The 72,089-nt window shown below is 39.2% G+C and overlaps 2 protein-coding genes, 1 non-coding gene and 1 pseudogene across 3 annotated transcripts; 2 read left to right on the forward strand and 2 right to left on the reverse strand.

The window, feature by feature from the left end:
• The first annotated feature begins 17,726 nt into the window (after nt 1-17,726).
• Nucleotides 17,727-50,986, forward strand: LOC101841984 (synaptojanin 2 binding protein). Its single transcript, XM_005072711.4, has 4 exons — nt 17,727-17,920; nt 35,596-35,732; nt 42,963-43,058; nt 45,391-50,986. Exons 1-4 carry the CDS (start codon nt 17,857-17,859, stop codon nt 45,529-45,531), a joined length of 438 nt encoding a protein of 145 aa, XP_005072768.1. The 5' UTR covers nt 17,727-17,856; the 3' UTR covers nt 45,532-50,986.
• Nucleotides 46,170-46,291, reverse strand: LOC121139615. The gene has a single exon (XR_005876525.1). It is a non-coding gene; the product is annotated as a small nucleolar RNA SNORA40 (small nucleolar RNA).
• Nucleotides 50,121-55,393, reverse strand: LOC101823105 (annotated as a pseudogene).
• A 3,344-nt stretch (nt 55,394-58,737) lies between these two features.
• LOC101823378 (cytochrome c oxidase assembly protein COX16 homolog, mitochondrial) lies at nt 58,738-69,025 on the forward strand. Its single transcript, XM_005072812.4, has 4 exons — nt 58,738-58,955; nt 62,927-62,998; nt 65,866-65,928; nt 68,534-69,025. The coding sequence occupies exons 1-4, from the start codon at nt 58,887-58,889 to the stop codon at nt 68,648-68,650; spliced, it is 321 nt and encodes a 106-aa protein (XP_005072869.3). The 5' UTR covers nt 58,738-58,886; the 3' UTR covers nt 68,651-69,025.
• Nucleotides 69,026-72,089: the final 3,064 nt, after the last annotated feature.

The following is a 72,089-nucleotide window of genomic DNA, read 5'->3' on the forward strand; positions in this document are numbered from 1 at the left end:
GAATTCTTCGGGTCACTTATGTAGACTATCATGTGTGTGCACATCTGTGGTATATGCATGTGTGTGTGTGGTGTGTACAAGTGTGCATACCTGTTTGAACACATGCAAAGGAAGATGGTGAAAGTCTATTTCTGACTCTCTCTTTCTTGATAGTTTCTCACTGAGCCAGCAAGCCAATAAGCAGAACTTCTCTGTGGCCTCGGCATCAGTTCCTGTCTTGACTTCCCTCTCTGATGGCCATTGCCTGGAAGTGTAATCAAAAGGAATGCTTTCCTCCTCAAGTTGCTTCTGGTTGTGGTATTTTATCACAGCAATAGAAAAGTAACTAAGGTAGAGTTTGGTACTAGAAACAGGGTATTAGTGTAACAAACTGGCCACAAAGTTTGGGAGGATTGTGGAAGGACTTTGCAAACTTGGACAGGAAAAGCTGTGAGTGCTCACAGATGTTTTGTGGGAGTCTGGATGGAAAGAACATCAAGAGAAATGCAGACAACAGAGGCCTGGTTTGTGAAGTTTCACAGAGAAGTTTGGGAGTCCCTTAAAGACTATCAGGGCCATTTGATAGTGGATCTGGTCAGCTGGGCCTCTAATTAACATGAGATCAGAACCACTAAAGTAAAACCTTTGCAAGAACAGTGGCTAAAAAAATGAGCTGTGGTCAACGCAGGGTTTCTATTGGTGTAGAGACACCATGACATGACATGTCTTCTAAAGGAAAGCATCTAATTGAGGTGGCTCACTGACAGTTCAGAGGCTCAGTCCACTATCATTATGGTGAGGAGCATGGCAGTGAGAAGGCAGACATGGTTCTGGAGAAGGAGGTGAGAGTCCTACAGCTTTCAGGTCAGAACGTCAACTGAGACACTGGGGGGTATCCTAAGCATAGAAAACCTCAAATCCTGCCCCCAGAGTGAGACACTTCCTCTAACAAGGCCATGCCCACTCCAACAAAGCCACACCTCCTAATAGTGCCACTCCCTATGAGCTTATGGTGACTGATTACATTCAAACTACCACAATCATTGATGCAAAATCTTCTGCAAAGCGTTTCCTCTCAGTCGGCACACAGAAGCCATGGTCCAGAAGGAGCTGAGACTCCATCTCATGCTGGCAACTGAACTCGGTAGTGTAAGAGTCACCCAAATTGTACTGGTTTTGAAGGCATGGAGGGGTCATGGAGCAGAGCTGAGACTTGGCATTGTTTGTCAGGGCTGGAGTCCCTGAAGAGAGATGCCATTCGTGAAGATGGAGCCTCAGCTGCAGGAGAAGGCCCAGGATTGAGGAGGTCATGGAGAGAAGACAAGGCTTGGCACCATGTGGTAGGGTCAAAGTGAGGGGCTAATAATGAAAGCACAGCAGAGCTGCAGGAGGAGACCACAGCACTGTAGAGATGCCAGGGCCAACCGAGAGACAAGCACCAAGGACAGCAGCTGTGGTAGAATGGCCTGAGCCTAGGAGACAAACTACAAGTGCTTGCAGGTGGCAGTTCCCAAAGTGAAGCCAGCTGTCCAAACCCTAAGAATCTGGAGGATCATGAATGGGTCCCAGATACCAAGCACCAAACTTTTTACACTGTCCAATTTCAAGTTTTATTTGAGTGTGACTGTGCATGCCCTGGTTCTTCCTTCTCAGAGGTAGGAAGTATTTAACTTTTTCTTTAGTTTTCTTCTTGCTTTGTCTTACAGGAGCCCACAGGTACACAGACTTTGGATATTTAGAGAAACTCTGGAATTTTAAAGAGGCTTTGAACTTTTGGAGACTGAACATTTAAAGTGTGGAAATTGTTAAAGACTGGGATTTTTAAAAGTTGGAAATGTTTTCCACTGTCATATTAATATTAGCATGACACCATGGGAGGAGCAAGAAAAGTTATGGCTTAATACGTGCCATATTTGTGTGTCAAGTTGACAAGGGGTGGATTATTATGGTTGGTTTTCCTGTCAACTAGACACAGATAGGGTCATCTGGAAAAAGGAAGCATAATTGGGAAAAATGTCTGTGTAATAATTGTCCTGTAGGCAAGTCTGCAAGTCATTTTCTTAAATGATGATGGGTGTGGGAGAGCGCAGCCCATTGTGCTTGGTGCTACCCCTGAGTGGTCCTGAGGTGTATACGAAAGGAAGCTGGGTAAGCTATGGGGAGCAAGCCAGTAAGTCGTGTTCCTCCATGGCCCCCGCATCAGTTCCTGCCCTGACTTCCCTCAGTAATGGACTACTGTCTGGAAGTGTAAGCAAAATAAACCCTTTCTTCTCCAAGTTGCTTTTAGTCATGGTGTTTAATCACAGAAATAGAAAAGTAACTAAGACACTACCTTTGAAATCAGTTTGTCATTATCCACTAAGTAACATTCTAACATTACTAAAAGTAACCTGTTGAAATGGACTGAAAATCTGATTGAGGGAAAGTAGTGTGTTTTTCTAATTTGGAGGAGTAGTGACAGTGGAACCACTGCAGCTAAAATTTCAGGTGTGTAGAATTCACATTAGAATCGCACAGGGTTCTGACAAGCCAACTAGAACCAGACCATGCTGAGGCCTAACATAGGCATCTGATAACCTCAACAAATGTGCCACATCTTCTTACCATCATGCACCAAGCATGAATTAGGTAAATTGTATAATTTCCTAATGGGTTCAGTGGTTTCAAGGCTGGTTTATGAAGTATTAGGAATAAAAGACAAGACCATTACTAGATTATGACTGCTTATTTATAGTTTTAACATAAAGTCACAATCTTATTTGGAAAATCTGGATCCAAGCCTATGACTTTCATCAGAAACCAAAACAAGGTAGCAAAGTGTACTAGTGGCTTGTAGAAAAAGAGGATGCATGGCACATTATGGCAGCAGTGGTCACATTTTTACTGATGCTTGTAAGTGTGTGTTCAACACTGCTACTTTCATTTGCAAGTAGACTGGCTGGAAAGCATAAAACTTATACTTGACTTTTTAGTTCAAAATTTCTTCCATCACATTACTCACATCTAGGTTTACACAGGTCTGGAATCTTCTTCCTAGTAGAGTACAGGTCCAGTTGAGAACATTTTATTGAAAAACTGAGCACAGTCAGGCTGCCTTAGGCTTAAGGGTTTCTGGGTTTCGTCCTTGGAGTAGTTCAGGATTGGAATACTTATCAGATCCCCATGCGTTAAAGTTAGAATTCAACAACAACACAAATCGCAGAAACACTGCAAACTCATGGAAATTGAATAATGAGCAATTGCACCACTCCTGGGTCAAAGAAGAAATAAAAAATAATTTAAAGACTTCCTAGAATTCAATGAGAATGAAGACACAACATACCCAAACTTACAGGAAACTGAAAGCAGTGCTAAGAGGAAAGTTCATAGCACTGAGTGCCCACATGAAGAAACTGGAGAATACTCACACTAGCACATTAACAGCACAACTGAAAACTCTAGAACAAAAGGTCTTAGAGAGAATTGGGATAACAGGAACATACCTAAACATAATAAAAGTTATATACAGCAAACCAACAGCCAACATCAAACTGAATGGAGAGAAACTCAAGGCAATTCCTCTAAAATCAGGAACAAGACAAGGCTGTCCCTTCTCCCCATACCTCTTCAATATTGTACTAGAAGTTCTAGCCAGAGCAATAAGACAGCAAAGGGAGATCAAGGGGATATAAATTGGAAAGAAAGAGGTAAAACTTCCACTATTTGCAGATGATATGAATGTTTACATAAGTGACCCAAAAAACTCTACCAAGGAACTCTTATAGCTGAAAAACACCTTCAGGAAAGTGGCAGGATAAAAGATCAACTCAAGAAAATCAGTAGATCTACTATATACAGACAACAAACAACATAAAATACCTTCGGGTAATGCTAACCAAACAAATGAAAGACCTGTATTGAAAGAACTTTCAGTCTTTTTTTTTTAATTTAGGTTAGAAACAATCTTGTTTCACATGTCAATCCCAGCTCCCTCTCCCTCCCCCATCCCCGCCCTCCCCACCAGGTCCCTCAGTCCCCCACCCAGTCTCCACTCTGATCACCAAGGAGGGTGAGGCCCTCCATGGTGGATCTCCAGTAACTGTCATTTCATCCAGGGAAGGGCCTAGGCCCTCCCCCAAGAGCCCCGGCTGAGAGGGCCTCCCATATTGTGGCATGGGCACTCAAAGTCTATTTGTACGCCAAGGGTAAATGCTACCCAAGGCCCCATAGATTACCTAGACCTCCTCACTGATACCCACATTCAGGGGGTCTGAGTCAGTCCCATGCTTTCCACATGGCCATCAATCTGGAGTCCAAGAGCTTCCCCTTGTTCAGGTCAACTGTTTCTGTGGGTTAAACAAGCCCACTCTTAACTCCTTTGTCCATCAGTTCTCTCTTTCTGACACTGGACTCTAGTTCAGTTCAGTGTTTGTCTGTGGATATCTGCCTCTGCTTTCATCAGTTGCTGGATGAAGGTTCTGTTTCCTAGACTCTCTGACAGTAGTATTGTATGCTGGCACTCCCCTAATTCATGTCTAAAATCCATAAATGAGTGAGTATACACCATGTTTCCCTTTTTGTGTCTGGGTTACCTCACTCAGGATGGTTTCTTCTAGTGCCATCCATTTGCCTGAAAATTTCAAGATTCCATTGTGTTTTTTCTGCTGAATAGTACTCCATTGTGTAAATGTACCACATTTTCTCTATCCACTCTTCAGTTGAGGGGGATCTAGATTGCTTCCAGGTTCTGGCTACTAAAAATAATGCTACTATGAAGATAGTGGAACAGGCATCCTTATTGTATGAATGTGCATCTTTTGGGTATATGCCTAAGAGGGGAATTGCTGGGTCTTGCGGTAGACTGATTCCCATTTTCCTGAGGAATCTCCATACTGATTTCCAAAGTGGCTGTACAAGTCGGCATTCCCACCAGCAGTGTAAGAGTGTTCCCCTCTCCCCACATCCTCTCCTGCATAAACTGTCATTGGTGTTTTTGATTTTAGCCATTCTGACAGGAGTGAGACTGTATCTCAAAGTTGTTTTGATTTGCGTTTCCCAGATGTCTAGGCATGTTGAGCACTTTCTCAAATGTCTATCAGCGATTTTAGTCTCCTTTATTGAAAATTCTCTATTTAGTTCTGTACCCCATTCTTTGATTGGATCCTTTGGTTTTTTGGAGACTTGCTTCTTGAGTTCTTTCTAAATTTTGGAGATCAGCTCTGTGTCAGATGTGGGGTTGGTGAATATCTTTTCCCAATCTGTGGGCTGCTGTTTTATCTTGTTGACTGTGTCCTTTGCCTTACAGAAGCTTTTGTTTCAGGAGCTCCCATTTATTAATTGTCAATCTCAGTGTCTGTGCTACTGGTGTTATGTTCAGAAAGTGGTCTCCTCGGCTAATTCGTTCAAGGGTACCTCCCACTTTCTCTTCTAAGAGGTTCAGTGTGGCTGGATGTATGTTGAGGCCTTTGATCCATTTGGGCTTAAGTTTTGTGCATGGCGATAGACATGGATCTATGCGCATTCTTCTACATGCCTGCATCCAGTTATGCCAGCACCATTTGTTGAAGATGCTTTCTTTTTTCCATTGTATATTTTTAGCTTCTTTGTCAAAAACCAGATGTTCATACATGTATGGGTTAATATCAGGGTGTTCAATTCGATTCCATTGGTCTACCTGTCATTCAATTTGTGCCAATACCAAACTGTTTTCAGGACTACAGCTTTATAATACAGCTTGAAGTCAGGGATGGCGATGTTTCCAGATGTTGCTTTGTTGAATAAGGTTGTTTGGCTATCCAGGGTCTCTTGTTTTTCCACACAAAGTTGATTATTGTTCTTTCAAGGTCTGTGAAGAATTGTGCTGTGATTTTAATGAGGATTGCATTAAATCTGTATATTGCTTTCGGTAAGATTGCCATTTTTCTTATGTTGATCCTACCTATCCAAGAGCACGGGAGATCTTTCCACCTTCTGGTGTTTCTCTGATTTTTTTTCTCAGCCCATTTATCATCTCTATATAGGAGGGATTCTGATTTTTTTAGTTAATCTTGTATCCTGCCACTTTGCTGAAGGTGTTTATCAACTATAACAGTTCCCTGGAGAATTTTTGGGCTACTTATGTAAGCATCTTCAGATAATGAATGTTTGACTTCTTCCTGTCCAATTTGTATCCCCTTGATCTCCTTTTCTTGTTTTATTGCTCTAGCTAGAACTTCAAGTACAATATTGAAGAGCTTTGGAGAGAGTGGACAGCATTTTCTTGTTCCTGATTTTAGAGGAATCACATTGAGTTTCTCTCTATTTAGTTTGATGTTGGCTGTTAGCTTGCTGTAAATTGCTTTTATCATGTTTATGTATGTTCCTTTTATCCCTGATCTCTGCAAGATCTTTATCATGAAGAGGTGTTAAATTTTTTCAAAGGCATTTCAGCATCTAGTGAGATGACCATGTGTGTTTTCTTTTTCAGTTTGTTTATATGGTGGATTGCATTGACAGATTTTGGTATGTTGAACCATCCCTGCATCTCTGGCAGATAGATCCATATCTATCCCCACACACAAAACTTAAGTTCAAATGGATCAACATAAATTCAGTCACATTGAACCTCTTAGAAAAAGTGGGAAGAATCCTTAAACGAGTTGGCACAGGAGGCCCCTTCCTGAACGCAACACCAGTAGCACAGATACTTGAGGCCAAATTGGTCTACAGAATTAGTTCCCGAAAAGCAAGGATTGTTACACAAAGAAGCCTGTCTCAACAAACTAAAAAGACAAAAATCTATATAGTCTTGAGCTGGGTGTGGTGAGGAGCATGGTCTACATAGTAAGCTCCAGGACAGCCAGAGCTATGTAGTGAGACTTTGACTCATCAAACACCAACAACAAAACAAAAGATCTTTCCAGTCTCACTCTAGGTTCAACTGCTTGCAAGTGCTGCTGTTCCCACACAATTCCATTCAGTGGAGAGTTCAACTCTTACTATAGACTCTGGGTCCCTTTAACCTTTCATCCCTGTCGCTCCACATCATTCTTAGTCTTACTGAAATCTACTCATAGGAGCCCCTCCTTCCATCACACCTCCAACCCTTGGGAACTCCACATATTTGTGTGGACAGGCTTTGTGGAAAGTGCAGTGAATGTGCTGAACAGTCTTGCATGACCATATTTGGATGTTCTTAAACTGTATGAGTGCAGAAACATTTCCATTTTTTTGCTTCTCATTTTAGTATCATACACATTTTCATACTGATCCCTAATTCTGTGATAATCTTATTTCTGTGATAGGACTTTGGATGTCCCTTTCCTCTCATCACTTGCACATCTCTCTCATCAGGTAAAGGTTTGATTCTTTGTATCCTTAAAAATATCAACCCTTTCTTTGATCTTTTGTGCCATATATACATATGTATTTGTTACTTCCCATATATTTGTGTTCTAATCTGTTATTTCATTTCTTGAGATTTTTGGTGGCGATAGTCCTGCTTTCTTGTTTGAGACTTCTAGTGAAATCTTTCTCATTTTTAAGTGTGTATACACATTGTTACAATGCTCTTTTCCTCTTTCCACAAATTTTGGTGTGTTGTATTTTCCATTTGGTACATTGTATTTCCACTTTATGTATTATTGACCCAAGAAATTGACTAAGATCAATGTCTTTGTGATTGAGTTTCCTAATAATAATATTAGTTATGTTCCTAAATTTAATCAAGCTAGGATATGTTGAACACTGTAGGGCTGCATTGTACTCCCAAGAGTGTTTGTGAAAAATTGTTCCTTGTTGGTGGCAAATGGTTCAGGGAAGTTTCCAACCCTAGGGGACTTAGAGGTTATAAGAGCTGTCATTTTGTGAAATTAGATTAAACCCCATTGACATGTATATTCTCAAATGGACAAAGGTGGCTCTGGGCATATGGCACTGGGCATGCTAAAGTAGTTCAGTGTAACTGGAACAATGTAAGTCTTCTGTGTGAGGTCAAATTGTTGGTCCCCCATATTGTGAAGCTTCCAAAATTCCTATCCAGGTATCTTCCTAATGCATGAGAAACTGTCATGATGCGTGAAGATGCTGAGGCCCAGGGTTGGAACATTTTTTAAGGATACATTATTGTTCCTGCTATTTGTTTGCCAGCAGCATGCCAGTACTTGGGCATCTCTGCAAAGAATCTTGGGCTCTGGTTCCAAGATATGGCCCCAAGAGTAGAATAATAAACTCCTGGACAATGCTAAGCTTATGGGCCAGAATGCTACCCTCTTATGAGGCACACTATGCTACATTGGTCTTAGCAACAATGATTATGATGAAGTAAGCTGCCTTCCAAAGTAGAAATATGCAAGGAAAGGATGGTAAAATCTTGGATGAGGCCTCTTAGTCCCTTCTTTACTTCTCCATCCTTCACTAATGGTCATATTGACATTGCAGTCCTTCCCATTCATACTTGTGAATACATGCATCAGGAATGCAAAAACGGCAATCTTTTTGTTGTTCTTTAATGAAATTTTATTAATTGTCCATTATGAGTAAGTTAATTTTATGTACTTAATTTACAAAAAAGGAAGCAAATATTAAAAGTACTATAAATGTTAATTTAACAACATGCAATTAAATTCTAGGATTCATTTTCTACATTAAACTTTTTGTTTTTTTTCCTTTAGGAGGGGAGAGGAGGACATGGGGGAGCAGGAAAGTTGTTTCTAATGTAAATAAAAAGGGCAATCTAATTGGCACTTCTTCTCCATACTAGTCATAGCTCAGATCGTTTCCTAGGTATTTCAATGTGCTGATCTAAAGGCTTTTAAATTTTATTTTAACATGTTTTCCATTAACATCATTTCATTATCTCTTTCATCTAATTTGGCCATATTGTACTTTATACAGCTTCTTTTTGAGAAGATTGGTACACACATGCCTCCCCTCCAAAAAATACATAAACCACTGGGTGTAGTGTCACAAGCCTTTAATTTCAGCACTCAGGAGGCAGGGGCAGTTGTATCTGTGTGAGTTCCAGGCCAGTATGTCCTACATAATTAGTTCCAGGACAGCCAGGGCTACACAAAGAAACCCTGTCTCAAGACAAACAAACAAACCCCGAAAACAAAGAAGGTAAACCATTTTAATCATGTTGGACCATGATTATTAAGAACACATTCCAGGAACTGGGGCTCAATGTGGGACAGAAGGATAGAAAAACCTGGCTCACCAATATTGCCTGATCATCAGCCCTGGACTACCTCTATTTGTAGTTCCTATTATGGGAGAAATAATTCTATACTTGCATATAGAATTGGGTGCATACCTCTGTGCTAGGCTTGCTTCGTGATCTGTCTGCAGCCCATTTTGTCAATGTCATCATGCAGACTCTATGTTTCATTCTTTAGTCTCCTGTCACTTCTGATGCCGTTCTTTTTCTCTGAATAGGAGCTCCTATTTCCTATTTTTGACCTTGTTACATATTAAGCTTTCTCACTTAAACACTGTACTACATTAGGGGAAAAAGGCAAGTTATATTACCACCCATCACTCCACATTTTACTACCATTTCTTGAACTCATTTAGTGACTTTTCTTTCACTGCCTTATGTGTTTCTTTTGAAGATGTGTGCTCAGGTAAAAAGAGTGGTATTCTCAGTGCAGAACTGTGGTTTTTATCCCAGTCTGCAAGAAACTTTGGGGGATTTTTTTTTTGCTTTCCAAATCTCCTCATTTGTAACATCTTGTTTTTTTTTTCTTTTCAAAAACATTTTTATTGATTCTCTGAGAATTCCAGAGAATTTTGATCCTTTCCCCATTTGTAGTTGACCTCTTATCTTTTGGCATTCCAGTATCGCTTATTTGTATATTTTTTCAATTTTAATTGCCTCATGAATATTTTATTACCTTTATTCTCTCGTCCTATGAAAGTATTTGGAGGAATGTTACAAGGAAGACACTCAATCTGATTGAGTTTTACGAGTATAAGCATAATTTTGAAATTTTTTTACTTTAAATTTAAATAGTTTGCTTCACATGTCAATATCAGTTCCCCCTCCCTTCCCTCCTCCTGCACCTCTCCCACCATTCCATCCAGCCTCCCACCCTGTCCCCATTTCCTTCCACATAGGGGATATCCAGAGTCTGTCATTTCACTCAGGGCAGGGCCCAGGCACTCCCCTGAGAGTCCAGGCTGAGAGATCATCCCTCTTTGTGTTACGGACACATGAAATCCATTTGTATGCCAGGGATAAATACTGATCTACTGCCCAGGGTCCCATAGGTTGCCCAGGCCTCCTCACTGACTCTCACACTCAGGGGGTCTGGATCAGTCCCATGCTGGCATCCCAGCTGTCGGTCTGGGGTCCAAGAGTTCCCCCTTGTTCAGATCTCTGCTGGTTTTGCCAGCCCATTCTTTGCCAATTTGCTCATCGCTCCTCTCTCTCTGTCACTGGGTTCCATGGGTTCAGTTCAGTGTTTAACTGTGGGTGTTTGCTTCTGCTTCCATCAGTCACTGAATGAAGGTTCTAGGATGGCATATAAGGCACTCCCACCAGCAGTGGAGGAGTCTTCCCCTCTCTCCAGCATAAACTGTCTTTGGTGTTTTTGATTTTGCCATTCTGACAGGAGTAAGATGGTATCTCAGAGTTATTTTGATTTGCATTTCCCTGATGGCTAAGGTTGCTGAGCACTTTCTTAAGTGTCTCTCAGCCATTTTAGACACCCCTATTGAAAATACTCTATTTCTGTACCCCATTTTTTGATTGGATCCTTTGGTTTGTTTGGAGACTTGCTTCTTGAGTTCTTTGTAAATTTTGGAGATTAGCCCTCTGTCAGATGAGGGGTTAGTGAATGTCTTTTACCATTCTGTGGGGTGTCTTTTTGTCTTGTTGACTGTGTCCTTTGCCTTACAGAAGCTTCTGTTTCAGGAGGTCCCATTTATTAATTGTTGGTCTCAGTGTCTGTGTTACTGGTGTTATGTTCAGGAAGCTGTCTCCTGTACCAATTTGTTCAAGGGTATCTCCCATTTTCTCTTCTAACAGGTTCAAGGTAGTTGCATTTATGTTGAGGTCTTTGATACGTTTAGACTTAAGGTTTGTGCAAGGTGATAGACATGGATCTATCTGCAGTCTTCTGCATGCCAATATCCAGTTATGCCAGCACCATTTGTTGAAGATGCTTTCTTTTTTCCATTGTATAATTTTAGCTTCTTAGTCACAAATCAAGTGTCCATAGGTGTGTGGGCTAAAATATCAGGGTTTTCAATTGGCTTGCATTGGTCTACCTGTCTATTTTTGCACCAATACCAATCTGTTTTCAGGACTATAGTTGTATAATAGAGCTTGAAGTCAGGTATGGTGATGCCTCCTGAAGTTCCTTTATTGTATAGGGTTATTTTGGCTATCCTGGGTCTTTTGTTTTTCCATATAAAGTTGATTATTGTTCTTTCAAGGTCTGTAAAAATTTGTGCTGGACTTTGATAGGTATTACATTGGATCTGTAGATTGCTTTTGATAAGATTACCATTTATGTTGATCCTATCAATCCAAGAGCATGGGAGATCTTTCCATTTTCTGGTATCTTCTTTGATTTCCTTCTTTAGAGACTCAAAGTTCTTGATATACAGATCTTTCACTTCTTTGGTTAATGTCATCCCCAGATATTTGATGCTATTTATGGCTATTGTAAAGGGTGATGTTTCTCTGATTTCTTTCTCAGCCTATATATTGTCTGTATATAATAGGGCTACTGATTTTTTTTTTAGTTAACCTCGTATCCTGCCACTTTGCTGAAGGTGTTTATCAGCTCTAGGAGTTCCCTTTCAGAGTTTTTCGGGCCACTTATGTAAACTATCATATCATCTGCAAATAGTGAAAGCTTGGCTTCTTCTTTTCCTATTTATATCCCCTTGATCTCCATTTGTTGTCTTATTGCTCTAGCTAGAACTTCAAGTACAATATTGAAGAGATATGGAGAGAGTGGACAGCCTTGTCTTGTTCCTGATTTTAGAGGAACTGCATTGAGTTTCTCTCCATTTAGTTTGATGTTAGCTATTGGTTTGCTGTATATTGCTTTTATTATGTTCAGGTATGTTCCTGTTATCTCTGATCTCTCTAGGACCTTTATCATGAAGGGGTGCTGGATTTTGTCAAAGGCTTTTTCAGCATCTAGTGAGATGATCATGTGGTTTGTCTTTTGCAGTTTGTTTATATGGTAAATTACATTGATAGATTTTCATATGTTGAACCATCCCTGCATTCCTGGGATGAAGGCTACTTGATCATGGTGGATGATTTTTCTGATGTATTTTTGGTTTCTATTTGCCAGTATTTTATTGAGTATTTTTGCTTCGATGTTCATGAGGGAAATTGGTCTATAGTTCTTTTTCTTAGTTGTGTCTTTGTGTGGCTTGGGTACCAAGGTAATTGTAGCCTCGTAAAAAGAGTTTGGCAGTGAGCCTCCTACTTCTATTGTGTGGAACACTTTGAGGAGTATTGGAATTAGCTCTTCTTTGAATTTCTGGTAGAATTCTGCACTGAAGCCATCTGAGCCTGGGCTTTTTTTGGTTGGGAGACTTTTAATGACTGCTTCTGTTTCGTTAAAGGTTATAGGTCTGTTTAGATTGTTTATCTGTTCTTGATTTAGTTTTGGCAAGTGATATCTATTAAGGAAATTGTCCATTTCCTTTAAATTTTCCAATTTTATGGAGTACAGGTTTTCAAAGTATGCCCTGATGATTCTCTGGATTTCCTCAGTGTCCGTTGTTAAGTCCTCCTTTTCATTTCTGATTTTGTTAATTAGTGTGCTCTCTCTCTCTGTCTTTTGGTTACTTTGGACAAAGATTGATCTATCTTGTTTATTTTCTCAAAGAGCCAACTCTTTGTTTCATAGATTCTTTGTAATATTTTCCTGGTTTCTACTTGATTGATTTCAGCCCTCAATTTGATTATTTCCTGGCATCTACTCCTCCTGGGTGAGTTTGCTTCTTTTTGTTCTAGAGCATTCAGCTGTGCTATTAATTCTCTAGTGTGACTGTTCTCCAGGTTCTTCATGTGGGCACTCAGTGCTATGAATTTTCTTCTCAGCACTGTTTTCAGAGTGTCCCATAAGTTTGGGTATGTTGTGTCTTCCTCCTCATTGAATTCCAGGAAGTCTTTAATTTCTGTTTTTATTTCTTCCTTTACCCAGGGATGGGGCAATTGTGCATTATTCAATTTCATGACTTTATAGGGCTTCTGCTATTTGTGTTATTGTTGAAGTCTAATTTTAAAGTATGGTGGTCTGTTAAGATACAGGGGATTATTCCAATTTTTTGTATCTGTGGATGTTTGCTATGTTTCCTATCATATGTGGTTGATTTTAGAGAAGGTTCTATGTGGCGCCGAGAGGAAGGTATATCCTTTTGTGTTTCAGTGGAATGTTCTATAGATGTCTGTTAAACCCAGTTGGGTCATAACTTCTATTACTTCTTTTGTTTCTTTGTTAAGTTTCTGTCTGGAGGTCCTGTCTAGCAGTGAGAGCGGAGTGTTGAAGTCTCCTACTATTAATGTGTGAGATTTTATGTGTGATTTGAGCTTTAGTAATGTTTCTTTCACGAATGTGGGTGCCTTTGTATTTGGGGCATAGATGTTCAAAATTGAGACTTCCTCCTGATGGATGTTTCCTTTGATGAATATGAAATGTCCTTCTTCATCTCTTTTGATTGATTTTAATTTAAAGTCCAATTTGTTAGATATTAGGATTGCTAAACCAGCTTGTTTCTTGGGTCTGTTTGATTGGAAAATGTTTTCCCAACCCTTTACTCTGAGGTAACGTCTGTCTTTGACATTGAGATGTGTTTCTTGTATGCAGCAGAAGGATGCGTTCTGTCTTCCTATCCATTCTGCTAGTCTGTGTCTTTTTATAGGCTAGTTGAGACCATTGATGTTGAGGGATATTAATGACCATTGATTGATTTTTCTTGTTTGTGCTTGATTTATTGGTAGTGGTGTTATTGTGTTTAGGTTCTCCTTTTTCTTTTGGTTTTTGGTAAAGTGCAATTACCTATTGCCTATGTCTTTGTGAGTGTAGTTATCTTCGTTGGGTCTAGGCTTTCCTTTCAGCACTTTCTGTAGAGCTGGATTCATGGATACGTATTGTTTAAATCTGGCTGTGTTGTGGAATATTTTGTTTTCTCCATCTATAATTCAAAGCTTTGCTGGATATATTAATCTGGACTGGCATCCTTGTTCCCTTAGCGTTTGTAGGATATTTGTCCAGGATCTTCTGGTTTTCATAGTTTCTATTGAGAAGTCGGGTGTAATTCGAATAGGTCTGCCTTTATGTTACTTGGCCTTTTTCTTTAGCTGCTCTTAATATTTTCTCTTTATTCTGTAGGTTTGATGTTTTGATTATTATATGGTGAGGTTACTTCTTTTTCTGGTCCAACCTATTTGGTGCTCTGAATGTTTCTTGTATTTTTATAGGCATATGCTTCTTTAGGTTAGGGAAGTTTTCTTCTATGATTTTGTTGAATATGCTTTCTGTACCTTTTAACTGTATTTCTTCACCTTCTTCTATACCTATTATTCTCAGGTTTGGCTTCTTCATGGTGCCCCATATTTCCCAGATATTTTGTGTTAGGGATTTGTTGGTTTTGAGATTTTCTTTGGTTGATGACTGTATATCCTCTAATGAGTCTTCAACTCTTGATATTCTCTCTTCTATCTCTTGTATTCTATTGGTGATACTTGCATCTGTAGTTCCTGATCATTTACCCAGCTTTTCTACTTCCAGCATCCCCTCATTCTGTGTTTTCTTTATTGTTTCTATTTCAGCTTTCAATCCTTCAACTGTTTGAGTTGTTTCCTTCATTTGTTTGTTTGTTTTTTCTTGGTACTCTTTAGATTCTTTAAGAGATTTGTTTATTTCTTGAATTTTTGGTTTGTCTTTTCCTCTATTTCATGTATTTTTGTTTGTTTTTTTCTTCTGTTTCTTTAAGGGATATTCTCATTTCCTCTTTGAGGGTCTCTATCATCTTCATAAAATAATTTTTAAGGTCTGTCTCCTCTGCTTCATCTATGTTGTGTTTTTTAGGTCTTGCTGGCTTTGGGTCTCTAGATTCTGTTGGAGTTATGTTGGTCTTTGTATTGCTGAGTGAGCTCTTTAGTCTTCTTCCTATTTCTTCTTCCAGTGGGTGCAGGTGGGGTCTTTCTGTCTCCACTGGTCTCTGTCTTTCCTGAAGGTGAATCTGGGGATGCAGGAGCGTGAGGTCTGGAAAGACTGAAGCCTTTCCCGAAGCTGGGGACGCAGGAGTGTGGGGTCTAGAAGGACTGATGCCTTTCCTGTGTGGTGGATCCTCTGGATGCCAGGAGCGGGCCCCCAGAAGATTGAGGGAGTCAATTTTGAAATTTTCACTTTAGAGCTGGGCAGTGGTGGTGCACGCCTTTAATCTCAGCACCCAGAAGGCAGAGGCGGATCTCTGATTTTGAAGCCAGCCTGGTCTATGGACTAATTTCCCACAACAGCCAGTGCTACACAGAGAAACCCCGTCCTCTAAAACCAAAACTAAAAAAACAAAACAAACAAACAAAAAATGAAAATTTGCTTAATTGAAGTATTCAAAGTTTAAGAAGCTATTATCACTTCATTTTATAGATGGAGAAACAGAGTTTGGAGATGTTAGATTATTCCTCTAAATCAGCTAAATGGAAGAGCAGTAACTGAATGCTGAGGTAAGCCTAGTAGGCATCATTAGGGTCCTTTCCATTCTTCATTTTCTGTTTGGGTGAATGAATTAGAGATCTTCATGTCAGTGTTTCGGGGTAGAGTTAAAGGAGGTACAGACCTCTAATGTTACCCTCAGTAACCTGAACAGTTCCCTAGAATGTTAAGGACTCAGTGTGGGCCAAACCAGAATTCTTGGCTTTCATAATGACAACCAATCTCAAGCAGAGGTGACAGTTGTACTAAAGCAGTTTTAATTCATGCTTATGATGAGGATTAGGAAACGACACACTCAGAAGAAAATAAGGCACAGTGGAGAGCATGGATATGGGCTTCTCAGAAGTATTTGTGCTCATTGCTTTTGCAGTAGTCATGTGAGATTTACGTGCAGTTTGAAGTTACTATCTTACTACTATTTGATTGAAGAGGGGCCCCTGACAGGACTATAATCCACAGAGTAGGGGTGTAGTCCTACAAACATAAAGGATGGTAGAATATATTTCTGTAGACAAAATTACATTTGGTTTGAGATTCTCAAGCAATTTTTATTTTATTTTATTTTTGGTTTTACGAGACAGGGTTTCTCTGTTTTGGAGGCTGTCGGTCCAGCCTGACCTCGAACTCACAGAGATCAGCCTGCCTCTGCCTCCTGAGTGCTGGGATTAAAGGCGTGCACCACCAACGCCCGGCTCTCAAGCAATTTTTAGACAAAGGAATGAGGCCCTGCCCAGGGCCATACACACTGAGATCCGAAGCTTGGGCCATTGCCAATTTTTCATACAATATTTATGCAGAAAATAAATATTAATTACATGTCAGCAGCCTTTACAGCAAATGTTAATTATAATACAGTCCTTGCTCATCAGGCAAGAGGTTTTACTCAGACTCTGAGATGATACCCCTCCTCCCATGTCTCATAGGTTCCGTCTTCATATCCTGTCTCATTCATATAGAATCTACCTCTGACTTGTTTTGATTAATTAACAGTGGTTGCTGGCTTGATTTTTAACTGTAAGGTTGAATACTTTTATGCTGACTATGCACTCTTCGATTCTCTAACACCTCCAATAACCAATCCCTCTTGTCACTTATACACATTTAGGGTCACCTTCCTGGTTCCTAAGGCTTTTTATATGTTTTGATCCTTGAAAGTTCCTTCAACTTCTGGAATGTCCTATCTCAAAAGTCAAGATGGTCAGGAATGTCATATCTTAAGTCCTTCAATCATTTTGTCAAAAAGAAATGACATTCCCCCCTCCCACCCTTGCCCCCTCCCCCGCTTTGGAGTATTTTTCTTGAGTAAGCCTATAACTTAATTAATTCCCTCTCTATATCTTTGTATGTATACACATTTCTTATGTTTGTGCTAAAGACACAAACCAGGAATATATACATCTTTTTAGAAATTAAGCACAGTATCTTGTCAGCTGTAAACCAGGAAATCTTTTCCTTAAGATCTGTGATGTAAATTTCAAGGAAGATGGTGCTTCATTTTCCTGTCATGTGTGTCAGTGTAGGTGCCTTGCTTTAAGCAGTGAACACCTGCCACACACACACACACACACACACACACACACACACACACACACACACACGAGAGGGGGGGCAAGGGAGGAAGGGAGGTTTTATTTTTCCCTCTTTGGATAAATTCTATTAACACAGAGTGAACCGCCAACGAATGAACATGACACCGTGTTTTCTTTTTACACTTGCATGTATTGGACTGTGCCTATACCACACAAAAGGAAGAATTTTCTGCCCAAATATGCAATCTCACCAGTAGTTTTCCCGTGATGCCTTTCCCAGTGTGGTTTGAGGCTCATGAGATAAAATCCTCCTTCTGTTTCTTTCTTTACGTTCGTGGATATTTTGGGATTTTATTTAAAATATCAACAGTGTCACTCTAATTATGACCCATAACTTTATTACCCTCTTTCTGAGCCCTCCTTCCCACATGCTTTCCCACGGCAGGTGAGCATTGTACCTTACTCTTGGCACCCCAATAACGGCCTTGGGAATGGGACTAGGCAATGGAAAACGCTGGTGGGCGCGGAGAACCACCATTCCCAGCATCCTTCGCGCTCCCAGTGCCCGCGGCTTCCTCTTCCGGTCCTACGGCTGAGGAAACTGTAAAAGCTATGCTGGGGACGCGGCGCGGAGCTTGATTCACCTTCACTTGCGCGGAGCACCAGCTGACCCCGGGCTTCCGCCCGGTGAACCGTCAGACATGAACGGACGGGTGGATTATTTAGTTACGGAGGAAGAGATCAACCTGACGAGAGGAGCCTCGGGTAGGCGCGGGACGTGGAGGGAGGCACTGCTGAGCTCGTTGGTTTTGCGGAGCCGGGCTTACCTGGCTGGAGAGCAGGCCGGCCCGACCGAGTTGCTTCCAAGAAAGCTGTCGGGCACGGCGAAAGAGTCCATTGGCATCCTTTGTTAGCTAGATAACGGACCCTGGGACTCTGCCTCACAACCCAGTGGAAGTATCGCAGGCATTTAGGGCCAGGCAGGGTTTCTATCTGCTGGTGGTAATAGAAAAGTCTAGACAAATGCCCGCTGTTTAGACAGCTTGTAGTGGACGCCACATCCGTTATTCAGTTACCTGCATCATCCTTGTTTATCACATCAATAAACGGCGTGGTTTTCTGAATGCATAGCAATTTCCCTGGTGCTAGGACTCTGTCTGCATTTCTGGGAAATTAATTCACAGTGTCAACTGGACTGCTAAAGCAGGAGGATACCAACTACAGAAACTTCCAGACCTAGCGCCACCCCAGAATTATTTGGGCTTGTTTTGTTTTTACTTTTTTTTTAAATAAGCGAGTTATTTTTAGGGATTTAGATTCAGTATGGATTAAACAATTCTTTAAACACTAAGTGTGATTCTGACAGGAAAATTCCCACTCAGCCCTGCTGTGCGGTCTTCCTCACCGCTGCTCATGGCCCGGACTAGCCTTTTAACATTACTACATAGTGCCATTTTCTCCCTTGAATTTTGTTGTTTTCTTTATGGCTGCAACATTTTAGGTTTTGGGTTAACTACTTATGACCAAGTTTTTATCTAGCATCTTACTGGTTGTTGTTTTTCTGTCTGGTTGGTTTTAATTTATTGGCAGAGTAATTTAACTGATGTATGCTATAGGTTCTTGTCTGTAGAGTAGAGATGGGTATGAAGTGCATTGTGTTTGACGTATAGTGTCAGGATGAAGCCAGTTACTCCCTGGAAAATATTTAGAACATTGTCTTGACATATGGTAAGCAGTGTGTATTTGCTGTTATTGTTATCATTAGTGAATGAATGGCTAGACTGGCTCCAGTAAGTTCTGCTAAATACAGTATTCCAAGAGTTGAATAAATCATTGGTTACTGTGCATTTCTATTCTACTTAGAGTACTCTGTCAACTTTTCTCATCTGGAAGTTTGCAGTAACTTAACCACTACTGATAGATTATTCTGTATAAAGCACAACTTTCAGAATTAGTCATACTTTTTGTCTTCCTGTTAGGAAGAAATTGGAAGTTGGTCTTATTTATGGGCACTTACATGGTAAGGTCTGAGTAGTTCATCAGTGCCTGTTTGCCCAGTGAGGAGGTTGAGAACCTGGTAGCTACTCAGTCCATGAAGCTGAATGCCTCAGCAGACCCAACCTGTTGATGTAGGAGGATTCCTGGAGAGCCACTGGCCTTTAGTCCATATTGGAAGACACTGGGTTCTGGTAGCAGGGAAGAATTGTTGCAGCAACAAGGCAGCAGCAATAGGATAGATGGACTCAAGCAACTGGGTGATTAAACTCACCAGGGAAGTGTAAAGGAACTAAGGCTTTAAAAAGCAAGCTTTCCCCCTTGGAGTGCATATTCAAGGTATTGCCTACAGTTTAGGGTGGGTCTTTTTACTTGAAATAACCTGATCTAGAAAACTTCTAATATGTTTGTTTATGGCTAGTCTCTTAGTTGATTCCAGATCTAGTAATATTGCAAACCCAATATTAACCATCACAGGGATACAAATCATTGAACTTCCTAGGAAAAAGTAGTTACTAATTTGGGATTGAATTAGGCAGAAACAATCATTGGAAACTTGTTTGTTCAGTAAATGAGAAAAAATTTACCACTTTCCCGAGCTCGTTCTTGGTCTGTGGTGCTTTTGGTCTCAAGAGTCTTCATGGTGACATCATGAAGATACACAGGGAAGAAGTTAGCCATTGCCACTAAAAACTTGGGGGTAATTTTGGTAGTGCCATAGGAGTCTTTCTGTCCACAGGAGAAATATGAGAAGCCTCTGATTCTAAGTATAGGATTCCACATATAGGCAACATTGTCTGGTTTAATTAATTGGGTGAGTATGTGTATGACATGAATCTTAGATATCTGCAGTTTTGTAAGGCAATTGAACCTACTGAAAAGAGAGACAAATCCACAGTCATGGGAAAATCGCAACAATGAAATGACTGTCTAAGGAGTGAAAAGGAAATGGCATGTAGTGTGCCCTTTGTCCTGTGCTTACTTCCTCATCATTGTAAGGAATGTCTTGGCAGTCTTTGACTTCAGAAGGCTGTTTTGCTTTTGTACTTGGGCTCATTCCTCATGTTACTTTAAATTATCTCTGTCATTTTAAAAAAGATGTCTAAAATTTTTATCTGAATGAGTGTTTTGCCTGTATTAGTATGTATACCATAAATGCGCCTTGCCTGGTACTCACAGAAGCCAGAGAGAGTGCTAAGAAGTCTGGAACTAAAATTGTAGGTGGTTGTGAGCTATATGAGTGGGTACTGGGAAATGAGTCCAGGTCCTCTGCAATAGCAGCAAATGCTCTTACCTGCTGAGCTATTTCTCTGGCCCCCAAGTTTCTGCCAGGTTTTGATTGGCTGGTGATCTAAAGAATTGTTGAAGGCAGTAGTCATAATCTCATGTTTCAAAGGTTGAACAGTTTATTTTTATCCTTTATGAACAAGTTCAGCTTGGTTGTACTTGAAGGATCTCACTTTTTTCTATATCACATTTAGAAATCTTAAAGTTGTGCAGATTCATAACTCTAAGCAATATGACAAGAGTAATCTAACTTTCATTTTCTGTACCAGAGATTGAGCACAGAGGCAGTTCTACTGCAACTGAGAATTATTAGGGTCCACTATTCGGGCATAAGGACTCAGCGAGTTTCAGCAAGTTACTCGCAATCTGCCATCTTCATAGATGAAGGAAGAGACAGTCCATTTCCTTACAGTCTTTAGAGGCCTTTCAAGGGAAGGGATGGTTAACACAATACTTTAATAACGAATAAGTAAGGAAGTATCTTTCTAGAAGTATGCTAAGTACTATATATTTTGTACTTGTATTTTATATTTTGTCCTGTTTAAACGAGTCTCTGTTTATAGTTACATAGGCTTATTTTAATTCTTATAGATCCCCTAAATGGTAGGTATTTAATCTATACTATTAGGTTGAGAGGAAAGTTAAACACTTGCTCAAGAGCTAAGGCCAGTAAGATTCAGAAGATTCTACTCTAGGTCTGTTGATTCTACTGAACTAGACATTACCACCCACCACAGTACCTAAGAAGTTAATTGCTAACCTTCCCCCTGGCTTTTATTTTGTTATAACATGCCTTATTCTCTAGAGGGATTTGATGCATGCAAAAATAACTTGCAAAATCCATTGTGGAAAGATTTTTGGTAGATCTGCAGGCACATTGAGGTGAGAACCTGAAAACAGAACATTACACATTAGTGCTTCCCCTAACCACTAACTGCAGTTGCTAACAGTTTTCTGATTTGTTCCTTCCCACATCTGTTAAATAGACTTGAGACTATAAAGCTATATCTTTGCTCTGTTTTCTCTGGCTATAGAAAATTTAGCCCTTTATAGAATTTATAATGCAATAGAGACATAGTATTCACATGCACAGGGTTAAACCTCATTTCATATGTTCATGTGGTTAAGGACTGTGAGGGTATATATGTAGCAGGAAGGCAAAGGCAGAGGGATGTGTGGGAGAGTATGCTAGCCTGACCCTGTGTTGCTTTGTTCATTACTGTGGCAAAATGCCGACAAAAATAGTTTAAGGAAGGAAGGGTATATTTTGGTTTATAGTTTGAGGCAGGAAAGGCCCAACAGCAAGAACTTGGGGTGGCTGGTCACACTCCCTCCACAGTTAGAAGGGAGAAAGAAGAATGCGGGTGTTCTGTTCATTTTTTTTCCTTTTTGTTCAGTCTAGATCCCAGGTCATAGAGTTGGGTCTACCTCCATTCAGGACAAGTCTTCCTTTCTGTTAAGGTTTCCAGGAACACTCTCATATATATGGCCAGAAGTTTGCTTCCTAGGTGATTTAAAATACAATCGGCAATAAAGATAAACTATTCTAGACGCCATACTGGAAAAAGTCAAAATGTGGAGTTAAGGGCCCTTCTGATAGTTTAGAGGGTTGAACTTAGTGGCTTTACAGAAAGGACAGTTCTTTAGTGCCAGAATCAGGGGTCAAGATTGCTTTAGCCATAAGAGCAAGAAGAAAATTAGTAAAATATATTTCTAAGAGATCAGTGCATTAACCAGTCTGGATATAGGAGAACTTTTGTTCAGGAGATTCAAGAGTGAAATTGCCAGGATAAGTAGAGATTGAATTGTGACGAATATTCAGTGTAACTGTGGAATCCACCTTTCCTGTAGATTCAATCTTAATATCTTCTTCTTCCTATCCATTGGTTAAGATCCAGCCTAGGAATCGTCTCTGGAAGAAGCTGCCTTATTATCAATAATGTATATGAGTTCTAGATTGCCATTCATATATTGCCAAAGCCCTCTGTCCAATAAGGAACAGGTAGAATGATTATCTACATTTTATAAATGAGGAAATCTTGAACTCTCTTGTCACACAGCTCTCTGGGGCAGATTTGGATTGTGTGGAATGAAAATCCTAGCTAAATACTATAGGTTTGGTCCTCATTATTTGCTTTTTTGCATGTATCTTATTTCTGTACTTCACTCCAAAGCATCCTCCTCCTCCTCCTCCTCCTCCTCCTCTTCTTCTTCTTCTTCTTCTTCTTTTAAAGAACATATATTTCACTGGGTATGGTAGTGCATACCTTTAATCTCAGCATTTGGGAGGCAGAGGCATAGGCAGTCAGATCTCTGTGAGTTCAAATCCAGTCTGGTCTACATAATGAATTTTGGGCTAGTCAGTGCAAGGTAGTGAGACGTTGTCTAAACAACACAATTGTTAGAAAAAGAGCATATATTTTATTTTTTTTGTTTTCCTAGTGATTTATTTAGTTTGTCACACAAAGTGGTTAGTGAGTACAATTACCAAACTGATAGATGTAGAATACTGAAATGGGATGCTTTTTAAGAGAACTACTAATACTGCTGTTCAGCTTTCAAAGTCACACAGTGATCTTCACTAGATACAGTTAGGAAAAATGGAAGGGTTGGATGTAAGCTGTTATTACGATGGCCAGGAAACAGCTAAGGTGTTATAAACAAGAGGAAGGAATAGCTGGAGAGCCCTGCAAAAGAGAAAATTGAGATTATGTTAAGGATCAGATCTAAGAAATAATTCTTAAGAAAAATGGTAAAGTTAACTGGACGGTGGTGGTCTACACCTTTAATCCCAATACTCGGGAGGCAGCGGCAGGTGGATCTATATGCTTTCAAGGCCAGCCTGGTCTACAAAGCTACAAAGAGAAACTCTGTCTTGAAATTATGTGTGTGTGTATATATATATATATATATATATATATATGCATATAAAGTAAACAATGAAAAATGGTTAAGTAGTATAACTAGGCATTATTTGGGGTAAATAGAAAAGCAAGCTGTTTGTGATGCTAAATTATAGAAACATTTTATTAAGGAAACAAGTGGCCAGTGTTTATATTTGATTAAATGCAATATCAAAGGAAATAGAATCAGAATTGTTACTTTCACAGGATTAAAAAAATGAAACTGTATTCATTATGTATCTACATTATGATTTGGAATTGCAAATACTATAATGCAGATCAAGAAATCATCTCTGGTTCTAATAGTTTTGCAGTACAATAGAATGCCTTAGCTTTCTATAACTGTGCCAAAAATTCCTGATATAAATAATCCATATGGAGAGAAGGTTCATTTTGGCTCATGGTTTTAGAGGTTTTTGCCTTGGTCTGTTGGCTCTGTTGTTTTTGGTTTTATGATGATTATATAAGGAAATTGTTCATTTCATGGAAGCTAAGAGGCAGAGAAAAAAAGTTCAGATACCTCCTTGAAAGGGCATTCCCCTTCAGTGATAACTTTGTCATCAATGGTCCCACCTCTCTACTACTTCCCACTAATGGCACACTCTGGCAACTAATACCTAGACCATGACACAGAGTAATTGTGGAACGTGTTAAAAGTACACCCTCATAAGAAAAGTAACATGAGAGCTATGAATTTTCATAAGGTATGTCCTCTTTCTTATAGATTCAGATTCAGTGGTACACTATGGGGGCAAAGGGGGTACTAATAAGCTATAAATGCCTTTAGCAAGTGTTTTGGAAATAAGTTAGATAATGCTGCTCTCCCCTTGTACCACAAACTACAGTTTCATGCCTACTACATATAAAGTTTACTGTACGTTAAGTAAGAAATAGAAAAAACTGAAAAGATGTTAGTTACACAATTAAAGAAAAAGAGGCCATGGATTTGAGAGGTAGTGATAGAGAGGTATACATGGAAGGAGTTGGCAGGAGTAAAGAAAAGAAGGGGATGTTATGATTATATTTTAATTTTAAAAAGTGAAAAAAGGCAGTCATAGTGAAATGGGTCCAGATTGTTACATGAGGCAAAACTAAAGTGGTTACATAATTTCATTGTGGAAAATAAGAGTCAGGGGAAACATCTAATAGATGAAATGCATATATTCATTACCTGGGCAGTTTATTACAAAGTAAGAGGATAATTATGTTTACCAATAATATCTGAAAGATAAGCTTTCAGAGCCACGAAAAGAGTTTATACTGCATATTTGGAAAGATAGTACCTTGAAACATTTTTGCTAGGTTGTACTTTTTGCTAGCCCATCAGATAGGATACTAAGATAGGGAAGGACCAATCATATGTGTAATTCTTTTTAATTGTTGCATCATCTTTCTGTTCTCTGAGGTTAAAGGTTTTCTTTGTCAGTGCATTCATTACTGTAGTTATAAGTGTTAATCCAATAGTGAGAATAAGACCATTACCACAGTTTGGGCCAAATTTGAAACAAGCTTGATTTTTTTTTTAATTGGGATGTACCCAAGAGCCAGCAACTGCCTCCAAACTCAGGTTAAAGAGAGCAGCCCCAAATCTATTTCTTGGGCCCCTTTTAAAGAGTAAAATCATGAGTAGTTTTACAGAAGAGAGTCAATGAGGCAATATAAGGAAATACAGAAAGAAATCATGTGGTCAACATGTGATTAAGGAGGGTTTGGGCATGGACAGGAAGGGGTAGGATATTCTCAAAACAAGTCAAGGTCATGGGTTGGCAAAGGTCAGATTCCAGGAAACAAAGAGCAACTCAGTAAATAGAAATGTATTTTTGACACACAGCATAATGGCTCCTGTCTTCAAAATGGAATCAGGTGGGTTCTTTATTCCCCCCTGACTTATGTTTCATTGTCAAATCATTGATAGGGGGATGTCTCAATAATATTGTTGAGCAGCAATGATTCTAGAATTGTTTATCAAGTTAGTGACACATTGGAGGCATAGGGCCTGATTATGATAACTAGTAGAAAGAATATTAGAGGGCTAATGACGGGAGAGAGCCATATTAGCCGTATTGACCAGTCTAAATTTGAGAGATTTTGTTATTTCTTTACACAGATCATCAATTTGGTTGTCAATAGTGTGAGAGAAATCAGAGATATTAAAACAGCACATTCCAGTAAGTTGCTGAAAACTAAGATTATGTTTAAGTAACAGGTAACTGATAGTAGCTCTATTTTGTAGAACATTTGCTCTCAGTTCTCCCATTTCTTGATTAATTTCTGCTCATAGTTTTGTTGTAATATTAGTAGTTTTCAAAATTAGACATACTGTTTTAGAAACCTCTCTTTATAGTGTAACAAGTCCTGGGACAGGTAGCAGAAAGGCTGTGGTAGCAGCAACTGTAGTGGCTCTAATAGATGTATGAAATCATGCAATTGTCAGGAAGAGCTCCTGTAATTCAATTAACTTATTGTAAAGATTTGCTGAGTAAAATAGGGGTAACGTCATATACCACATAAAATCTTACATCTTGCTGGGGATACAGAATAACTATTATTTTCACAGAAAAAAAGGCCATCCTAAGGGCAGTTGTTTACCAAAGGGGAGGATGTAATAAGAAGTGGAATTGCAATAAGAAGGAACATTTGTGCAATCAAAACATAGACAATGGATGAAAAAAATCTTATCAATGGGAACATCAGTCACAGTTTATAAAACATTAGTGGGGATATGTTCCATTTAGTTTCCTGTTATCCTTGTGTAATTTTCATAATAAACCCTTATTCCATACAAATTTCTTTTTAAGAGCTTGGGAATAGAGGGATCTCCTCTGATACAGAAGAAGTTTTCTCCTTGGCTTTTTAGTGCTAGAGGGACCCAGAGATTATATTCTATATTATTAGTTACAGACAGGGTTACTTTGGATATGTTAAATTCAGTTAAAGTGATTAATGAATCTTCCCTTCCCCTTCATATTTAAACACACCTGTACTTTCTACTGTCAGAACCCTTTAAAGAATATTTGATTTTGCTGAAGTCTGTAATTACGTTGGGATTGGTCAGTTAGATCAGTCCATTACAAGTATCCTCCATCCATCTGGCCAAAGACTATGTGTTCCCCTTTTTTGTCCAAACTATGGACCCTGGTGGATAAAGGGAATATTTTGCTTGGCAAGACAATGTCAGGGTGTTTCCTTTGATGGGGTGCCTTTTATTTCCCCTGTCAAGATGCATTTAGATTCTGTTTGCAACAGAACTGTTAGCCATAGGACAGTTATGCGAATTTCAACAGCAAGAACGCAGTTATGTTAGACAGTCAAACCTTAGAAAGTTTGATTTTTTTAATAGTCCTTTTTCAGTCACTTTTGATCTCTGGGGGTTGAGCTCCTTTTCCATGGATTCCTTGGGTACCTTCTTGAAGTGTAAGTGATGAAACCAGGCAGAAATACTAGCGTCTTTAACAGCAGTAGGAGTCCAGAGAATCATGATGTAAGGTCCTTTCCATCTAGGTTCAAGCTGGTCAGTTTAGAAATGATGGACTAATACAGCATCTCCAGGCTAGACCAGTGATCAGGTAGGCAGTACCCAACAGGTTGAGCAACTTGGACCTGAGGGAGAATCTAAATCCAAAGTTAATTGTAATCCTTTTAAGGACTCAGAGATTGGAGTGGGGCATTCAGATACCAGGCTGGCATGTACCCAAGGGATCCTGGGAGGTGGTTGCCAATAGACTATTTCATGTGGGGTTGAACCTTTCTTCATAAGGGAGTACATCAAGACTCCGAGAAGGGCATACGGCAAAAGGTCAAACCAATTACCACCAGTTTCAAGAGTATATTTAGTTACCATCTCCTTTAAAGTTCTATTTATTCTCTCTGCTTTTCCTGAACTGTGAGGATGATACATACAACAAAGTTGCCAGTTTATGTTAAGAGCCTTAGAGAGCAATTGCGATAATTTGGCTCTGAAGACCAGGCCATTGTCTGACCCCAGAGATATGGGAAAGCCAAATATGGGACTAATTTCCATTATTAGTTTCTTAGCTATCACTTGGGCCATTTCTTTTCAGGATGGAAAGGCCTCTACCTAGCCTGTGTGATGGTATTGACAAAGACCAGCAGATATTTGTAGCCATACAGTTATTTGTAGCCATACAGTTCTGGCTTGACTTCAGTAGAACCCATTTCTCAAAATTCACCAGGTACTGTATCTGACTGCATTGGCTTGGGGGGAAGCATGTCCTTCTTTGCATTCACCTGGGCACAAGTCAGTCAGCGGCTTGAAATGCTCTGAAGTTTTTCTTGTCATCCCGGTAGCTGGAGATGAGGAGATGAGTTCTGAGGTCTTCTTAGGTGACAAGTGCATGGCGTGATGCAATGCAGTTAGCCAGTTTGGGCCCAGAATCTTCACGCAGATTCTTCTGTCAGGCAAATCTACCATCCATGTTGTTCTCCTGAGTCCCCAAGTCAGAATATGGCTTGATCTTTTTGTATTGTACTTAGAAACATCTTCATAGAGGCAGAGTGGGGGCTCAGGGACAGTAGACAGTTCCAGAACAGGCTAGGGTTTGTGTTCTCTGAGAGCAGCCTCTTCATGGTTGTTACCTTGAGTTTGAGGTTTTGTCTTTTTGGTGTCCTAGCAATTTTCAAGATTTCATTGTCCTACCCCCCCCCGCTGAGTAGTACTCCATTGTGTAAATGTACCACATTTTCTATTAAGGGGCATCTAGGTTGCTTCCAGGTTCTGACTATTACAAATCATGCTGCTATGAACAAAGTTGAACAGATGTCCTTATTGTATGAATGTGCTTCCAATTGGGTATATGCCTAAGAGTGGAATTGCTGGATATTGAGGTAGACTCATTCCCATTTTCTGGAGAAACCACCATACTGATTTCCAAAGTGGCTGTACGAGTTTGCACTCTCACCAGCAGTGGAGGAATGTTCCCCTTTCTCCACATCCTCTCCAGCATAGACTATCATTGGTGTTTTTGATTTTAGCCATTTAAACAGGTGCCAAATGGTATCTCAGAGTTGTTTTGATTTGCATTTCCCTGATGGCTAAGGATGTTGAGCAATTTCTTAAGTGTCTTTCAGCCATTTAAGATTCTTCTACTGAGAATTCTCTGTTTAGTTCTGTACCCCACTTTTTAATTGCATTATTTGGTGTGTTGGTGACTAACTTCTTGAATTCTTTGTATATTTTGGAAATCAGCCCTCTGTCAGATGTGAGCTGCCATTTTGTCTTGTTGACTGTGTCCTTTGCCTTATGGAAGCTTCTCATTTTCAAGAGGTCCCATTTATTAATTGTCAATCTCAGTGTCTGTGCTACTGGTGTTATGTTCAGAAAGTGGTCTCCTGGACCAATTCATTCAAGAGTACCTCTCACTTTCTCTTCTAAGAGGTGTAGTGTGGCTAGATTTATGTTGAGGTCTTTGATAAATTTGGACTTAAGTTTTGTGCATGGTGGTAGATATGGATCTATCTGCAGTCCTCTGCATGCCAGCATCCAGTTATGCCAGCACCATTTGTTGAAGATGTTTTCTTTTTTCTATTGTATAGTTTTAGCTTCTTTGTCAAAGATCAGGTATTCATAGGTGTATGGGTTAATGTCAGGGTCTTCAATTAGCTTACATTCCTCTGACTTGACCTTCTGTTTTTGTGCCAATACCAAGCTGTTTTCATTGTTTCAGCTCTATAGTTAGTAGAGCTCAAGTCAGGGATGGTGATGCCTCCAGAAGTTCCTTTATTATACAGGGCTGTTTTGACTATCCTGGGTTTTTGTTTTTCCATATAAAGTTGAGAATTGTCCTTTCAAGGTCTGTGAAGAATTGTGCTGGGATTTTGATGGGGATTACATTGAACATGTAGATTGCTTTTGGTAAGATTGCCATTTTTACTGTGTTGATCCTGAACCTATCCATTTTCTAGTATCTTCTTTAATTTCTTTCTTTAAGGATTCAAAGTTATTACTGTACAGGTCTTTCACTTGTTTGGTTAGCGTTACTGCAAGATATTTTATGCTCTTTGTGGCTATTGTAAAGGGTGATGTTTCTCTGGTTTCCTGCTCAGCCCCTTTATTTTCTATTTGTAGTAGGGATGCTGATTTTTTTTTAAGTTAATCTTGTATTCTGCCACTTTGCTAAGGTGTTTATCAGCTGTAGGAGTTCCCTGGTAGAATTCTTTGGGTCACTTATGTAAGCTATCATATCATCAGCAAATAGTGAAAGTTTGACTTCTTCCTTTCCAATTTGTAACCCCTTGATCTCCTTTTGTTGTCTTATTGCTTTAGCAAGAACATCAAGTACAATATTGAAGAGATATGGAGAGAGTGGACAACCTTGTCTTGTTCTTGGTTTTAGAGGAATTGCATTGAGTTTCTCTCCATTTAGTTTGATGTTGGCTTTCGGTTTGCTATATATAGCCTTTATTATGTTTAGGTATTTTTCTGTTACCCTGATCTCTCCATGCCCTTGAATTTTGTTGAAGCATCTCTGGGATGATTTTTCTGTTGTGTTCTTGGGTTCGATTTGCCAGTGTTTTTGCATCAATGTTCATGAGGGAGACTGGTCTGTAGTTGTCTATCTTAGTTGTGTCTTTTTGTGGTTTGGGTACCAAGGTAATTGTAGCCTTGCAAAAAGGGTTTGGCAATGATCTTTCTGCTTCTTTTGTGTGGAACAATTTGAGGAGTATTGGTATTAGCTCTTCTTTGAATTTCTGGTAGAATTCTGCACTGAAACCATTTGGCCCTGGGGTTTTTTTTTTGGTTGGGAAACTTTTGATGACTGCTTCTGTTTTGTTAGGGGTTATAGATATATTTAAATTGCTTATCTGTTCTTGATTTAATTTTGGTAAGTGATAGCTATACAGACAGTTGTCCGTTTCCTTTAAATTTTCCAATTTTGTGGAGTACATGTTTTCACAGTATGACCTGATGATTCTCTGGATTCCCCCACTGTCTGTTGTCATGTTCCCCTTCTCATGTCTGATTTTGTTAATTTGTATGTTCTCTCCCTGCCTTTTGATTGGTTTGGATAAAGGCTTGTCTATCTTGTTGATTTTTCTCAAAAAGCCAACTCTTTGTTTTATTGATTCTTTGTACTGTTTTCTTTGTTTCTAGTTAATTGATTTCAGCTCTCAATTTGAGTATTTCCTGGCATATACTCCTCCTGGGTGAGTTTGCTTCTTTTTGTTCTAGAGCTTTCAGGTCTTCTGTTAATTCTCTAGTGTGGACATTCTCCAGTTTCTTTATATGGGCACTTGGTCCTATGAACTTTCCTCTCAGCACTGCTTTCAGAGTGTCCCATAGGTTTGGTGTGGTGTGCTTTCATTTTCATCGAATTTTAGGAAGTCTTTGATTTCTTTCTTTATTTCTTCCTTGACCCAGAAGTGATGCAATTGAGCATTGTTCAATTTCCATGAGTTTGTATGGTTTCTGTAATTTGTGTTGTTACTGAATTCTTATTTTAAGCCATGATTGTCTGATAAGATACAGGGGGTTATTCCAAATTTTTGTGTCCTGGAGGTTTGCTTTATTGCCGAGTATGTGGTTGATTTTAGAGAAGGTTCCATGTGGCGCTGAGAAGAAGGTATATTCTTTTGTGTTTGGATGGAATGTTCTATAGATGTCTGTTAAACCCAATCGGGTCATAACTTCTGTTAGCTCTGTGAAGTTTCTGTCTGGTAGTCCTGTCTAGTGGTGAGAATGGGGTCTTGGAGTCTCCCACTCTAATGTGTGATTTGAGTTTTAGTAATGTCTCTTACAATGTGGGCACCTTTGTATTTGGTGCTTAGATGTTCAGAATTGAGACTTCATCTTGATGATTTTTTTCCTGGGTTGAATATGAAATGACCTTCTTCATATCTTTTGATTAATTTTAGTTTGAAGTCTACACCAGCTTGCTTCTTAGGGCCATTTGATTGGAAAGTCTCTTCCTAACCCTTAACTCTGAGATAATGTCTGTCTTTAAAGGTGAGGTGTGTTTCTTGTATACAGCAGAAGGATGGATTCTGTCTTCGTATCCATTCTGTTAGCCTGTGTCTTTTTATAGGTGAGTTAAGACCATTGATGTTGATAATGACCATTGATTGTTGATTCTTGTTTGTTTTTGGTGGTGGTTTTGTGTGTGAATTTTTTCCCTTTTTCTGGCTTTTAGTAAAGTGGAATTATTTATTGCCTATGTTTTTGTGAGTGTAGTTAACTTCCTTGGGTTGGAGTTTTCCTTCCAGAACTTTCTGTAGGGCTGGATTTGTGGATAAGTATTGTGTAACTTTGGTTTTGTCATGGAATATCTTGTTTTTTCCATCTATAGTGATTCAGAATTTTCCTGGGTATAGTAGTCTGGACTGGCATCTATTGTCTCTTAGTGTTTGTTGAATATCTATCCAGGACCTTCTGCCTTTCAGAATTTCCATGGAGAAGTCAGGTGTAATTCTGATAGATCTGCCTTTAGATGTTTACTTGGCCTTTTTCCTTCACTGCTCTTAATAGTCTGTTTTTATTCTGTATGTTTGGTGTTTGATTATTATGTGGTGAGGGGACTTTTTTCTTTTTTCTTTTTTCTTTTTTTTTTTTTTTGGTTTTTTTCGAGACAGGGTTTCTCTGTATTGTTTTGGAGCCTGTCCTGGAACTCTCTCGGTAGACCAGGCTTGGTCTCGAACTCACAGAGATCCACCTGCCTCTGCTTCCCGAGTGCTGGGATTAAAGGCGTGCACCACCACCATCCGGCCACTTTTTTCTTTTTTTGATTCAGTCTAGTTCGTGTTCAGTAAGCTGCTTGTATTTCCATAGGCATGTCCTTCTTTAAGTTGGGAACGTTTTCTTCTATGGGTTTGTTGAATGTTTCCTTTACATTTGAGGTGGGCTTCCTTGACTTCTTTTATACCTGTTATTCTTAGGTTTGGTCTTTTCGTGGTGTCCCATTGTTCCTGCATATTTTGTGTTTAGGATGTTTTGGATGTAAGATTTTCTTTGGTCTACAAATCTTATTTCCTCTAGTTTATCTTCAGTGCCTGAGGTTCTCTCTTCCATCTCTTTTATTCTGTTGGTTATGCTTGCATCTGTAGTTCCTCATCCTTTACTCAGCTTTTCTATTTCTAGCATTCCCTCAGTTTGTGTTTTCTTTATCGACTGACTCTATTTCAGTTTTCAGGTCTTGAACTGTTTGAATTGTTTCCTTCATCTGTTTAATTGTTTTTTCATGGCTCTCGTTGCTTTCTTTAAGAGATTTGTTGATTTCTTGCATTTTTTGGTTTGTTTTTTCTTCTATTTCTTTAAGGGATTTTCTCATACCCTCTTTGAGAGTCTCTATCATTTTCATGAAGTTGTTTTTAAGGTCATTCTCTTCTGTTTAATCTGTGTTGGGATGTTCAGGTCTTGCTGGTGTAGAGACCCTAGACTCTAGTGGTGTCATAAGTCTTTCTATTGTTGACTCAGTTCTTATACTGTTGTCTTCCCATCCCTTCTACCAGTTGGTATTGGTGGGGTCTCTCCCAAGGGTGGATATGTGTTCAAGGCTCTATCATCTCTTTCCTGGAGGGTGCTGGGGCCAGACAAGAATGGCAGCCAATGCTGAGTGCATGTTCTGCCTTTAGATTCCCCCCACCTCTTTCTTTTTACTGGAGGATGGGGGCACAAGACAGGAATGGTGGCTGATGCTGGATGCTTTGTTCTACCTCCAGGTCCCTCCAGGGAATTGGGTGGCAATTTTTACAAAGAAAATTTTTCATATTTTGTTACTGGAATCTAACAGTTACCTTGAGGGAGAGAGGGTAGGGTTTGTAATCCTTTTTTTCTAGAAAAGAAAGCAAGTCAGACATAAGCTGATTTGCTTCAGTTCACATCTGGTAAGTCATGAAGTTGAACTTGAAACTAATTCTTCTGACTTATGCAGTATCTAAAATGGACAGGGAAAAGGATACACTTGTTTGTGGTTAAAGTCAGAACCAAACAGTTTAGTACAATTTGGCTTTCTGTCTTTACCAGGACATAATATACTAGCTGACCACTAGTAATTTTATTGAACAAATAGACTAGGAAATATTTAAATACATAGATTGCTAAGATTTTATCTGTTTATTGGTAGTACTAAGTATTGCTCAGCATGCTAGGTAAGTGCTCTATATTTCCAACCCCAAGCATGAACTGTAATATCACTACTCACTGCTATGGTAACTCATTCATTCCTGCAAAGTTTTAAGGTATAGATGAATTCATTTATGTAAAGTTGTTTAGTTAATCTAAGAGTTCTCATTTTAAATGGTTTGATTCACTTAAACAGAAATAACAATGTTTTAAGCAAATGTATCACTATGATGTGGTATTAGGGGATAAATATTAGACTGCATTTTCAAATAATAGATCTTAGTAAGGTTTCTTTTAGCACTTTTTAGATGCAGTTCTATAGCTTTAAATAACTTGTAACAAAGTTCATTTGGCAAATCACTGTGTTTTATTTCGCCCCTTAACACTTGTTCCTCATTCCCAAGATCTAAAAAGATAGTAGCTGTTTGGCGATAGAGTCAAACCATAGTGAAAATTTCAGTGGAAGATTTTTCTGTCGTTTGTTTCAGCAGTGAGAGAAACTGATTGGCCTCAGCCCTTGCTCATACCTCTTTGTGAAGCCTTCCATGGTCTGGTTTCTGCTACCTTACCAGCCCCTCCCCACTTAACCTACATTCATGAATTTAAATTCATGGAATTATGTAAAAAATGAATAAATAATTTAGAGTTCCTGTTTTTTCTACCCTACCCTTCAGGAATGTGAAAACAGTCTTCTAGAAGTAGTTCTTTCTGTTGTGTATCATAAATCCCCAAACGAATGCAAACAAAAAACCCACAAACCTATCTGGTGGCAGAGACTCCATGTACAAAGTGTGCTCCTTAAATCATAAACTTCCTGATGTTTTCTCTTTGGTTAAATTTCTCATTAAATTATTGGATTGATTTGATAGTGCTGTGTTAGTACTTTGAGTCTTAGCTTCATTCTGTCCATTGAAAGAACTTTAGAGAAAGCCCACATACATATATCTCTTTTGTGATATATTTTCTACTGAGATCATTAGGCTTTCCCTTCCCATTGCACCAATATATTTTTGTTTTTTTAACTTGTTTCCAACTGTCTTCCTTCTCTTTGTACTGTTCCTTTTTCTCTCTTTTTCTTTTCTCTCTTTCCCCGGTTTTAACTCTTTTCTTTTTTACGTAAGTTTTATATATTTCCTCTAAGAAATAAATGATTTCTGTAGAGTAAAATCCTTGTCACAGCTTAGTGGTTGGTTCATGAAAGCAAAATTTTAGTTAGTTATCCAGCTAACTTGTTTGCCTGCTGTATTTTATTATAATAAGGATACTTAGATATACTGTATTAACAAATTTGAAAATATACCATATACTACTATTTTGGGTAGACAAGGTCTTGTACAGCAGATCTCTAAAACTTTTCTTCTGTAACTGAAATATTTTACTCTTGTAAACTAATTAAACTCAGAGAAACAAAGAATAGCATGGAGGGTACCAGGGACTAGGAGGAGGGAAGTACCCAACTGCCAATTAGTAAGGAATTATTTTTTCTGGCTATCATTGTGTGCAGGTATGTGATCAGTTGTACTTGACGTGGAAAGAAAATAGTGAATTTGGTGACTTGAGTTAAAGAACAATTGTTTTTCTAGTTCTGCAGTTTCCTGCTAACAACCACATCACTACTCTCCTACCCCAGTACAAAATAGAAAAAGATAAACTACCAAGATTGCTTCTTTCAAAACACTATCACATGTAGGTGTTCCTAGATCTTGACAGAAGACACATGTGAAAAAGAAGCTTCAATTAGCAGTCATTTTCTCACTAAATTGCTAACATTTTATTTGATAATTAGTTTAAGAAACAAATCATGAGCACAGCTAACACTGTTATATTAATATAGAAATGCCAGGATTTGGGTCATCTGAATGTCACTAACAGCATCAAAATCAAGTGTGAGCAGATGCACTTATTCCTTACAAGACTCACTGTACTGTTTCCCACACTGTGTAGAGCTCAATGCATTTTGATCACTGTGTATGTACTTTGAGTACTGCCTATTACAAATCAGCAACCTAGGTACTTTGGCCTTTGTTGATAATGACTTTGCTAATGATTGTGTTAGCTACCTCACAGTCTGAATTGTCAGCCTCTCCTCCCCACTAGACCATTTTTCTCTGCTTTCTTCTCCTCTAATCGTTTCTTTTTTCTTCATCCCTCTTTCCTTCACTCCTCCATGATTTTCTCAGGGCTGGGCTTCAATATCGTCGGTGGGACAGATCAACAGTATGTCTCCAATGACAGTGGCATCTACGTCAGCCGCATCAAAGAGGATGGGGCTGCGGCCCAGGATGGGCGGCTCCAGGAGGGTGATAAGATCCTCTCGGTGAGAAATGCCTTCGGCTCCCTTTGCTATACTTTGTTCCCCTGACTTCCTCTGACCCCTTCCTTAGGAAGATACCTAAATTGTATCATTGAATGGGAAGAACATTGATCAGTCTTCCAACTTTACCACTGGGCTTGGAGGTTATTATTCTTGTTTGACAGACAAGGCAAATTTAACATAGATTGTGAAATTACTTGCCCTAGTTCAAAACATAAAGCAAGTAGAGATGAAGGATGGGTTTGGAGGAAGAGTTAAGCCCACAGTTGTCACCTTTCTCTTGTTAACTTTATCACCTCTCTTTTGTTGATTAAAATACTGATTTGTGCCTTTTCTTGGGATATTGCCAGCTCTTAGTAATGGTCTTAACTTCAAAAAGGGAGGTAAGGATTAAGTTTCTTCCTTAAATTCAGGGCCCTTCTTTCCCATTATTAAGATGAAAAATTGAAATAGTTTGTATATGTCAGTTGTGCCCCCATTTCATCCTGTTAATGTATACTAATCATGACTTTTATTAATTTTTTTATATACTCAAAGACGATAATTAAATTAAAAACTTTCCATGTCTTAGTACAGCTCAATATAGGCTTTTCACAAATGAGAATTCATGCAAACTTAGAAAGGTTGACTAACTAGTACAGTCCGTTAGCCTTTAAAAATTATTATTATTACTATTACTCTGTGTGTGTGTGTGTGTGTGTGTGTGTGTGTGTGTGTGTGTGTGTGTGTGTGTGTGTAGGGGCATGTGTGCACATGAGTGCTGGTGCCCATGGAAGCAAGAGGTATTGGATCCTCCTGGAGCTAGAGTTACAGGCAATTGTGAGTTGTCCCATGTGATTGCTGGGAACTGAACTCAGGTCCTCAGAAAGAACAATGCATGCTTTTAACTGCTGAGCCAGCTCTCCAGCTCCAGACCTTTAGTTTTAGAATAAATTGAATATTTCTAAAGTAAATCAGAATCCAGGCAAAATAAAACTCTTATTTGTGGCTGTATTTTTCATTTCTGTTCTGCCTCACTGGCTATAGTGTCATTATTATACTATCAGTTGTAGGAATTGGGAACGATTAGATCATGCTATAGATTTTTTAAAATTAATGTTCTGGGCTATTATTCAACTTATTTGTATGGAAATAACACACATAATTGGTATAAAGAATGGAAAAGTACTGAGAGAGTGAATTATTATTGAGGATTTCCTGGGAGTTAGATCTGATTACAAAGGGCTGTGCTCAAATTAAGAGACATTTGAAGTAGGATGGGACTGTTTCCACATGTAGATTGTGGCCCATGGTCTGAAGAAGAAAAACCATTTCCTACTTTGTCTTATGAACAAAGAGGGCTAAACTGATAGAAGGCTGAAGTAAATGAAGTGTAGACCAAGACAAGATTTGATTAAGAGTTAATTACTATATCAGAGACTTGATTTAGAACTCCCATAAAACAGGAATATTCTTTATAAAGTTCTAATTACAGTTTTGTTTTCAATTTTCTCTTTTGAATTACCTGTAATAGAGTCCAGCTGATTAGTGATAAAAGTCATATGTGTGAAGTCTCCTGGTCATCTTAGATACTTCCCTGCCATTCAGTTCATTTGGTAGCAGTATATGAAGACAGGAAGAACGTATACTTTTTTTTTTATATTTGACATCTGAGTATTTGAGAGATCTGTTTCAGTTTTGAATGTCTTCTTAGGAAGACACTCAGCCAGGATTGGGGGCACACACCCATAATCCTCCGATACTCAAAAGGTAAAAGCAGGAACATTTTGAGTTGAAGTCAGTTGTGAATTACTTACTTAGCAAGATCCTGTCTCAAAAAAGAGGTACACATAAATCCAAGACAAGTAGTTATGAACGCTTATAAATTAAGAATCTTAATGTGTTCAATATGTAAGTGCCATGGATGGCATTATTTTGGTCCATCTCACTGACTGGCATGTTTCAGCTTTTCCTAGTCCTTCTACATTAGACTGCAAGATAGGGATAGTGATAACTGCCTTCATTATGAGAACAATAATGAAGAATTTAGGAACAGGTATTTTGTCATTCTCAGAAGAAAGACATTGTAAAAATACAAACCAACTTTGCAGTAGGAGAGAAAAGAAAAACCGTGAGTGGGTTGTTAAAGGTACAATGTGTAATTAATATTTTACACAGAAATCACAATCTCTTCAAACACTAGCACCCTGAGTGAAGAGAAATTTGAAAAGTATAGGGTTCAGTATAGGACTTAAAGAGAGAGACATGTTTGGAAAGCTTCACTTAAAGGCAGCTTATCTAAAAAAGAGTTATAAACAATTTTTAAGCACAAATGATAACTTTTAATGTAATCTTGTATAATATTAGAGTATAATATAATGGGTTTTAATATTAGAGTATAATATAATGGGTATAATGATTATGCACATTTTCCAGCTAAGGAAACTGAGGCTTAATAAAGTCAGATGGTTTACAAGTGACATAACTAGTTTGGGGAAATAAAACTTTCATTTATCTAAATTTGGATACTTTGCTAAAACTAATACTAATATTAACACTATATTGTCTTCCTAAAAGGCAAGTGAATAAGCAAGATTAACTACTCTAAAAAGGGAGTTACCTAGTGAATAACTAGTAGATGATGAAATGGCTCTATAAAAAAAAAAACTGAAATTAACCTTTCTATCAAGGGTAGAATTAATGGTATACCCCACCTTTAATCCCAACACTCAGGCAAATGCAGGAAGATTTCTATGAGTTCAAGGCCAGCCTGGTCTACAGAGCAAATTCCAGGACAGCTAGAGCTGCACAGAGAAATCCTCTTTAAAAACAAAACAAAACAAAAACAAAAAGGAAGAAAAGAAACAACAGCCACACAAACAGCAATAATGCAGATAGTCTCTGTGGCTTACAGGCTATGACAGCCTCTTTCATCTCCAAAGTGAGCCTTGTAGGCTATTACTTTTAAAAGGCTCCATCTATTTAACTTGCTTCATTCCTAGTTCCTTAAGTTTTCATTTATTATTGCCTATGATGTATCTTTAAAAGGTTGCTAACTTATTTATTAGTTTATTTTATTAGTTATTTTGCAGTTCTAGGGATTGGATGCAGGGCCTTGCATGTGCTAGGTAAGTGTGCCGCTACATCTCTTCTGCCCTTTCAGCTTATTTTTAATGGCTTTTCCTATTTCTGTGTTGTAAAATCTCTGTTTTTCTAACATTTCCTAAATTATCAGATCAAAACTCTATTCCTTCTTTAGCACACGAGCACACATCCATTGTAGATAATGAATAGAATCATTAAGTATACATTTCCTGTGAGTTATTGCACTCTTCATTTACTCTTATCACTCTCCCTGAATATTTTCCATATGTTGTCTTGGTTTCAGGTTCTGGAAAAACTGCATGATATAGTGTGCATTTCTTCTTTTCTCATAAGAAGTGGAATTTAATTTTCTCTTTTTTCTTTTTTAAGATTTATTAATTTACTATGTATACAGTGTTGTGCCTATATGCCAGAAGAGGGCACCGGATCTCATTATAGATAACTGTGAGTCACCATGTGGTTGCTGGGAATTGAACCCAGGACCTCTGGAAGAGCAGCCAGTGCTCCTAACCTCTGAGCCATCTCTCCAGCCCTGGAATTTAATTTTCTATGGCCATTGCATATGATTTATACCAAAAGATAATAAAAATTAAGTAAGCAAGTAAACACTTTTTAAAAAGTCATTCACACTGAGTGAAACAGAAGCGTGTGTTCATAGTGAATCTGAAGTTGAATGAGAACTAGACATGCTCACCTATTGTTTGTTTTGTGTGTCCTGGTAAAATGGTTTGATACTGGAAACTGGGAGAATATTCTTTATGGTAAAGAAAAGGTAGAAGTAAGTTTCTCATTTCTCCTGCATGCCTGAATGAAGGGAGGGTAGGTAGTCAAGACTAGTTATTCCTCAGTGATCTTAATATTCTTATGAATTCATGGTGATGTAGCTGGTTCTTATACACTACATACCTGAATGTTCCATTTTGACCAACCCCTTATCATAGTGATGACAGAGATTGGGCCATTAGTTAGCTCCATTTCATAGTATTAATTGGATGAAGGAGTTTGTTAATCACATATGGAAGGAAGCTAGTGAGAGATTAAACACATGTGCTGGAGAAATTTTCACACTTAGTATAGTAAGTCAAGAGTGCATTTATTGTTTTCCTTACTTACCAGTTTCATTTTTTTTTTTCTGAGGCAGGGTTTCTCTGTGGCTTTGGAGGCTGTCCTGGAAAAAGCTCTTGTAGACCAGACTGCTCTCGAACTCACAGAGATCCACCTGTCTCTGCCTCCCAAGTGCTGGGATTAAAGGCGTGCACCACCAACGCCTGGCTACCAGTTTCATGTTTATGTCTTGAGCAGTAAAATAGTTATGAACTGAATTGTACTGTAGGAAAGTGGATTGTGAGACAGCATTTAAGATAGGATGGGGAGAAATTGCAGAAAGCAAATCAGAAAAGACAGTCACTATGATACAACAAAGTTGCCACAACCTAAATTGGCAGCCATAGGAGAGAAAATAGCATAAAGTCCCTGGTGTTAGACTGCAAGACAGATATTACATGTGCCGATTTTCTGTTTACAGAGTATTTAAAAATTGTGCGTCTTAATCAATATCTACCATATTCTGCTTTTGTAGCAAGTTATAGAGACTTTCGATTACTGAATTAGATTCTACTAGAATATCTAAGTATCAACATTCAGCAGGACATTGGCAAATCCTAAAGCAGAGTTATTTTGGAGAATATGGTAGAAATGGTGAAAGATGCCCATGGGAGAAACTCAGAAAGAAAAGATAGTTAACAATCAAGATTATATACTTAGAGAGAGAGAGAGAGAGAGAGAGAGAGAGAGAGAGAGAGAGAGAGAGAGAGAGAGAGAGAGAGAGAAGACAAAGTAAGAGAGCTAAGTATTCATCATCTATCATAGCAGAGGGTTACAAAAAAAGGTGGTCTACAGCTTGTGAGAAAATGGTAAGAATTGCATATTTGAAGTCCCATCTGACCTTCAGGAGAGCGTGTAGTTTCACTTTATATATGAAATGAATAAATATTTAGTGGATATGGAGGTAGTACACACAGTACATGGAAACAGTCTTTTAATGTACATGGTGTTTTGCTTGTGGTATGGATGCATGTGTATTACATGTGTGCCTGGTGCCAAAGAGGCCAAATGAAGGCATCAGATCTGGAACTGGGGTTACAGATGGTTGTGAGCTGCCATGTTGCTGGGAACTGAACCCAGATCATCTGGAAGAGCAGCCAGTGCTCTTGGCCAAAGAGTCATCTCTCTAGTCCTGCAAATGGTTTTTTCAACAATATTTCAGGGGAAGAAAGAGAAGAGAAGAAGGGTACAGCTATGTACGTGCATTGTTTTCTTTATAAAGGATAGTGATTTTAGTTAAGAAGGAGCAGCAAAAGATAAAATCAGTGTACTCCCAGGACTGGAAAGATGTCAGGTAACCAGGACAAGAGACAACAATAATTTGAGTTGCTTTGTTGAAATTACAGCCAAAATCTTGGATGGATAAAATGCAAGCAAAATATGAAATGGTCAAAAGCACTAATAACAATAAAGAGGAAATCTAATGGAAGAATAAAAGTATGAAGAGAAGAAATTGTGGTCAGGTTTTTTTTAGATCTGGATATATGCCTAGTATGTCTAGTGTTGATGACTTAGTTTGTCTCAGTAACTAAATAAATTATAATTATTGGAAATATTCAGTGTGTAAAATGAAAGTATTGGTATTTTCACTTACCAAAGATCCTAGCAGGACTTAAGAATAGAAGGAACAATATAAATCAGTTAAAGAAGGAAAAGGTTAGGTTTTGATGGGGCTGGTGTTTCAAGATGACAGAGATGGATTTCTGTAGGGAAAGTAGACTCCTCCTATGTATTCTCACTATTGTTCTCAAGCCTACCTTTGACTTCTTTTTCTTCTGGTGACTACTCTGTCTCTCCTACTGTGAATGGGAAATTTCCCCAGCTGCAGTGTTTCTTAAGCTCCGTATCCACTTGTCAATAACTTAGATCTGATCAGGACCATGTATATAAGTTCCTCCACTCGACTTTTCTCAACAAATGAGAACTCTGCACAAACTTGGTCTGTCTCAGTACCCTCTTGACCTACTCACTCTGTCTAAAACCTAACCTAAGTCTGTGATGAGAATGATGAGAAGAGTAAAAATGTAAGTTGCTTTAGCTAAGGGGCAGTTGGCAAGTCAGGGTGGGAAAGTAAAAACATTCAAAGAACAGCAAAATGCAAGGGAACCTCATTCTATTATTTAAAACTTCTGCCCCAGCTTCTACATTCATGATCTCTCTGTGTCAATTACTTCATCAATAAAAATCAATATAAAAATGCACTCTAACTCAGGGTAACTGTAGGAATTAAATTTGATAGTGTATATAAAGCACAGAATCCACTAAATATTCTTACTGCTAATGCTGTTAATAGTGACAGTGACATGTATAAAAAATATGTAATCTTGAACAAAGTGGCATGTGTTGAGTTACTGTGTGCAGTATAGATAACACTTGTGACTCCTAACACCAAAAAGAATACGTGTACTTCATCTTTGTCACCTCTATGTAGTAGGAATGACCTGCATTCAAGTGATTTGTAAAATGTTGTATCATCACAGAAATAGATATTTAGTACATTTGAGGACAGGAATATACATGGAACCAATGGAAGTTGTTCACAATAAAATAAGTCCACTAGAATGGGCTAGTACAGATTTACACAGAATCAAAATAAATTTGGGAACATAGAATTAGGTTTCCAGAGCTGATGCTAGAAATGCTGAGGATTAGGAATATAATGGATAGGGGGTGACCTAGAAGATTCTTGATGTACCCATGTAGAAACAATATCCACAGGTGATATGCAAATATGGTGACAGGAACCCATACATCCAGACAAGATAAGCACCGAAGCTCATCAGGAAGAGAAACAAATCTAGTTAATCTGGGTTTATTTCAGATAGTTCGTGGATCCTAAGTTGTAGGAAAACATAACTTTGAAAATGAAGAAGCACTTTCTCCTGAGTGCTAAGTAACTTAGCCCATATTCCTGACTCTTGGAATTTTCCCTGAAAGAGTTCCATTTTATTTTTAATAAAGGGTTGGTTGCCTTCATGATAGTAAATTGTTCACTTTAGAGACTTAGTCTCTTGCTTTTCTTCTCTTTCTTGCTGTTTTTGAAAGGTAAATGGCCAAGACCTAAAGAACCTGCTACACCAGGATGCTGTAGACCTCTTTCGTAATGCAGGATATGCTGTGTCGCTGAGAGTGCAACATAGGGTAGGTATCACTTGCAGCCAGATTATGGGACAATAGGCTGTCTCACTGCACTTGCGAATATACTTGTGGATGTAATCTTCAAAGTCTGTTTTATTTTTTTTCTTTTGCTATTACTGCTTTGTAGGGTTTGTCTATCATACTCAGGAGTCCTTTGACGTTTCTGCTTATCAGATGTGTATAATATTATACTTATAACCCAGGCCAAAAATTACCTTCAGTGCAGTTTTTTTTCCTAAGTTTAATCAAGTGAAGATGGAAAGAAAATGGGATCACTTTTACTTTTTGTTAGCCAAAGTGCCATTTGTGTACCTTTGAAAACTTCTATTTATGACTGCAAAGATGGTTATGTTTTCTGTCTTCTGTTATAAGGCTTCTCTTTTCATGACCACATGGCTAAGACCTGAGTGGAACTTGAAAGGTAACTCTTGAGAAAAAAAGAAATGGAATTGAGAATCCTTACATCTGCTGCTGCTTAGTTTTTCTTTATTGTTTTCATTTATTTATTTATTTTTTGAGATAGGGTTTCTCTGTATATCCTTGGCTGTGCTTGAACTCACCCTATAGATCAGGCTGGTCTTGAACTCACAGAGATCCACCTGCTCTGCCTCTCAAGTGTTGTGCCTATAGGCTTGTGCCACCACCGATCTACATCTGCTTCTTATTTCCTGGTGTTTTATAATTTGGATGGTAGGGAGGAGGTCTGAGTTTCTCTCATAGCATCAAGGATTTCTGAGTTCAAGTTCAGTGTGCCTATGAATCTTTCTTAAATTGGTATATTCTTTACTAAAAGGACAAGTGAGGATTCAGAGGATAAAAAAGATTAAAAGGAGCTAGTAAAAAAAATTTGGAGAGAGCAGAAGCTAACTTGAATTACATGGTGAGACTCTGTGTTAAAGAAGAAAAAAAAATAACTAAAAGAGAAAGGCAAAACATAAAGCTATCCAAGAAAGTAACCAGAGTTGCAAACAGAACGTGAGTGTAATAGACTCAAAAGCAGGTTGATAAGAGACAGTATTGGTCTGCTTTTGCCACAGGTTTTCTTTGTTTCTAAAGCATGGGGGAATTTATGTAGGAATATAAATGATAGGCATATATTTCAGATATGATAAGGGTTCCCTTTGAAGGCATCTGGGAATTTATTTTCAGTGTTCACTTAAGGAAACATCCATAAATAACTTACAATGCAACAAGCTCTATTGGTTAAAAATTCACCTAACCCTGAAAACCATGTTTTTAAGTGAGCATATCTTCTCAAGAAGATGTAAGTAGTAGAATAAGTGTAGAAGATAGTTTTGCTGTCTTGCTTTACAGTTGAAGGTGTAAGGATTTCATGGGCTATACGTAGTTATAAGTCTAAGTGAAATACAATGATATTGTAGTTATTTCAAGTAACTATAAAAAATTGATATTAATAATGGCTATCCCTTGGGGGAGGGTCTAGGCCCTGCCCTGGATGAAATGACAGACTCTGGAGATCCTCCATGGAGGGCCTCATCCTCCCTGGGAATCGGAGTGGAGATTGGGTGGGGCGCTGAGGGATCTGGTGGAGGGAGCTGGGGAGGAGAGGAGGGAGAGGGAGCTGGGATTGACATGTGAAGCAAGGAAGAAAAAAAAATAATGGCTATTCCTGTAAAACAGAACTGAAATGAAGAAAGACAATCTAGCTATTAAAGGAAATTCTTGGGGGGAATAGAAACTGATAACGATTTGGACATAGTTTATCTCTTGAGTCCCTAATGTCTACTCCACATAGATTTTACCTTTATCTGTGACTAATATTGCAAACTTAGACATGAAACACAAGACCCCATTTTAGGAGCAAGAGGGTAACTTGGAAACTGTAAAAAGCATTTCCAAGTAATGACACTGCAACTGTGCTGATACTGCCTGATCTGCTCTTACTCTATTCCAATTACTACTAGTTTTTATAAGTAAATATTTTCAGAAAGACCTCTTCCTTCCTCTCCCTTTTCCTGCTCATCAATATCCAGACTTCCTGAAGGATCGTAGGTTTCATCTCATCCTTACATTCTCCTGATAGGAAGCATATATAGCAAGATAGAGGCATTATAAAGACAGAAAGGATCTACTTTACCCTTTGAGGTCCCATAAGTCAGTACCAAGCAAGGTTAAATGCTTCCCTATCAGAACTGTTTTCTTCCCAGAGTATCCATGAAAATAATGAATCAACTAGAACAAGAGCTCTTTCTGCTAGGTTGTGTGGGGTAGCTTTGGGTGGTGTAGAACTTATGCCTCCAGGTAATTGTCAACTTGGATCTTTTAGTTTTGGCATATGCAATAGTCAGAGTTAATATTTTTCCTTCTCTTTCAGTTACCAGTGCAGAATGGACCTATAGTACATCGAGGTGAAGGAGAACCAAGTGGTATTCCTGTATCTATGGTGCTGCTACCAGTGTTTGCCCTCACCATGGTCGCAGTTTGGGCCTTCATGAGATACCGAAAACAGCTTTGAAATGCTTGCTGTCTTCCAGTGTGTCCCATGAACTATTTCTCTCACTCACCTTCCTGCCATTCTCCCATGTCCTTTTTTCTCTACATAGCCAACACATGATTTAAACTGACTGATTATACTCAAAACCTTGCTGTTCAAACTTGCCAACTCTTCTGATTCTAATGGGAGAGGAAAGGTATTATTTGAAGAAAAGTTGGGGCGGGGAGGGGGAAGCCTTGCTATGAACAAATGAGAAGTTACATATTTTACTAGGACTGCCAATAAAAATTCAGCTGTCACCCAAAGAGGAAACACTCAGTCTTCCTGTCAGCATGGATGATACCTTTTTCTTAGCTGGCATGCTTTGAAGGCTAGCTGTGCTACGTGGAAGGAGGAACTGATTTTTCTTTTTCTTTTAATGCTTTTCCTTGTGAAGTGTTTGTGGCCTTTAATTTGTAACTATACCTAGATGCCTATGTTGGACACAGGTAAATGAAGGTTTTTGTTTTTTGTTTTTTTACTTCAAAAAGAAAATACATATATACAGTAATATACATGCATATATGATAACATAACATTGATGCCTTATAAGAGGTGAGAAAACCGTACTGGTTCCTGGGTTTCTAATGAATAATTTTTGTGAGCGACTAGGGGATCATCATATTCCTTCATATATAATCAAGACTCATATTGAGCAATGAGTTCTGGATTGTAAAGAGACCTTACTTTTACACTTGTCTGTAAGTCCTTGTCCACCAATTTAAAAAGCATACTCAGTGCTAAGGGATGATTGTAACTGAAAAACTTCAAGAGTTTTTTTGCAGAGCATGGATAATGGGGATGGGAAAATTTCAAAGAGAGTACTCAATCAGTGTTATTAGGAAAATAGTAACTGAAGCAATTAGTTGAAAACTGTAGAACAAATGTCACACAGTAGCTATGGTGAAGTGGTAAATTGTAATAAAACAGCTCTGCTCAAGTCAATCTGTTCAGAAGACTTTGAGGTATAAAGATAAGTGCTACCAATCTCTGAACTACTGTAGTTGGTATTTTACAGTGTTGTTAACTGGGCAGCAGTGGGGCCAAATGAACCAGAAGGGCCAAAAGTTGTCTTTCCAGTTGACAACTGAAAAAAAGGTCATGCCTCAAGTTGGCACTTGAACCCTCAAGGCTACTTAACAGTTTTCAGCTTCTAGTATCAGGCAACACCTTAGGGAAGGAGCTGCCTTCCTGGTAGGATAGACCTAAAATCAGCCTGCTTCTGATTGAGTTAGGATAAGAAGACCTGATGAATTGATGTGGTTTTTGGTTTTGCTCCCCCCCCTTCCAGCTCTAAACACTAGTTTTAATTTTAATAAGTTAATGGACCATTTTTCAGAGAAGGGGAAGGAATACATTTTGTTTGTTTGGTAGAGGGGACAGGGAACGTTTGGTGAGTGTTTCTGAGGAAAGCCTGAGAACAGAATGTGGGTGAATAGATGCCAGAGAACAGCAGGGACAGCGGGAGCCATCCTGTTCATGTAGTGTCTGAGTTGGTTTTAGATTGCTGAGGATAGTTGAAGCAAGCCAGGTTTTTTAACAAAATAATTTCCATCTTCCAAATATATTGGCCAGACTATTATTTTGACACAAGATTATGAGTTTTCCTGACAATCTAGCAATTACTTAACAAGTATTGGTGTGTATTAGTTTTGTCAAGATAACCTGTACAAAGAAGAGAAATGTGCAGACTTCATCTGAAAAGACATTGTGGTTACAGTTAGGAAGAGCACAGTTAAAATGGAATTGGCCACATAAGTGTAAGTTGTTGTTTATATTGTAGACAACAAAAGAAAATAGCTCCTGAGAATTGGAACATTCCATAGAGGAAGGGACAGGTTAAGGATCTCTAGGTGCTATCCATCTAGTAAGAGCATTCATAAATAGGTGAAAATTAAGAGTATCAGGTTGGATAATAGATGAAACCAGTAGGTACAGAAATGTTGCCATGCAAAATAGAGCATAGTGTAGCAACAAGATGTTCAAGAGCTGTTTCAAGGAATTCAAAAAAGGAAAACTGTGTGTTGGGGCATCAGAGTAGAATGGAAAGGAAATTCTTAAAGTCTGATCAAACTTTGCATCTGGGTAAACTTGATACAGGGAGAGATTTGCTTTAAACAGTCTTTACATAACTAAGCCTTTCATTACTTTATGAAATTTACTTAGTCACAGGAGTTATTGTAAGTCCACAGAAAATACAAAAATATATTGTAGTTCTTGTCACAGCCAGTACCACTCTGGAGGCCCAGTGTCAGGTCCTCTCCTTGTATGCAATGGCATGTATAACAGCTTCTGCCATGGACCTACTTACCTCTAGTATTCACCTCACGGTTTTAAATTTATTGTTGAAAGATTGTCACACATACGAAATGAAACAAATGGCAAGAAGGATAGAAAACTGTTGTGTGTTGACATATGTAAATAAAAAACATCATTGGTGGGAGTTTTACTTTGGTTGGTAGGGATTCTGATACACTTGGGTCTCCTTGGGAAATAAACAACACTTAATCAAAACATTTAAGATTTAGGCAAACACTTTAGTATTTCACTTTTTGTTGTATGAAAACTAAAATTAGCATAGATGGGATGTTAAGAATCCACTATAGAGCGTGAAAAATTTATGTTCATCATAGACTGACTCTAATGTACCTACCACCTTATAGACTATATATGATGCTCCTGCCACATAAATTATAATGTTTAAAGTTTTGAAAATTGATTATAGGTATACTTATAGTATTTCTTGTATTTATCATTGTGTTTTATATGTAATTCTAATAGATATTGTTTGCTTCAGTTGTTTCTGTTTCCTTTTCCTGAAGTTTTCTGTGTGAGTGATTTCATGTAATGAATTGAACCATCTAGCCACAGGCAACATGTGAAAATAGTATTTGTAATTGTAGTCTTTGTCAGGGACTGTACTAAATTGATTGGTGACACTATGTTTTACTTTGAGATCTGAGTATTGCTATAAAGAGACTGAGAATGAGAAAATAAATTATTTTCCTAAGGTGATATAGGTCGTAATAAAATCACAGTTTAAACTTGGGACATTGGGTGACAGTATCAGTAAGTATTCCTAATGCTAACAGTTCTCAAAACAAGCTCTCTGGACAAAAGCATCAGTATTCCCTGCAAATTCTTGGGTGTCATCCCATACTTATGGAGTGAGATGAATATGGCCACCAGCAACTGTGTCTTTTTAGACAACTGACTAAGGTTGAATCTTGAGATTCACCACTGTCAGGAGCTGTTCTCTGGTTAGAATCACTTGGTCAGCCCACATTAAATAAGGACTTCTGGGACTAGGACTTGGGCAACAGTAAAATATGTTTCATTAGGTGGTTAAAATGTGCAGCCTCTATTGGATATGTTCCATGGCATTTAAAGTATCAGATCATCTGCAGATGAGGCTCTATCCAGAATCAAGAACTTGACTAAGTTTAGAGCCCAGCTCTCTGATACTACAGTAAGAAGTGGAACATTGTTTTACTCCTGTATGCTCAGGACAGACTGATCAACCTCAGGTACATATGTGCAGCCAATAAGAACCAATCATAGGATAGTGACTCTTGACTCTTGGATAAATTTGTAATAGAAGTGAGAGAAGTTACGTGTGTGTGTGTGTGTGTCAAACTTGTTTGGGTGTGTCCACTACAAGGATACATACAAAAACTATATTTAAAAACTCATGTTATTTCTGTCTTTTCTCATTGGGCTTTCAATAAAGACCATTGTAGGCATCAAGATTGGAATGGGAGAGTATATTGAACAATCTGAGAAACCCAATCACATGTTGTTTTAATTTCAGTAGTTTAAAATTAGATATAGGCTGTTTGTGGTATTTTTGTTTTTATTGTGCAAATAGTAATTAAAATATATTTTGAGGCCAAGCATAGTGGTAATTCTTTAATCCCAGTATTTAGGAGGCAGAGGCAGACCAGTCAGATCCCTGTGAGTTGGAAGTCAGCCGTGTGTGTGTGTGTAAAATAAAGATTTTATTCTACCCATTTTTAGTGGAAAATATCTTTAAGATTTTTTTCTTCATTCAGCAGATTACTATCAACACCAGTACAGAAGTACAAAGAAAATATTTAGTCACTTGTGGGAACCCGCCTGGGTCCTGTTGTTGCCTCAGCCCCCAAATAACACACAAGACACTATATTAATTATGAAGCTGTTGGCTGTTTGCTTGGTTTCTTATCAGCTAGCTCTGACTTAATTATTGACCCATAATTACTAATATATATTTTATAAGGACTTATCTTTATCCTTATCCTTTATCCTTATCAGGACACTCCTGATGTGTCCATTCCTCCCGGGAGATCACATGGCAACGACCCTCTTCACTACATTTCCCAGAATCCTCCTAGACTCCTAGTCCCCCCATCTTGCTTCCCTATTGCCAACAGTGCTTCATTTACATATACACAAGGACCTCTCCCATCAGTCACTAAACTGAAGTAGCCCAGAATCTGAGTAGGTAGTCTTGATGTTAATATAGCTTTGTAATATCACTGAGAAGTACACATTTTGCATTCTTAAGCTTTCTACCTCGCACAATAGTTTAAGGGTTGACTGTCATCCCAGGCTAAGACTTTTTTGCTGTTCCTTTTAACTGCAAATCTTTTTTTAAGAATAGCTGTTACAGCCTGCCGTGCAGTTATGATTAAGGGGTGGGGGTACAGTATTTTAAAGAATTGTACCCAATGGGAGCCAGATTGTGAACTGCCATTAACGCGTATGTTGATGTCAATAGATACATAGCACATGACTGTTTACCTGATGCTCTTGATATAAAAATTGACAGAAGAAAGCAATATTGGTATAAGGAATCTAGCTCTAGTAAACACTAATGCCTGTGGCTATACAGTACCTCACTGTTATGTTCCGTTTTAACAGGAGAGAGGAAAGGGAAGAGGACTAATGTAAGTTTTCAAATGCAATATCGTTATTAATCAGCAGATTGGTTTACAAAACAACTGTGTAAATATATTGACTAGCCACAGGAAAATGGGATGATCCTTTTCATAGTTGGTAGATTTACAAGTGAAGACACAGATTAAATTCTGTTTTTGTTTTACTTCTGTGTCTCCAATGCTAATTTGAATGAATTTGTTATTACTGGATACTTATACACCTTCCAGGCCATTCAGTTCTTGGAAAACTATTTTCCTTAAATGCCTTATGTTTCCTTTCTGCTATGGTTGTTATGTCCCCGTCCCCCGACCCCGCATCCCTGAATGTAAACAGCAGCTGTTTCACAGGTTAGATGGCTGAGAGCTACTTGGAAAACAAGCAGACATAAAAATCACAATAAGTAAGAAGTATCACTACAAATCCAGGGTTGATGCTGATTTCAGTCTCTCTGTTTGGTACCAGTACATCCAGATTTGCCTTTTGAACTATGATATTCAATAAAGACCTGTTGAACTTATTTGAATATCTGTGGTCTTGGATTTTTTTTTCTTTTGGAGACTATTAAATAACTATTTCCTTATTTTTCTGTCACTTTAAACCAGCATCTCTGATGGGACATTGGGAAGAGGAAAAGGCTTTCTTTTGACAGAACAGGCAAGCACTAGGACCTGATAAATAGAGGTGCTTAGCAATTACTGAGTGCTCATCAGTGTTGTAGGTATTATCTGAAGCCCTTAACATTTCACTAAGGCTTATTACAAGAGTAACTGTTATGTCCAATTTATGATGAGATGAGCAAGGCATAAAGAGGTTAAGAAATTTGCCCAGGTCACACAGAGTAAGTGTCAGCTAGAATTTAAAGCCAGGCAATCTGGCCTCAAAACACTATATGGCTCTACTTTCCAGGTGCTAGATGCTATATTTTGCTGCCCTTTCTCAATATCAGTTTCTCAAAACTACAGGGAAGTACAAATAGTCCCATCTTTATAGAGAAAATAACTTGGTATTTAAAGAAGATAACTTGCTCCAGAAGTGCAGCTGTTTAGTTACCAAATTTGGCAGTTTACTTCAAACCAGTGAGGACTCCTGTAGTCTTGAAGTACTTCAGAAAATGAAAGCTTATATTAATTTGATCCGGTCACACTGTTAACATTTTTAAATTATGGGCCATAATACAAACTTGAGTGTATTAAGGTAATGCTTTATAGGTAAAGTAGCAGCACCATTCTGTCTTTATATTCAGTGTTTGGGAGCAATTGCCAATATTTACTCACCCTCTTCTATTACCCAAACCTAAGATGGGAGGCAGAAACAAATTTTTATCATAGTTAAAGAAGGATTTACTGGATGTGAAAATTAAGCTTTATTCTGTGAGTTTGTACAGGGCAAAGCTTGATTTTTTTTATAAAGGTAGTTTGTCATAGAGTTTAAACATAGTTCACAACAAATCATTTGGTGATCTGTAATGTATATAGAATGACTGTTGTGATTGACAAGGTATGTCAGTTGTCCGTTAGTTACTTACTGAACCATTGCAAAAACAGTAGGTGACTTACTGCAATGTATAGTAATTCTTTGAAAGTGAAATTTCTGTCTAGTGATTATTTCTTCTGCTAGTAACATAAGCTGTAGTCACCACTGGCTGAACATGACTGCACCTAGGTGGGCAGTACAGTACACAGATGGCAGTACAGTACATAGGTGGGCAGTGCAGTACACAAATGGCAGTGCAGTACACGGATGGCAGTGCAGTACACGGATGACAGTACAGTACACAGATGACAGTACAGTACACGAATGAGAGTACAGTACATAGGTGGGCAGTGCAGTACACAAATGGCAGTGCAGTACACGGATGGCAGTGCAGTACACGGATGGCAGTACAGTACACGAATGAGAGTACAGTACATAGGTGGGCAGTGCAGTACACAGATGGCAGTGCAGTACACTGATGGCAGTGCAGTACACGGATGGCAGTACAGTACACGGATGGCAGTACAGTACACGAATGAGAGTACAGTACATAGGTGGGCAGTGCAGTACACAGATGGCAGTGCAGTACACGGATGGCAGTGCAGTACACGGATGGCAGTACAGTACACGAATGAGAGTACAGTACATAGGTGGGCAGTGCAGTACACAGATGGCAGTGCAGTACACGGATGGCAGTGCAGTACACGGATGGCAGTGCAGTACACGGATGGCAGTGCAGTACACGGATGGCAGTACAGTACACGGATGGCAGTACAGTACACAAATGAGAGTACAGTACATAGGTGGGCAGTGCAGTACACAGATGGCAGTGCAGTACACGGATGGCAGTGCAGTACACGGATGGCAGTACAGTACACGAATGAGAGTACAGTACATAGGTGGGCAGTGCAGTACACAGATGGCAGTACAGTACACGGATGGCAGTGCAGTACACGAATGGCAGTACAGTACACGGATGGCAGTACAGTACACGGATGGCAGTGCAGTACACGGATGGCAGTACAGTACACGATGGCAGTGCAGTACACGGATGGCAGCACAGTACATGGATGGCCATGCAGTACACGGATGGCAGTAAAGTACACAAATGACAGTATAGTACATAGGTTGGCAGTGCAGTACACGGATGACAGTACAGTACATAGCAGTACAGCACACAGATGACAGTACAGTACACGGATGGCAGTGCAGTACACAGATGGCAGTACAGTACACAGATGGCAGTGCAGTACATGGATGGCAACACAGTACACAGATGGCAATACAGTACATGGATGACAATACAGTACATGGATGGCAGTACAGTACACGAATGACAGTATAGTACATAGGTGGGCAGTGCAGTACACAGATGGCAGGGCAGTACACGGATGGCAGTGCAGTACACGGATGGCAGTGCAGTACACGGATGTCAGTGCAGTACACGGATGTCAGTACAGTACACGGATGGCAGTGCAGTACACGGATGGCAGTGCAGTACATGGATGACAGTACAGTACACGGATGGTAGTACAGTACACGGATGGCAGTACAGTACATGGATGGCAGCGCAGTACACAGATGGCAGTACAGTACACGGATGGCAGTACAGTACATAGATGGCAGTGCAGTACATGGATGGCAGTACAGTACACAGATGACAGTACAGTACACGGATGGCAGTGCAGTACATAGATGGCAGTACAGTACACAGATGGCAGTACAGTACATAAGTGGGCAGTCCCAGGTGGCTCTTATATGCCTGGCAGTGCTGATTGCTGACTGGAGTGCCTTGGTTTTTCTCCATGTGGCCTTTCATGTTCCAGTAGAGTAGATTAGGCTTTTACACAACATTCGGAGTAGGGGGTCTTTAGGAGAACATTTCAAGAAAGGCAAATTTCAATGCAAAAGTATTTACCAAACCGTCCCTTTTGTCACACTTGTTAGCATCTTTTTAAAAATGTTTGCTGCTATTACCATTTTTACTATTTATCTTTATATCATCAGATGTTTCCAGATTTCCTGGTATTTAACAAACATTTGGTCACATCAAATTAGTGAAAAAAAAAATGTTTGCCTCTCCAAATCCTGTTTCCCTGCCAAAGTCTGCTACTGGTTCAGCATGAGAATTTAAATACAGCACCACCTAGATTTTGTCCTACAACAAGGCCTCCGCAGTGTGTCAGACAGACTTGGCTTAAAAAGGACTCAAGAGGAGTGAGGTGCATATCAGCAAAGAGAGAATCCATTAGACACTATCATCAGATGATTTAGCTTCAATATTCTGTGTTGTGGGGGATATTCTTTCATACCCACTGTCTCAGGCAGCAGGCTGTCCCTCCAATTTTTGTTGAAGCTGAGGATAGTGGTCATCACATTACTCAACTGGAAGCCCAAGACCTCGAAGTTTTCACATACTCATTTGGTTTCACAGACCATCACCACATTCCTCTGGATATGGAACCAAATCAGAACCTGGACTGTTTTCTTGTGCTTTGCAGTAACCGATTTCATTACTCTTGGGATCCTCCAGTAGTGAAGGCTCCTCTGGCTGGACCCAAGGTCTATCAAGAGAGCCCAGGGGGCTGTAGGCCATGATGATGATGTCCCTGGAGTGACGGTATTGGATCAGTTTGTCCTAGGTGAGTTATGGATGACACTCAACCTAGTTGATCACTGATTTATTTTTCAGTCCAGGCTTGTTCTAGAGCCTCTATCTATCTATCTATCTATCTATCTATCTATCTATCTATCTATCTATCTATCATATATAAATATATATGTTTTTCAAGACAAGGTTTCTCTGTGTAGCATTGGAGCCTGCCCTAGCACTTGCTTTGTAAATCAGGGTGACCTCGAGTAGATGCACCTACCTCTGTCTTCCAAGTGCTGGGATTAAAGGTATGAGCTACCACCGCCTGGCATTCCAGAGCCTTTTAATCTGGAAGTGCTTGAAGTTGGAGGTGCCCAGGGCTTCCATTAACTATCAATTGCCTACCAGTTCTTCCCTGATATCACAGGCATCCAAGAATATTATTTTACTGGTGAGAGCATTGCTTTTATCTCCTTTGATGAATAGCCCCTTTTCGGGCTGAAGTCCTTGTGGATGGTGAATAAGACAGTCCAGTTTCAGATGCATGAGAGTCTTATGAAAGACTGCTTCATCAGTTGTATCTGAAAGCAGGTGGTCCACAAATTGCTGACAATAAATAGCCTCCCCGGCTTCACAACTTTCTCTGCCATCTTCTATTGGATGGCTTCTCCCATTTCACTCTGATAATATGCATATGTACAGTCACTATGGCAATATCCAGCATCAGTGGCCACCTTCACAGCTTCTTTGACTTGGCTTGGGGGAAGACTTCCAGGTAACCAGGCCCACAATGGGCATCTTGGTATGGGTACTGAGCTACACAAAAGGTAGCCATGACTGCTGCAGATGGCTGTCCATTTGTCAGTGTCTTCATAGCTGAAACAAGTCAGTGAAGCCCAGATCTACTGTGGAAAGAGACCTCACCTCTGCTATCTGATAGAATTAGTGCAAAGATGTGGGTGTGTTTTTTAAATTTGCCACAGAAAGAAAGCCTGTGAACAGAAGAGATTACAAATCAGCAAACGTTTCCTCAAAAAGCCACCCAGTAAAGGACTGGGGCTGGAGAGATGGTAGCGGCACCTCCTGCCAGGCCTGAGGACCTGAGTGGTTCCTGGAACCCACATGAAGGAAGACGTCTGGCTCCCTCAAGGTTTCCCCTGACCACCACTCCAGCAGCAGGGCATCTACACCCAACAGACACATAAACTTTAAAAAGTTTTAGGCTTACAACTCCTATTTTTATCTGTGAAAGCAACAATGAATATTAAACAAAAAGGCATGACTATATTCCAATAAAGTTTTATAGTCACAGATTAGCAATAGTGACACACTCAGTGTACTGTCAACCTTGTTACTGTCAGACATCATAACTGTACTTAGGCAAACCTAGAAGGTAGAGCCTTTTCTCGGGTTTCAAATTCATAGAACATGTAACTTGGCCTTTTTTATATCAAAACAGAAAAGACACAGTAAAAATATGAGGCTACAGGAATTTTTAACTGTTACAGTTTTCAAGAACTTCCCCATCTTATATGCAGTCCATAAGTAGCTAAAATACAGTATGTTTCATTACTAGTTACCAAAAGAAACAAAAACCCGAAAACTGTCCTTGTTAGGCTCTTGTTCACATTACTAAAAATTGTCAGTTAGATTTGTATAAAATAATAAAAATGGAAGAATTGTCCCAAATGTTGATCCCTTTGAGTCCTAAACCAAAAAGCATGACACATTTAAAGAATGTTTCTTAAAAAATATCTGGATGGGGAGGAGGCTCAATAGGTAATGTGTTTGCTATGCAAGCAAAAGGGCTTGAGTTTGGTTATCAATTAACCATATAAAAGTTAATGTGGTTAATGGGCATGATGATACTAATCTGTAACACCAGCAGTTGGATGAGGTGACAGGATCCTTAGGATTGGTTGGCTTCCTGGCCAGCCAGTCTGGCCAAAATGGAAAACTCCAGGTTCAAAGAGAGACTGCCACAAAAAATAAGGTGGAGCGAGAGGAAGACACCAAACCCCTACCCAGCACATAACATGGAGAGGGAGCACAACAACCTCCAAGAAAGGAGCCAGCAAGCAAAAGGTTCCCCTTGTTCTGTTTTTGAAAGTGAGCAGTGGTTATTGATAGAATTGAATGCAAGCATCCATCATGGCCAGAATCTCACCCTTAAGGTTCAAACGTTCGCATGAAAATACTAAATTTATTGGACATTTACTTTATAGAAGTGTTCTCGTTTATTTAAAGTAAGTGTATCAGGGCTGAAGAGATGGCTCAGAAGTTGAGAGCATATACTGCTCTTGCAGAGGACCAAAGTTTAAATCCCAGCTCTCAGTTTGCATACCTCATAACCATCCTTAACTCCTTAACATCCTCCAAGGGCATCTGCATTCATATGCACATATACACACAGATAGGTACACACACAAATGCATAATTATAAATAAGCCTGTTGTTTTCACTATTTAAAAGATGGAAAAGTAGGATTGGTTTTAGAGGTATGAAGTTACTGTCTACAGTTAATATGCAAATTTAAAGGAGTCAAAATATGAAGTTTGGACCTCAACTGTTTGAACCAGTGTCCCATGAAGAGCCATGAAGTTTGGTTGTGTATGCACAGACCACTGGTTACCTCACTTAAAAATCAACCTAGATGCCCCTCAACTGAAGAATGGATAAAAAAAAAAATGTGGTGCATTTACACAACGAAGTACTACTCAGTGGGGGGGGGCAACCAATGAAATCTTGAAATTCACAGGCAAATGGATGGAACTAGAAGAAACCATCCTGAACAAGCTGAGTCACAGAATGATAAACATGGTATGTACTCACTCATATGTGGATATTAGACATAGAGCAAAGGATTACCAGCCTACAATACACACCTCCAGAGAAGCTAGGAAATAAGGAGGACCCTAAGGGAGACATACATGATCCCCCGGAGAAGGGGAAAGGGACAAGATCTCCTGAGCTAATTGGGAGCATGGGGGTGGGAAGGAAGGCAGAAGAAAGAAAAGGGAAGAAGAGGAAGGGGGAAGAACATGAGGGAGCAGGAATATTGAGTCGGGGGAAGAATATAGGGAGAGCAAGAAAAGAAATACCTTAATGTGATGTCTTGCCCCCAATATTGAATTCAAACTCTAAATATTGTTGCCATTCTTCTGTTTTCTTGTCTGTATGCCAGGAAGAGTGGTAATGCTTTTATGCACTAACACAATACACAGTGTTGCAAGCTGTATGTCAAAGGCTACTTGGAGCTCTGGGGAGGAAATAATTTATGTTGCTTGTAGAGTACAGTGTACTTCAAATACTGTGTCCCAAGAGGTGCATATTGAAGGTGTGTAAATTCATGGCATATTCAAAAAGGAATATTATGTCTTCCACGATGGAGTATGGAATGAACAGCAGCAAAATAACAAAAAAACCCATCAGCAGACTGAAGTCTTCTAACAAAGGATTTTAAAGCTTGTTTAAAAAAAAAATTGTAGTGAACCATGGAGACAGACAAGAGAGTCTTATCATTATGTACGAACCTGCCTTCCAGTGCTGTGGAAGATTAATTTATCACCGGCCCCCTCCCTTACCGTTTCTTTCTCCCTGATATAGTCCTTACTCTAAAGAGGTAAGGAGCTTCTCCCGTGGGGACAACTTGGGAAGCAACACCAGAAGCATTTCAGTGGCATTAGAGAGGCAGAGGCAGATGGAAAGCTCTCCCCCACCAGCCTGAAAAAATGGCATAGTAGGTGTTTTGTTTCCCCAAGCTACTGTACTTTCGACTTTTGTTGGTGCCCCCAATAGATGGCCCATTTCTTCTTTTTCGTCTCTATGTTCCTTAAGCCATCCAGAAGCACACAAGCAGGTCGTAAAATGGAAAACAGGAAATCGTTAACTGCAGTCTATCGCACATTAAAAGTATTAACATTAAAGTTTCGGCTATAACTGATGAGCCACTATTTAAAAAGTCTTCATTAACTTGATGAATTACTCACGCTACTTGTGCATTAGCTTCAGAATAACACCCCGCCCTCCAGCCTGAGTTTATTTATCAAGCCAGAGCACACTAGCCAAGATTCAGAATATGCGAATTACAAGTTTTCCAAATCGAAAATCCAATCGTCCCTGGAGCCCGGAACCAAAGCTCAGCGGTTTCGACTTCCGGGGAGAGGGGGAGCGGGTTTGTAAAGGGACAAACCGGCTACTTTGGACTTGCGGAGGTCTACCCGCCGAGGACTCGGCACCCAAATCCAGTGCTGAGTGTACAACTTCGCTTGAGAGGAGGCCGAGGCCGCTGGGCTCTAGGTGGCCGCACTGGGGCCGCTCCGAAGGGGCTAAACCGGCCGCAGCTTCAACTATGGTTGCGCCCGCCGTATTGCGCGCTCTGCGCAAGAACAAGACCTTTCGCTACGGAGTCCCTATGTTGGTGAGTGGCGGCGAGGCCTCCGGAAGGGGCGGGGCCAGCTTCGCTGACTGACGTCTGTGTGCTGTGCGGACCGAAAGGGACTGCTAGAGATATTTCCTAGTCCACACTCAGAAATGTACCTCGGGCTTCCCCGTCTCCTTTTTCTTCTTGAATGTGCATACTGTCACTATCCCCATTTTACAGTAGTAAGCTTTCATGGGGCTAAAGATTGAGGTTGGACCTCCAATAATTACGTTCATTTGTTGTTTTATTGTTGACAGGTTAATTGCTTTAGCACCTGCTGATACCATATTAAAGAAAAATAAATAAAAGCTTTTAAAATAATTTTATTACTTTGGTGTGGCAATTGACATGGATGAGGTTCCCAGCCTTTGTGTTTAATAGTACTAAAAGAAAGGCTGACTCAGAAATGTACTAGGTTTTTTAGTTGCCTTTGATGTGTTTGGATTTTGTTTCCACCTTTAGGAAACTCTGCTTTAAGAGTTTTAGGATAAAAAAAAATTAGGATAAGCATTAGTTTTTATAAAACAATTCGTGTAGACAAAGCATGCATAAAATCTGTTTTCTGCAAGTTCCTCTGCCATTGAGAAAAATTGATTTTAGCCACTGACTTGCAAGCGCCTGTCTATCACTATGGTAACCAATCTGATTTTCTTCCCTTTCAAAATCATAAAAATTAAGAACTTAGTGAATGACAAAAACAAAACAAAAAAACCAAACCAAAAAACCAAACTAAGAACCACTCCCCCCCCCAAAAAACCCTAAGAGTGAGGTCTTCTGTGTATACTTAGTTTCCTGCTCTATTTTCAGAGCTCATCAGCAAGAAGACTCCTTCACAGTCAGTTTTTAAAAGGTCAGATCAGGTGTTAATGAAGACACACCCTGGATCTATTTAGATAAAACTTTTAAACCTAATTTGCTTCCCAGTCAGATGCCCTTCCCCTAGCAAAACAAGAGCACTTTTTGCCCACCCAATCTGAAGAAAACTCCTTTGATATTTGAGGCTTTCTTTTTCTGTTTTATCACATCATACCCAGGTGTGCTCTGGCAAATTAAGGAAGCCTCCAGCCATATACCATAAGCAACTTCTGCAGATGAAATATTCTTTATGATCTTTTATCTCATAGACACTTAACCAGTCATTCCTTTCTGTTTGTTACACACACACACACACACACTTCTAGCATGTCTATGTGAAATAGCATTCTTTTTATTTAAAAATTATATATATGTATTTTGAGAATTTCATAGATGAGTATTGTATTTACATCATTTCCACCCCTCTTTCCCCCTCCAATTTCTCCTGTGATCCTCTTCTCCATCAAATTCATGACTTCTTCCCAGGCATTAGCCTGGGAAGCCAGCATGGGACTGATCAAGACCCCCTGAATCTGGGTGTCAGTGAAGAGGCCTAGGGAATCTATTGAGCCTTGGGCAGCAGATCAGTACCCATCCCAAGTATACACACGGACTTTGGACTCCCATAGAACAATGTGAAGTGCACTCTCACCCTGAACTCTTGGGAAAGGGTCTAGGCCCTGCCCTATATGAAATGACACACTATGGACACCCCCATGGAGGGCCTCACCCTCCCTGGAGAAATGAGGGGATAATGGGGGCGGGGGGAGGGCACGGGGGAAGGGAGGGAATGGGAGAGGGACCTGGAACTGACTTGTGAAGCAACCTTGATTCTTATCTAAATTTAAACTGGAAAATAAAATTTAAAAAAAATATAAAAAAAAGAAAAAAATTCATGACTTCTTTTATTATTGTTGTTGCATGTTATATGTATGTATAAGATAATTACATCTTATATGTATGTATAAAGACAGTCTGATGAGTTTTTAGTATTGGTCTCATGTAATCCAAAATAGCATTCTTTTTTAAAAGTAGCTAAGAAATATTTTATATGCATGATAGATAAATATAAACTTTTTATTGCGGCTGCTATTTATCTAAAAACCATGGGGGTTAAGATAAAGAGCCCTAAAACCCGACAAGTGGCTCTAGATTGCAAGAGAGGAGACAGCAGGAGAGGACATTCTTAGAGAGAAGACAGCATCGAGTTAAGACTGTTCCTCTGACTGAGCCCTACTCTAGTGACCACAGAGGCTTAAATCTAACTCTGTTTTTGGATCTTTTGTTTTGCTTTGCTTTTCACTCCCTCTCCCCCATGTTTGAACACATATCACGATGTTCTCCCTATTTGTTGTCTTTTGAGTCATATAGGGTTGTCTTATTTTTTCTTTTTTTGTGAGAAGTTTTGAAGTTACAACTGTGAATTTTGTTGCTTTTATAAACCTCAAATTTTAAATTTAGGTCTCATGTTTTTGCATTTAATTATTTAGTCAGTGATATAGGAATCAAGCTTTTTTCCCCTAATGGCTAAGCTTTTGCTTCTCTGACCTGAGAATTACAGCCAGTTCAGTTTCTGGTAAAATAGCAGTGGCAGTTGGAAGTCTCTCTTAAGGGTTTCTGCATTCTGAGAGATGTGGCATATCCTGCAAGGCTCCCTTATCATTTAATAAGAAAATAAAGGGCAATGTTTCCCAAATGTTTAACTTTGCAAAATCATAAAATTGAAAGAAATTATCCACAGATGAGGCCAGTAAACAAATCTTACTGATTTTGCGTGAGCACAGAAGGCTCATGAGTCGAGCTGCACTCAGAACCTGAAGAGGTGCAGAGGTTCAGAGAATTCTGTCCTGCATTGACAGTGAATATTTATAGGCAATGAAGCTACAAAAATAACTTAATTGGCTAGACTTAGACAGTTGCAGTTTTTTGACTTTGTCTAATCAGTTAGCTGACCAATCAAGTTTTCTGTTTGTTTACCTTCTAAGGTTACATAAAAACTCTAATGGATTTTAAGTACAGAGACAGCTTCACTCCAAACTTAATACTTAACAGTAGCCTATCATTTAGTTGGGTGTGCTCTTATTTCCTCTTGAATTTGGAAACAGGAGGATCAGAAGTTCAAGGTGACCCTCAGGTACATAATAAGTTCAAGGCCATCTTGGCGAATGAGACTCTGTGTCTTAGTTGGTGTTCTATGGCTGTGAAGAGACTCCATGAGCACAGCAACTCTTACACAGTGAAGCACTGAACTGGACTGGCTTACAGTTTTAGAGGTTTAGTCCTTTGTCATCATGGCGAGGGGCACAGTGGCATGCAGGCACACATGCTACCGGAGAAAAAGTCAAGAGTTCTACATTGGATCTACAGGCAGCAGAAATAAAGACACCTGGCTTGGGCTTCTGTCACCTCAAAGACTACCACCAGTGACACACTTCCTCTATCAAGGCCACACCTCCTAATCCTTCTAAAGTAGTACCATTCTCTGATGGCTAAGCATTCAAATATATGAGCTTATGGGGACCCTTCTTGTTCAAACCACCACACCCTGTCTCAAAAAACAGTAAACCAGAAAATTCCAACACACACATGGTGTTGATTTATAGCCTTCAGTAATGATCTATTATAATTTTTTCTGGGATAGTATAGTAGCCTTCCTTACTGAGGTTTTACTTACTGTGTCTCGGTTGTTGTCATAAAAAAGAAAGAAGAAAAAAAAAGAAAAAGAAAAAAAGTCACATGGAAAATTCCAGATACAATTAATCCATAAGCTTTAAATGATATTTATTATAATATATTATCACTGTTATGCTTTATTGTTAGTTATTGTTGCTAATCTTTTTGTGCCTGTTTTAAAAATTAAACTTTGATAATAGGTATATATGTATAGGAAAATACATGGTGTATTTAGGGTTCAATATTTGTCCAAGTTTCAGGTGTCCCTGGGATGCCTTTGAAGGCAACCCCACCACATCTACTTTTAAGTGATGAATAATAATTTTCTAGGAAAAATACTCTAGGTTTTTTTATAGTCTGTCTTAAGCTCTGTTTAACCGAATGAGCTAGGCTGAGGCTGTCCTTCTGTTTTATATAGCTGTTCCTTTCCATTGTTTCAGTTGTTGGTTGTTGGAGGTTCCTTTGGTCTTCGTGAATTTTCACAAATCCGATATGACGCTGTGAAGATTAAGGTAAGAACTATAATTGTTGTTTGACTTGTGTTCGAGTGTATGTTTTTTGGTTTAGAAGAATTACATGCTCAGGTCATTTAGCAATGTTAATCTGTCTTAAAAAAACTTAATAGATTATATTTGCACCCTCTTTTGTTTAAAATATCACTGATGAGTTCATGAAAGTGAGTAATAAAAAGCTTTGGTAACAGTTCTTCACTAGGAAATTTGTAATATTATTATCCCCCAAAATATTCTCAGATGTAGTTGTTTTGAGGAGTCATAAGGAACTAAAGAACATGGATCAACAATTTTACTTCATTTTATTTCACTAATTATAAATTTACTATTATATTTATATTTACTATACCAGTGATATTATAAATATATTGCCATTTCTCTCTAGTAACTGATACTAAAATAAAGTGTTTAATTCTTTATTATGTATTTCAGTACTCTAGAGAAATTTCCCATAATGTCATATTTTATCCTTTTTTTCTAAACTTTGTGAATTATAGTTACTTTAAGATCCTATCTCACATAAAGTTATAATTATCCTATTTTCTTCATTTTCACTATATGATTGTCTTTGAATATGCCTTACAATCATTTCCTGTTAAATATTGATTATTGTTTATAAGTAATCATAGAGGTTCTAGATGGTATTGCTTTCCTTCAGGAATAATGTATCCTTTTTTTTTTTCTATTTGGGGAGAGTGGAGTCTGGTACTCTTGATACTTGGATGTGAGCTGGGTCCTGGTTTGTTTAGAGTTGAGTTAGCCTTAGTGCATCTCTGTTCCTCCCTTCTTCTTTTTTAATATTTATTTATTTATTATGTATACAGTGTTCTGCCTACACTATACCTGCAGGCCAGAGAGGGCACCAGATCTCATTATAGATGGTTGTGGTTGCTGGGAATTGAACTCAGGCCCTCTGAAAGAGCAGGAAGTGCTCTTATCCTCTGAGCCATCTCTCCAACCCCCTCCCTTATTCTTAAGACCTGACCCTACATGACTTTCAATTAGGACTCCAGGAAACTCAGCTCAGTTTTTCAGAGATTTTTCATGTTAGCTATATGCTCTTGTCTTACAGAGTTTAGAATATAGTACTTTTTAAAAAGGAGATAGATCTCTGCCATGTGTCATTTGCTTTCTGCTTTTGTTACTATAGCCTTGTGTGATGATTTTTCTAATCCCCAGTAGCAGCATCTAACTGGTTTCCAGCCTTGGTTCCTCTTGTTTTTAAATTAACATATAAACTGCACGAGTGATAATCTTCATCATGGTATTTCCATGCATGTATGGAACGTGCTTTGATAAAATTGGTTCCCCTAGGGCCCTTTCTTATCCCTCTTCTCCCTTTCTGTTTTTCCAATACACATTTCCAATAATCCTTTTACTTTCTGTCCTATTTGTCCCACAGTTTTTATATATGAGAGCAACCTGTGATACCTGACTGTGACACAAACTCTCGGTTATGGTTCTGTGCTTGTTCCAGGGTTGGCAAGTGTAGCCAAGGGTGAAAATGGGTTTCAACTCCAATTCTCAGCTTTTAGGAGAAGCCCTTTTACTATAGTGGGATTTTATTTGCTAAGGCCTAAACTGAAGATTTAATTGAATTTTTAGGTGATTTTATTTTATTTTTTCTTGTTTTGCAAATTAGTTTGACATCATTGGACACCTTTTTTCATCTTACTTTTGTATAGAAAATAGAAGCACAGAAATGTAGCCCATGGAAATGTTAAGCAATGGGATAGTGTCTGCTGATAAGGAACAAATGGCATGTAACCAATAGCACTGATTATAATTCTGGAATCTCAGGTACACATGTGTTAGGATTTCTGGATCTACTAGTCATAATATATCCTTTTTTGGTTTGTCTCATTTGTGTCTATCTATACATCATTCTAATGGAACCCTGGGATTACCCCAGGGCCAACACTTTGTTCATAGGCTCTGTTAAGCCATGCATACACAGCTAGTCCATTCACTTTGTCTTGATTATTTCACTAGTCACACTCTTCTTTGTGACATGTACGTTAACAGGTATGAGCTCCAGGGGGCCACTGTGGAACCCCAAGTATTCCATAGCTCACTCTCTATTCATGGAAGGGGTTCTTTGGTTTTTCATGTGTATTATATAGTAGTATTTGAGTATTTCTGTGCTATGAAATCTATGTGCCTCCTGGACGCAGAAGGCCAGTGCTCAAAACTGCATATGCCTCTTTCACAAGTTATTCAAGCTCCTGTGCCAGCTTCCCTTACATGTAATAATGAAGATGAAACCCATGCTTATCATTCAGGCTTTGTGAGGGTTAAACAAGATGGTGTATGTCAAGCGCCTGGCACACAGGTGCTTGGTGTAAATCGGTGGCTATTACCTGGAGTTGTGTACTAGTTACCGCAGTGAATAGGACATATGGTTAAAATTGACTGAACTGTCCCAGCCATCTTTCCTATGACTTTGTTTGAAACAGGCTCTCACTGTGTCCCTGGCTGACTTAGGACTCACTATGTAGATCAGGCTGACCACAAACCATCAGAGATCCTCCAGTTCTGCCTCTTCAGTGCTAGGATTAAAGGCATGTGGCACCAGGCTTCAGCTTTCTTATGACTTTTAAAAGTAAAAATAGCCGGGCGTTGGTGGCGCACGCCTTTAATCCCAGCACTCGGGAGGCAGAGGCAGGCGGGTCTCTGTGAGTTCGAGGCCAGCCTGGTCTACAAAGTGAGTTCCAGGACAGCCTCCAAAGCTACAGAGAAACCCTGTCTCAAAAAACAAAAAACAAAAAACAAACAAACAAAAAAAAAAGTAAAAATAAATAAATAAAGTGAAAGATGAATGTAAAAGAATTAAATAATGTATGTCTCCCCTCTTCCCTTTTCTACAGGTTGATCCTGAATTGGAAAAAAAATTGAAAGAGAATAAAATAACTTTAGAGTCTGAATATGAGGTATAGTATGTTAATATTCTACGTTTTGTACAATCTCACTCATCATGACTGGTTCTGTTTCTCAAGATAAATCAATAGTGAAGAAAAAAATAATTTAATCTGAATGTGTGACATTTGGCAAATTATCTAAAATCTGGAACCAGAAGTGCTGGAGACTGCAGAGTTTTTCAGGCACACTTCACCAGTGGAGAATATTCCAAATCTGAACTGTCACAAGACCTGTAGGCTCTTTGTTGTTGTTTGTTTGTTTTGTGTTGTAAAGAAGAATCTGGGGACAAGCTCTGTTGTTTCCCGGGCCTGGAAACTTGGTAGGCCTCCCTCTCTGGCCTGAGGGTTGTCAGGGTTTGGTTTTAAATTTGGTGTGGTGAGTCTGAAGTCAGCTCTATTCTTGAGCAACTGTAGCCTTTTAGTTTCTTAGCTGGATGGCAGGAAACAAAAGAGTACTGAGGAGAGGCCTACACTCTGGGGGGCTGGGAGTGGAACCCAGTTCCTGACACATTTCCTAACGATGTCTTAGGCTCCTCATTTAGGTGAGTGTTAGGTTAGAGGCTTGGGTCATGCCTAGCCCATGTGCACAGCCTGGCGTTCAGCCAACTGCATGTTTTACAGATTTTCTACCAGGAGTCCTTCCTGTAAATGTCCTCTAAAGACAACATGTACCCATGACTGTCCTGTCAACCTTGCCTCTCATCTTAAGAATTATTTTAAATTCCCACAAGCACATATACATTAAGGTATCTGGATAACAGTCATTATTTTACTAATATCTATTGCCAGGAATGGTGGCATGTGTTTGATATCCCAGTACTTGGGGAGATGAGGCACTAGGATTGCTGCAGTTTAAAGCCAACTTAGGCTACATAGTGAGTTCAAGGCTAGCCTAGGCTATATAGATGATATCTCGAAAAACAAACATAAAGATAACCAGACAGAAAGGCTTTAGAATCTAAATGATCTGAAATTTAGATCAATTTATAATCTACTTGAAGATACTTTCTTGCCAAATTAATAGCATTGTGTACATCATATATACTTAATACATACTGCTGATTTTCCTTGTAGTTGTTATAGAAACCATAAGAGTTAAGAGCTGAATATAGAATATTTTGTCTCACCTTTTAGGAATTACTTATAAGAATCAATGCCAAGGTAGCCTGTGCTGCTTGCTAAAGATCACATAACTAGGCAGTAAAAGAGTTAATACCTGGTTGATGCCTAGATTGAAACATGTAGGGAAATATAAATTACTTTCTCCTTGTTTGTATATAAATTGTCCATTGATCTCTTGTAGCCTTTTTTTTTTTTCTCTCCTCTTTAGTTATTCCAGGACAGGAGCAGGTATATAGAAGTGACCATCAGAGAGGTCCATCCCTTTTCTGTCCATCCCTTTTCTCTTGCCTTCTCCCTGTGCTCAAGACATTTGATATTTTGTCTTTTTTTTTTTTTTTTCCAGAGCTGAGGACTGAACCCAGGGCCTTGGGCTTGCTAGGCAAGTGCTCAGCCACTGAGCTAAATCCCCAACCCCTTCCTTTTGTTATTTTGTGTTATTTTGTCTTTTTTTTTTTTTTTTTTTTTTTTTTTTGCTCAAGACATTTGAGACGACATGAAATGAGGATGCTCCCACGTGTAGTTCTGCTTACTGATGAGTGCTCTCCCCAGGTTTCTTGTGGAGAGTGACTCTATTCTGAAGCCCAGCATCATCTCTCAGGTGCAGAATAAGGAGCTTTGATCCCTTTCTTGTAGCACAGAAAATAAAAACCCAGAGACTGATAATGAAGTTTCAAGCTGAAGATCAGATAAGCAAAGCAGTTGGCCACTAGCTCTTACCTCTACTTCAAGGGTGACCTGACCTGGCTAGCTCCATGAATCCTCAGACTGCAATCCTAGACTATTGCCTCTCAACATGGCTGGAGACTAAATATTCACAAGAAGCCCTTTTCCTTCTCCTTTTGTAACTCCTTAGTGCTGGGATTAAAACCATGTGATCCCAAGTGCTGAGGTCACCTTTGTGTGAGCTGTTTCTCTTTGGGACTGGATCAATTTCATGTAGTTTAGTGTGGCCTTGAACTAACAGAGATCCATCTGCTTGTCTCTTGAGTCCTGGGATTAAAGGTGTGTGCCACCACTGCCTGGCTCTATGACGTGTGGCTAACTTTGATTTCTGTACCCTCAGGAAAGCTTTAATAAATCATAGTTATGTCACCACATTTCCGTCCTTGTGAGGACATAGGGTCTGCACCTTATTTCTTCTCTTTTCACCTGTGACCCACACTAGACTTTCAAGCTGTTGCTATGTTAGAGCAGCTTCATATGTACTCCTATTTTCCCAGCCTCTTCCCTTTCTTTGTGCTCTCAGAAACAGAGTGTAGACTCCTCTGACACTAATAGTTTGTCATTATGGGAAAAGGTAGATGTTAAGTCTCTGTAAAGCAAACCAAGACAGTTCAGACCCTCACGAAGTTCTTGAGCTTGGTTTCGAGTTGGTTTATTTGCTGAGCTTGTCCTGGAGCCTCTTGGGTTTTCCTTTATTGCTCAGCACTTACTGATGTCTCAACCAAAGCCACTGGGTGCTGGTACTAATATGTTAAACTTTGTGGTTCTATAGAAAATAAAGGACTCCACTTTTGAAGACTGGAAGAATATTCGAGGCCCAAGGCCTTGGGAAGATCCTGAACTCCTCCAAGGACGAAACCCAGAAACCCTTAAGCCTAAGGCAGCCTGACTGTGCTCAGTTTTTCAATAAAATGTTCTCAACTGGACCTGTACTCCATTAGGAAGAAGATTCCAGACCTGTGTAAACCTAGATGTGAGTAATGTGATGGAAGAAAATTTGAACTAAAAAGTCAAGTATAAGTTTTATGCTTTCCAGCCAGTCTACTTGCAAATGAAAGTAGCAGTGTTGAACAAACACTTACACGCATCAGTAAAAATGTGACCACTGCTGCCATAATGTGCCATGCATCCTCTTTTTCTACAAGCCACTAGTACACTTTGCTACCTTGTTTTGGTTTCTGATGAAAGTCATAGGCTTGGATCCAGATTTTCCAAATAAGATTGTGACTTTATGTTAAAACTATAAATAAGCAGTCATAATCTAGTAATGGTCTTGTCTTTTATTCCTAATACTTCATAAACCAGCCTTGAAACCACTGAACCCATTAGGAAATTATACAATTTACCTAATTCATGCTTGGTGCATGATGGTAAGAAGATGTGGCACATTTGTTGAGGTTATCAGATGCCTATGTTAGGCCTCAGCATGGTCTGGTTCTAGTTGGCTTGTCAGAACCCTGTGTGATTCTAATGTGAATTCTACACACCTGAAATTTTAGCTGCAGTGGTTCCACTGTCACTACTCCTCCAAATTAGAAAAACACACTACTTTCCCTCAATCAGATTTTCAGTCCATTTCAACAGGTTACTTTTAGTAATGTTAGAATGTTACTTAGTGGATAATGACAAACTGATTTCAAAGGTAGTGTCTTAGTTACTTTTCTATTTCTGTGATTAAACACCATGACTAAAAGCAACTTGGAGAAGAAAGGGTTTATTTTGCTTACACTTCCAGACAGTAGTCCATTACTGAGGGAAGTCAGGGCAGGAACTGATGCGGGGGCCATGGAGGAACACGACTTACTGGCTTGCTCCCCATAGCTTACCCAGCTTCCTTTCGTATACACCTCAGGACCACTCAGGGGTAGCACCAAGCACAATGGGCTGCGCTCTCCCACACCCATCATCATTTAAGAAAATGACTTGCAGACTTGCCTACAGGACAATTATTACACAGACATTTTTCCCAATTATGCTTCCTTTTTCCAGATGACCCTATCTGTGTCTAGTTGACAGGAAAACCAACCATAATAATCCACCCCTTGTCAACTTGACACACAAATATGGCACGTATTAAGCCATAACTTTTCTTGCTCCTCCCATGGTGTCATGCTAATATTAATATGACAGTGGAAAACATTTCCAACTTTTAAAAATCCCAGTCTTTAACAATTTCCACACTTTAAATGTTCAGTCTCCAAAAGTTCAAAGCCTCTTTAAAATTCCAGAGTTTCTCTAAATATCCAAAGTCTGTGTACCTGTGGGCTCCTGTAAGACAAAGCAAGAAGAAAACTAAAGAAAAAGTTAAATACTTCCTACCTCTGAGAAGGAAGAACCAGGACATGCACAGTCACACTCAAATAAAACTTGAAATTGGACAGTGTAAAAAGTTTGGTGCTTGGTATCTGGGACCCATTCATGATCCTCCAGATTCTTAGGGTTTGGACAGCTGGCTTCACTTTGGGAACTGCCACCTGCAAGCACTTGTAGTTTGTCTCCTAGGCTCAGGCCATTCTACCACAGCTGCTGTCCTTGGTGCTTGTCTCTCGGTTGGCCCTGGCATCTCTACAGTGCTGTGGTCTCCTCCTGCAGCTCTGCTGTGCTTTCATTATTAGCCCCTCACTTTGACCCTACCACATGGTGCCAAGCCTTGTCTTCTCTCCATGACCTCCTCAATCCTGGGCCTTCTCCTGCAGCTGAGGCTCCATCTTCACGAATGGCATCTCTCTTCAGGGACTCCAGCCCTGACAAACAATGCCAAGTCTCAGCTCTGCTCCATGACCCCTCCATGCCTTCAAAACCAGTACAACTTGGGTGACTCTTACACTACCGAGTTCAGTTGCCAGCATGAGATGGAGTCTCAGCTCCTTCTGGACCATGGCTTCTGTGTGCCGACTGAGAGGAAACGCTTTGCAGAAGATTTTGCATCAATGATTGTGGTAGTTTGAATGTAATCAGTCACCATAAGCTCATAGGGAGTGGCACTATTAGGAGGTGTGGCTTTGTTGGAGTGGGCATGGCCTTGTTAGAGGAAGTGTCTCACTCTGGGGGCAGGATTTGAGGTTTTCTATGCTTAGGATACCCCCCAGTGTCTCAGTTGACATTCTGACCTGAAAGCTGTAGGACTCTCACCTCCTTCTCCAGAACCATGTCTGCCTTCTCACTGCCATGCTCCTCACCATAATGATAGTGGACTGAGCCTCTGAACTGTCAGTGAGCCACCTCAATTAGATGCTTTCCTTTAGAAGACATGTCATGTCATGGTGTCTCTACACCAATAGAAACCCTGCGTTGACCACAGCTCATTTTTTTAGCCACTGTTCTTGCAAAGGTTTTACTTTAGTGGTTCTGATCTCATGTTAATTAGAGGCCCAGCTGACCAGATCCACTATCAAATGGCCCTGATAGTCTTTAAGGGACTCCCAAACTTCTCTGTGAAACTTCACAAACCAGGCCTCTGTTGTCTGCATTTCTCTTGATGTTCTTTCCATCCAGACTCCCACAAAACATCTGTGAGCACTCACAGCTTTTCCTGTCCAAGTTTGCAAAGTCCTTCCACAATCCTCCCAAACTTTGTGGCCAGTTTGTTACACTAATACCCTGTTTCTAGTACCAAACTCTACCTTAGTTACTTTTCTATTGCTGTGATAAAATACCACAACCAGAAGCAACTTGAGGAGGAAAGCATTCCTTTTGATTACACTTCCAGGCAATGGCCATCAGAGAGGGAAGTCAAGACAGGAACTGATGCCGAGGCCACAGAGAAGTTCTGCTTATTGGCTTGCTGGCTCAGTGAGAAACTATCAAGAAAGAGAGAGTCAGAAATAGACTTTCACCATCTTCCTTTGCATGTGTTCAAACAGTATGCACACTTGTACACACACCACACACTCACACATGCATATACCACAGATGTGCACACACATGATAGTCTACATAAGTGACCTTAAGAATTCTACCATAGAACTCCTACAGCTGATAGACACCTGCAATAAAGTGGCAGGATACAAGATTAACTAAAAAAAAACAATAGCCCTACTATATATAGACAATAAATGTACTGAGAAAGAAACCAGAGAAACACCACCCTTTACAATAACCACAAACAACAGAAAATATCCTGAGGTAACTCTAACCAAACAAAGACCTGTATGACAAGAACTTTGAGTCATTACAAAAAGAAGTTAAATAAAATACCAGAAAATGGAAAAATCTCTCATTCTCTAAATCCCAGCACAATTCTTCACAGTCTTTGAAAGGACAATTTTCAACTTTATATGGAAAAACAAGAGACCCAGCATAGCTAAAACAACCCTGTACAATAAAGG

The sequence above is a fragment of the Mesocricetus auratus genome, unplaced genomic scaffold (genome assembly GCF_017639785.1).
Source record: "Mesocricetus auratus isolate SY011 unplaced genomic scaffold, BCM_Maur_2.0 Super-Scaffold_15014, whole genome shotgun sequence".
NCBI lineage: Eukaryota > Metazoa > Chordata > Mammalia > Rodentia > Cricetidae > Mesocricetus > Mesocricetus auratus.

Bases quoted from the DNA above. Each gene is read 5' to 3' on its own strand.
- LOC101841984 (XM_005072711.4), top strand. From the start codon at position 17,857: ATGAACGGACGGGTGGATTATTTAGTTACGGAGGAAGAGATCAACCTG. The intron at 17,921-35,595 runs GTAGGCGCGGGA...TGATTTTCTCAG, and splicing joins CCTGACGAGAGGAGCCTCGG to GGCTGGGCTTCAATATCGTC. The intron at 35,733-42,962 runs GTGAGAAATGCC...TGTTTTTGAAAG, and splicing joins AGGGTGATAAGATCCTCTCG to GTAAATGGCCAAGACCTAAA.
- LOC101823378 (XM_005072812.4), top strand. From the start codon at position 58,887: ATGGTTGCGCCCGCCGTATTGCGCGCTCTGCGCAAGAACAAGACCTTT. The intron at 62,999-65,865 runs GTAAGAACTATA...CCTTTTCTACAG, and splicing joins ATGACGCTGTGAAGATTAAG to GTTGATCCTGAATTGGAAAA. The intron at 65,929-68,533 runs GTATAGTATGTT...GTGGTTCTATAG, and splicing joins CTTTAGAGTCTGAATATGAG to AAAATAAAGGACTCCACTTT.